Genomic DNA, 68785 nt, shown 5'->3' with positions numbered 1-68785 from the left:
TGTACACAAAACAGTAACAAGATATAATACTGGTATTCAACGGAATATAGGACTTTCTTATGTCGCTAAGGTGTGTACACAAAACAGTGACAAGATATGAAACTAGTATTCAACAGAATATAGAACTTTCCTATGTCACTAAGGTGTGTACACAAAACAGTAACAAGATATGAAACTAGTATTCAACAGAATATAGGACTTTTCTATGTCACTAAGGTGTGTACACAAAACAGTAACAAGATATGAGATGTGCTCTAGTACTTTTGCATAGACAATTATAGTAACCAAATACTAAAGTGACTTTGTAATTCTGTGTGGATGCCCTATACATATAGTTAAATATAATGAACGCTCAACAGAATGAGGTACACAAATCATTTCTATATAACATGGTAAATCATTCTTGATGATGATTTAATGGAATGTATAGATCAGTGTTAATTTGGTTGGCATAGAAACCTAAAACATAATAGAAATATGTTATTTTATCATGAACTATTCTTATTGTAACAAGATCTTAAAAAATCAGTGTTACTTTTTTTTAAAGAATAGTAACATTTTTTATATAAAAAACAATGTACCATTAAAGCAAGGTATGAAAACTGTTACTTTGGTAAAGACATCAGTAACATGATATGGAAAATCATTGATACATTTTCATACAAATAAAATCAGTAACATGTTTTGTTTTGGCAAAGACAATAGTTACAGGATAGGAATAATTTGGTTTAATCAATAGTAACATTCTATGATAAATCTTACTTATGTAAACATGGAATACAATAGCATACCTGGTCATATTTTAAGATATCAGATGGGTAATGTAACACAAACTAAAGATACATGATATGGAAACTTAAGGTTACTTTGTTCATAGACAATAGTAACATGGTATGGGAAATCAGTGTTACCTTTACAGAGACAATAGTAACATGATATAAAAAATCAGTGTTACTTTGACAGACACAATAGTAACATGTTATTAAAAATCAGTATCACTGTGACAGAGACAATAGTAACATGATATGGAAAATCTGTGTTACCTTGACAGAGACAATAGTAACATGATATGGGAAATCTGTGTTACTATATCCTTCCACTTAAAGTAATACTACAGTGGGATATGGGATATGCAATGGAAAGTAAAATCTGATACCACCTAAATTGTAAAGCTATGAAATATGTAACACCTTCATGTTGTTCTGGAATGAAATTTGAAATAAAGCAAATTACTAGAACAAAAAAATCAAAAAATAATTTAAACACTTGTTCAGGCATTAGGAATGTATACATTTGGAATGCTTATTTAAAACACATCCGAGAAAAATCCCGGTTAACATATCTTCCTAAGTTATGTATGTTTACCAATGAACAAAAACATTATATACTGGTATAGACATCATCTGCTGAAGGCCCAAAATATCACAAAAAAGATTATAATTTATAATAGCTTTAAAAAAGTACAAGATATCATTACAAATAAGTATATTACCTTTTTTCTTTGTGAGATGCCAATATGAACGCTTTCATTTTTTGTTCTAGTCTGTGTAATTATTTTATTCTTGTCATAAACTCTCCTGACAACATGTTCTTATCATTCCATGTCCATAGCAACAAGGTTAATTATCATTACAGAGGACCTAAATCAGGCCAGACACCCCCACAGGCCCTGAAAAAGACCTTTACAGGTCCAGAAGAGGACCCCAACAGGCCCTGAAAAGACCTTTACAGGTCCAGAAGACGACCCCCACAGGCCCTAAAAAGGACCTTTACAGGTCCAGAAGAGGACCCCCACAGGCCCTGAAAAGGACCTTTATAAGTCCAGAAGAGGTCCCCCACAGGCCCTGAAAAGGACCTTTACAGGTCCAGAAGAGGACCCCCACAGGCCCTGAAAAGAACCCTCAAAGATCCTGGAAAGGATCCAACAATCGTGGATTGCAATTATCTTTTTGGCAGCATACAATAACAACAGAGAATCTAGTAAAACATTAAAACATAGTGTCAAAAAATATTTTGGTATTAGAAACCTTTGGAATGACTTCATGACCTTCCATCATAGACACCTAGTAATACTGCTTCCTCCTCTTGCTACCAGGGGCTTCTGAAAACAGAAAGTACGAACCATGATCAAAATAATCTACCGTGAAAAGTGAAAGTTGATTAACAGCTATTTAAATTTTCATTTACAATACCAGAGGGCAAAAGCGTTTATAACTTTAGGAAGGATACTTTATAGCCATATTGTCAACTTGTTCTCATTAGAATGATATTGCATCTCCTCGATCTGCCTCTCATTGTACAGCAGGACATCCTTCTTTTATTTTCTATATATGTCCTTTTCCCAAGAACACCTGATCAATGAATTATTAAAAAAGACAAACTCTTCATAAGCAGTAAGGTTTTAAATACATAGCTTAGTCTACACACTGCAAAAACAATCTTACAAAATCTGTAGAGGACTTCCTCTAAAATGTTGTGTTAGTTATAATGCCAGAAGGCTTTACATAGGTTAGGGACCATATTCTTCAATAAGAAATATTTCTGTAAACATTAAGATAAGTGCAGTTATAATTAGATAAGATCTAATGTGAGTGCAGAACAACATATAACTATATGTGCATGGCTAACCTTCCATACAGACATGTCAGCATCAATAGCAAAGCATCTCCAGATCTACAAATAGGCCATGGGATCAAATACAACATTTCCACATATACACACATATAGACCAGTAAACCAACCATAGCATCTCCAGATATATACATATATAGATCTCAAGATCAAATATAACATCTCTAGATACATATATATAAAGGCTACGAGACCAAATCTCGCATCTCCAGATATATACATATATAGATCACGAGATCAAATATAACATCGCTCAATAATATACACATATGGACAAGGACACTAAATCTAGCATCTCCAGATATATACATACTGTATAAAGGCCATGAGATCAAATACAGCAATTTCAGACATATATACAAGCCTGGAGACCAAATCTAGCATCTCCAGAGCTATAAATATATATAGGTCAGGAGACCAAATCTAGCATCTCCAGAGTGATAAACATATATAGGTCAGGAGACAAAATCTAGCATCTCCAGAGCTATAAACATATATAGGTCAGGAGACCAAATCTAGCATCTCCAGAGCTATAAATATATTGGTCAGGGTCCAAATCTAGCATCTCCAGAACTATAAATATATATAGGTCAGGGTCCAAATCTAGCATCTCCAGAGCTATAAACATATATAGGTCAGGAGACCAAATCTAGCATCTCCAGAGCTATAAACATATATAGGTCAGGAGACCAAATCTAGCATCTCCAGAGCTATAAACATATATAGGTCAGGAGACCAAATCTAGCATCTCCAGATATATACATACTGTATAAAGGCCATGAGATCAAATACAGCAATTTCAGACATATATACCTATACAAGCCTGGAGACCAAATCTAGCATCTCCAGAGCTATAAACATATATAGGTCAGGAGACCAAATCTAGCATCTCCAGAGCTATAAACATATATAGGTCAGGAGACCAAATCTAGCATCTCCAGAGCGATAAACATATATAGGTCAGGAGACCAAATCTAGCATCTCCAGAGCTATAAACATATACAGGTCAGGAGACCAAATCTAGCATCTCCAGAGCTATAAATATATAGGTCAGGGTCCAAATCTAGCATCTCCAGAACTATAAATATATATAGGTCAGGGTCCAAATCTAGCATCTCCAGAGCTATAAACATATATAGGTCAGGAGACCAAATCTAGCATCTCCAGAGCGATAAACATATATAGGTCAGGAGACCAAATCTAGCATCTCCAGAGCTATAAACATATATAGGTCAGGAGACCAAATCTAGCATCTCCAGAACTATAAACATATATAGGTCAGGAGACCAAATCTAGCATCTCCAGATATATACATACTGTATAAAGGCCATGAGATCAAATACAGCAATTTCAGACATATATACCTATACAAGCCTGGAGACCAAATCTAGCATCTCCAGAGCTATAAACATATGTAGGTCAGGAGACCAAATCTAGCATCTCCAGAGCTATAAACATATATAGGTCAGGAGACCAAATCTAGCATCTCCAGAGCGATAAACATATATAGGTCAGGAGACCAAATCTAGCATCTCCAGAGCTATAAACATATATAGGTCAGGAGACCAAATCTAGCATCTCCAGAGCTATAAACATATATAGGTCAGGAGACCAAATCTAGCATCTCCAGATATATACATACTGTATAAAGGCCATGAGATCAAATACAGCAATTTCAGACATATATACCTATACAAGCCTGGAGACCAAATCTAGCATCTCCAGAGCTATAAACATATGTAGGTCAGGAGACCAAATCTAGCATCTCCAGAGCTATAAACATATATAGGTCAGGAGACCAAATCTAGCATCTCCAGAGTGATAAACATATATAGGTCAGGAGACCAAATCTAGCATCTCCAGAGCTATAAACATATATAGGTCAGGAGACCAAATCTAGCATCTCCAGAGCTATAAACATATATAGGTCAGGAGACCAAATCTAGCATCTCCAGAGCTATAAACATATATAGGTCAGGAGACCAAATCTAGCATCTCCAGAGCTATAAATATATATAGGTCAGGGTCCAAATCTAGCATCTCCAGAGCTATAAACATATATAGGTCAGGAGACCAAATCTAGCATCTCCAGAGCGATAAACATATATAGGTCAGGAGACCAAATCTAGCATCTCCAGAGCTATAAACATATATAGGTCATGAGACCAAATCTAGCATCTCCAGAACTATAAATACATAGGTCAGGAGACCAAATCTAGCATCTCAGATATAAACATATATAGGTCAGGAGACCAAATCTAGCATCTCCAGAGCTATAAACATATGTAGGTCAGGGTCCAAATCTAGCATCTCCAGAACTATAAATACATAGGTCAGGAGACCAAATCTAGCATCTCAGATATAAACATATATAGGTCAGGAGACAAAATCTAGCATCTCCAGAGCTATAAATATATAGGTCAGGGTCCAAATCTAGCATCTCCAGAGCGATAAACATATATAGGTCAGGAGACCAAATCTAGCATCTCCAGAGCTATAAACATATATAGGTCATGAGACCAAATCTAGCATCTCCAGAACTATAAATACATAGGTCAGGAGACCAAATCTAGCATCTCAGATATAAACATATATAGGTCAGGAGACCAAATCTAGCATCTCCAGAGCTATAAACATATGTAGGTCAGGAGACCAAATCTAGCATCTCCAGAGCTATAAACATATATAGGTCAGGAGACCAAATCTAGCATCTCCAGAGCTATAAATATATATAGGTCAGGGTCCAAATCTAGCATCTCAGATATAAACATATATAGTCCAAATCTAGCATCTCCAGAACTATAAATACATAGGTCAGGAGACCAAATCTAGCATCTCAGATATAAACATATATAGGTCAGGAGACCAAATCTAGCATCTCCAGAGCTATAAACATATGTAGGTCAGGAGACCAAATCTAGCATCTCCAGAGCTATAAATATAAAGGTCAGGGTCCAAATCTAGCATCTCAGATATAAACATATATAGGTCAGGAGACAAAATCTAGCATCTCAGATATAAACATATATAGGTCAGGAGACAAAATCTAGCATCTCCAGAGCTATAAACATATATAGGTCATGAGACCAAATCTAGCATCTCCAGAACTATAAATACATAGGTCAGGAGACCAAATCTAGCATCTCAGATATAAACATATATAGGTCAGGAGACCAAATCTAGCATCTCCAGAGCTATAAACATATGTAGGTCAGGAGACCAAATCTAGCATCTCCAGAGCTATAAATATAAAGGTCAGGGTCCAAATCTAGCATCTCAGATATAAACATATATAGGTCAGGAGACCAAATCTAGCATCTCCAGAGCTATAAACATATATAGGTCAGGAGACCAAATCTAGCATCTCCAGAGCTATAAACATATATAGGTCAGGAGACCAAATCTAGCATCTCAGATATAAAAATACATAGGTCAGGGTCCAAATCTAGCATCTCCAGAGCTATAAACATATGTAGGTCAGGAGACCAAATCTAGCATCTCCAGAGCGATAAACATATATAGGTCAGGAGACCAAATCTAGCATCTCCAGAGCGATAAACATATATAGGTCAGGAGACCAAATCTAGCATCTCCAGAGCTATTAACATATATAGGTCAGGAGACCAAATCTAGCATCTCCAGAGCTATAAACATATATAGGTCAGGAGACCAAATCTAGCATCTCCAGAGCTATAAACATATATAGGTCAGGAGACCAAATCTAGCATCTCAGATATAAACATATATAGGTCAGGAGACCAAATCTAGCATCTCCAGGAGACCAAATCTAGCATCTCAGATATAAACATATATAGGTCAGGAGACCAAATCTAGCATCTCCAGAGCTATAAACATATATAGGTCAGGGTCCAAATCTAGCATCTCCAGAACTATAAATATAAAGGTCAGGGTCCAAATCTAGCATCTCAGATATAAACATATGTAGGTCAGGAGACCAAATCTAGCATCTCCAGAGCTATAAACATATATAGGTCAGGAGACAAAATCTAGACATTATCTATTGTTTGTTATATATAAACTTTAGCATTATATACTGGTAAGTATGTAATGACAATAATTCATCAAACATCAAATCTCTCTGCCACTTCTCACATGACAAGAATGTTTTCTTTCAACATATCAATGTTGGACCTGAATCAAATTTGACCTTTGATAACTCTGTAAAGTTTGTACACACATTACTCCTCAATACACTAGGCATACAGATCAAATTTTTATCTTTTAAAAAACTTTATTCCTATAGCCCTTAAAGTAAATCAAGGTCTTTATATGAAATAAATTCTAGCATTTCATCCAAAAAAACCCCAGGAAACTTATTCTTGCTCTATATCTAGTACAATTTTCCTATCTATCTGCAACATCACACAAATACACACAAACCCATAAATATAAAGGAAAAACTTTACGATTTAACAAAACAGTTTTATAAGCAATATTCCTAAATGTGAAATGCAATAGTTAACATTGAATATTGAATCATCTGTCTTCAAATTGGCTGAGATTTTGAACTAATGAGGACTTCCATTTGGCTGCCATGATTAAGGTACCCTAATGTTCAAAAAGTGCAAATAACAACAGTTGTCAGACCGATCCTTAATATCATGTTTGCCATCCCCAAACATCTATAGCATCTCTACTTCTGCATAGCATTAACTTCATAGGGACATTGATTGTCCATAGAGGAATGTTATGCCATTCCTCAGTAAGTGTGTTAGCACATTGGCAGAGGTTGTTTCAGATGTTTGCTGGATCCTGAACTCTTCTGTCTAATTCATCCCACAAGTGTTGGATTGGGGACAAATCAGGGCTATACAGAGGCCAATCAATAAGGGCAATATTCTGGGTTGGGGGAAAGTCCCTACAAACTCTTTCAATATTTGGCCTCGCATTATCATGCTGAAATGTCAAATGGTGCCTTATAATGAAAGGCACAACATGAGGCATCAGGATCCTATCTCAATAGCCTAGAGCCTTAAATTCCTGTTAAAGATCTCTATAGGTGTCTTTAAAAAAAATGAAAAATTCCTCCAAAAACCATAATCAAACCATTCCCAAATCTGTTGTGCTCTAAATTACATGTGTCTGCAAGACCCACTCCTCAACACCGGTACAAATGTTAACTGACATCGAAAAAACGTGGATCAGGAAGAGCCGTAAACAATAGCATACGATGTGCTCAGCAATGAGGTGTCAGTTGTAAACCAACATACTGGCCATTCTTTGGCCATTATATGCCTCTTACAGTCTATTCCTCTCAGTTTTTGGGTGGATTCGATAGTTTCTGTTACCAATGCTATTTTGTCCCATCTGTCATCAACTCTTCCCATAGCTAACCGACTTATGGTGGATTTGTGTACTCTGAGATGAGCAGCGACATGCTGTTAAGTGCTATCTCCCAACAGCATTGTGAAAGCCCATCCTGTTGGGATAGCTGTGGCATATTTGTCAATGTATTTGCAATTAGGCATCTTAATGATAGTCAGAAATCAACACAAGTTTGAGTGAAGGAGAAGGCATACATTTGTACAGTCATTGGTAATTTAGGTGCAACAGATCTGGATAAGTTTTTTGGCCATGGATGGCAGAATTTTAACATTTATAAAGTGCCCTACTATTCCTCTTACTTTTAATGTGGCTTTTTATATTCCATACAAAGTATTCTAATATTAGAAAATTTGCATTTCTTTATCCTTTCAGTGTATATAAAAGGTATTTATATACATGTAAAAATATCACAACAGAGATACATTAACAATGATTTAATGAACAACAAATTTCAGACTTCTAGCATCATGACTAGCACTAGCTACATGTACCTGAATATTGGAATATTGATGTTCTAGCTTTATATTATTATATTTTTATAGTTATTTGTAAATTTTAAAAATTTGATATCACACAACATAAATTACAGTAGATATAAGACAATATCCCAGAAAAAATATTATTTAACATATTGAAAGAACAACGAATTATATAATAATACTGTAAGTCATTTTCATTGTGTTTTATCTATATTTACCTGTTACATTTTAACACATGATGATAATCTGTTTCAGAATTTTAAGATTCCATACAAAATTTCTGACTGATATGCATTGCATACATTTCTCAAATTCAGATCCAAATATTCTGCTCTGGATAACATGCATAGAAAATGACTTGCAGTCAATTCCAGCTAATAATTGGTTACAACACACTATGGAACCTCAGTCTTCTCCCATATCTCATTCTTTTTATTTTCTTTAGGCATTTGTCGGGAACTTGAAATCGTTAAAATCCAGATCTTTTCCATCCGATGCCTGATAGACATTACTTTTTTGATTTTCCATCCATTTCTAGAATTATTTGTTTGATCAGAATCCATCATGGAAGAAGACATGGGTACCACAAGTATGACCAGCACCATGTTAGCAATCTACTTACTGTGTGGCATTAGTAATACTTTTGCTGCTGTGGCAACACTGGATAGCCACCATGCATAGGATGTTGTGGGTATTTGCCACTTTCGTGGTATGAGGGGGGGCGATCGGAACCATTATAGTCATAACCACCCTCACCATAACGTAAGTAAGGATCCTGGTGCTGCCCATTGTCGTAGGCTGCGTTTGGCACGCCCCTGCTTCTCCCACCTTTTTGATAACCTGCCTCCATGCTGACAAGACAAACGAACAAGTGAAGGATTGATACCCACTACTCAACAATCTGTGTTTATATATAATTTCCCAGACATGCTGAACTGTAATTTCCATTACTTTGAGAAACATTGACACATTACAGCGATCATTAAACAGAACAAAATACAGTTTGTCAGGAAGTCCGTCAAAGTATTTATCCTCTTCATATCATCATTTCATAAATGTCTTATCTTTTGGAAATAGATTTATAATTTCTAGTAAAGATCATGCGACATTACTTTCTTAAATGATTGCAAACAAGTGATGGATTAAAGACTGCCTTAAAATTATATCGATCTACAAGACATTAATCACAGTACATGTTAGAGTGTTATATTAAGAAACCATGTTTCACTTGATTGATAAGTCACAGAATGGTAGAAAAATATCAATTTAAACACACTTTGGATGAAAGTTTATGAACCAATTCTTGACATTACTTTAAATCTATAAATAAACATGCATGTTGTTGTTTTGGTGACATCATTATCATTTTCTTTACGTGAGTACACTCCACACTGGTCATTTGTCTGATGAAGATGACCATGTAGTCATTGAAACATCACACTCCAATGTTCTACTTGTGTTCTAAGGACTTTTATTCTACAGTATTATTACTAATTTCTTGATATGGAATACTACATGATTAACCAGACACTGTCTTTAAGTTTATTAACAACATTTTAATAATTAGAAGTATTATTCATAAAAAAAAAAAAAGATCTCCCAAGTGACAAACTCTACTAGTCCAACAGACCCTATTGACTTTGTTGGATAAGCAGCACACCAGTGTTCCCCTTGGTTACATAAACAGCATTTTACTCAAGATTGAAAAAAATCTGTACTTAACTTTGCAAAGCTGAACTTTACACTTAGCACTGAACTTAGCAACTCATAGATGAACTTGGAACTAGCCTAACCTTAAGATAGAAAGTTGTAGCTGTGCTTAGCAGCTAAGAGCTGTGCATAAAAAATACAAAGCTGACTTAAACTTTGAAAATTCATAGATGAACTAAACAAGTCGCTAATGAATTAAGTAACTAGAAATTATTGCTGCTAAAATCCCCACAATCATGTAGCTGATGAACTCAGCAACTATTTAGCTAGCTACGCATAGTTCTAATTGATTGCTTAATTTAGCATTCTAAAGTAGCGATTTTAAAGTACAAAATGTAACTATGAAATATGATAGCGATTTTAAAGTACAAAATGTAACTATGAAATATGATAGCGATTTTAAAGTACAAAATGTAACTATGAAATATACGATTACTGGATGCTTGAGCTTTAATGCATAATAAATACAGAATACATGTTGAGTTTAAAAGTCAAGCTAAACACAATAACACAAAAAATTACTTTATTTAAGTCTAATACCTCAATAAACAAATGGCAAACATACTTATAATAAGAGGTAATGCAGAATTACAAATTAATGTAAGTAGTTTGTGAGATATTTTAGTAAGGCTTAACTGTTTATAAATGCTAGCAGTGCAGTAAAGCTGTATACACACCTGGTCAATGGCACGTTGTCTTGGTGACTGTAGGCATTGTAACCAGTCTGACCTTGGTACATCTCCATGTCACTGAAAAATCATCAAAGATTAATATTCATATCTATTTGGTGGAGAAAATCTTCCCACTTCTGTAAATTACATGTCAGGTGATGAGGTAGAGCTAACATTAGAATTGCTAACTAACATCTGGTAGCCATAAAACGTCAATCAAAGAAAAAAAACCAACAAATGAGATGAGACAGCAATTTAGTGTAGAAATAATCTTCTGCTGTCTTTTATTAGGCCTCTAACCTTAGAAATATAACGAAGACTAACATATAGGAGTTCAAAATTTCCTTAAATTTGAATACATTTCTACTGCTATGGTCTGTGGTAACTTCTATCATACCTAATTTCTTTGGTCCAATGATGCTCTATACCAATTACCCTTGACTGATTCCATATTTCTATTTCAGAATGATGACACACACTTTACATGTTTAATCTCATATCGACAGAAATTGTTTCTAACAAATTAGGAAATATTTCTCTCATGCGTCTGAGGATTCTAAAAATCATATTCTATAGTTTACAGAGTGTATCCAGACCTTAGAACTAAATCAAATATTGAGTCATCAGTGAGAATGTCCTGACCTCAGACCTTAACTTAATACTGAATTTTTTCGCAAATATTACTGGGAATGTCGAGACCTCAGACCTTCACTGAATACTGAATTATTTTTTACAACAAACCTAGTCAGAGGTAAGACAGCTAACACAGGGCAAGACTTCCACTGAAAGCATTACAACTGCTGGTAATGCAGACATGAAGGATAAAGACTTACGGACTGTCCAGCTGCTGAGTTTGCCTGGCCTTTTTCCTACTCATATCCAACAACTTATCATAGGGTTCCTCCCGTTGGTAGAGACTGGCCAGACACAGTGCAAAAACCATACAGAAGATGAATGCTGATAGACCCCAGCCCAGACCAAACCAGAAACCATTCTGTAACAAAAAAAAATTATATTAGTATAGCACAAACTCAAGTCAAAATCAGATGTCCCAATAACTGTTTTCAAGAACCCCCCCCCCCCTCACCACTTCCTCCATTTTTTTTCTTTCGTTTTTTTTGGGTCTTTTATTTTTGGAAAATTCCCATATCCAGACATTTGATATTACCAATACCGGTAACTAAAGCAGTTGTCTGTCTTCCTTCTTTATAATGATCAGACAATGAAATCCAAACAGAGTTACTCCCCTTCTCAGTTCTTCTGCCATTCAAAATATCTAATGTCTGGTGTAAGATCCAAAGCAAACTTGGGCTATTTATATGGTAACCACACATAAAATCTGTCCCCCTATATTTCTTAACTCTCTTTTCTGTATTATATATAACCCTAAATTAGAGAGCAAACTATTATGGACTTACAAATGGGTCGAGAGTGATGAGACAGAAGGCATCTGAAGCCGTTTGAGTGGCAGCATAAAGTGGCTGGCACTTTCCAATGTTGTTCTTTATCTGTAGAAAAATAAAATAATTACACTACATCTCATTTCATCATAATTCCAAAACATTTATGAAGCTTTATGCAAATAAGAAACAAAAAATGATTTCTATAGAGATTATTGATGTGTTAAAATAAACAAGTGTTTACTTTGTGATTATCTTATTCTTACTTGCCTTGTTTGTTATTTTATCTCACTTTAACTATATTCTGTCTATCTCACTCTGTCTTTACTGTGTCTTTCTCACTCTGTCTTTACTGTCTATCTCACTCTGACTTTACTTTGCCTTTCTCACTCTTTACTCAGTCCATCTCTCTGTCTATCTCACTCTGTCTTTACTCAGTCTATCTCTCTGTCTATCTCACTCTGTCTTTACTCAGTCTATCTCTCTGTCTATCTCACTCTGTCTTTACTCAGTCTATCTCTCTGTCTATCTCACTCTGTCTTTACTCAGTCTATCTCTCTGTCTATCTCACTCTGTCTTTACTCTGTCTATTTCATCCCATGTTTACCTGATTCTTTACTCCATCTATCTCAAGCTGAACATATGATGATATATTTCTGGTCACCTGCTGTAATGTCTGAAAGTCAATAAATTATTTTTATAACCATATTAGAAACATTACTGAATTCAGCATCAAATGAATTGAAACACGGGGCCATTACAACAATAAAATTTGTCAAACGGAAAGTATTTGGTGTATGTCTGTCACACAGCATGTTGTATCTATTAAGACTCATTTTTGTAATTTTTTTTTTATTAAAATGCATGAAGATAAAGTTAATGTTCATTTGATTCCAGGAATTTTTGTTCAGAAAATATAGACATCATTTGATCAATATGAAAATTATACAAGAGATCCCAAAGGGATCTTGGCGCCCACCATATGAGGATCTGTTTTCAGTTCTTGAAGATTTGTTTATTTTTTTTTGTTTGTTACAGGTGTTGTAAATGTTCATGAACTGGTCTTCATTGAGTGTACTCAATGATGGCACATGATATTTTTATTAAGCACCTATTAGCAAATATCATTTGAAAAAGATCCCAAAGTATTATTTGATAGCAGTCAGTTACAGGTGGATAATGGACAATATGCTTGTGCTGTATTACTGTCGACATCCAAGATGGCTGCCTGTGGGCCACTTTGATTTCAAATCAGTCCAAAAAAGGTACAATGCACAACTAGGGACCAAGGGAAACCAATATCTATGAAATATCAGAAGGATCCATCCAGTACTTCCTCAGATATAGCAGTAACAAGATATTACTCTCAAAATCCAAGATGGCTGCCTGTCAGCCATCTTGATTTCGGATCAGTCCAAAAAGGTATAATGCACAACTTGGAACCAAAGGGAACCTGCATATGAAATTTGAGACAGATCCATCCAGTACTTTCCAAGAAATAGCAGTAACTTTTACATTCAAAATCCAAGATGGCCACCTGTCGGCCATCTTGAATTCGAATCAGTTCAAAAAAGGTACAATGCACAACTAGGGACCAAGGGGAACCTGCATATGAAATTTGAGAAAGATCCATCCAGTACTTTTCCAGAAATAGCAATAACAAACTTTTAATTCCAAAATCCAAGATGACCACCTGTCGGCCTTCTTGAATGCGAATCAGTTCAAAAAAGGTACAATGCACAACTAGGGACCAAGGGGAACCTGCATATGAAACTTGAGAAAGATCCATCCAGTACTTTTCCAGAAATAGCGGTAACAAGAATTGTTTACGGACGGACGGACAGAAGGACGACGGACCACGGACAGCAGGGCGATTTAACTGTAGTCCTGAGTACTGACTGTGTCTGTGTATGAGGAATTTTCATTCTGAGACTAAAGGGAAGTATTTACCTGTGTCTGTATGAGGACTAGGACTAAAGGGAACTATTTACCTGTGTCTGTATGAGGAATAGGACTAAAGGGAAGTATTTACCTGTGTCTGTATGAGGAATGAGACTAAAGGGAAGTATTTACCTGTGTCTGTATGAGGAATAGGACTAAAGGGAAGTATTTACCTGTGTCTGTATGAGGAATAGGACTAAAGGGAAGTATTTACCTGTGTCTGTATGAGGACTAGGACTAAAGGGAAGTATTTACCTGTGTCTGTATGAGGACTAGGACTAAAGGGAAGTATTTACCTGTGTCTGTATGAGGAATAGGACTAAAGGGAAGTATTTACCTGTGTCTGTATGAGGAATAGGACTAAAGGGAAGTATTTACCTGTGTCTGTATGAGGAAAGGGAAGTATTTACCTGTGTCTGTATGAGGAATAGGACTAAAGGGAAGTATTTACCTGTGTCTGTATGAGGAATAGGACTAAAGGGAAGTATTTACCTGTGTCTGTATGAGGAATAGGACTAAAGGGAAGTATTTACCTGTGTCTGTATGAGGAATGAGACTAAAGGGAAGTATTTACCTGTGTCTGTATGAGGACTAGGACTAAAGGGAAGTATTTACCTGTGTCTGTATGAGGAATAGGACTAAAGGGAAGTATTTACCTGTGTCTGTATGAGGAATAGGACTAAAGGGAAGTATTTACCTGTGTCTGTATGAGGAATAGGACTAAAGGGAAGTATTTACCTGTGTCTGTATGAGGAATAGGACTAAAGGGAAGTATTTACCTGTGTCTGTATGAGGAATAGGACTAAAGGGAAGTATTTACCTGTGTCTGTATGAGGAATAGGACTAAAGGGAAGTATTTACCTGTGTCTGTATGAGGACTAGGACTAAAGGGAAGTATTTACCTGTGTCTGTATGAGGAATAGGACTAAAGGGAAGTATTTACCTGTGTCTGTATGAGGACTAGGACTAAAGGGAAGTATTTACCTGTGTCTGTATGAGGAATGATGTGTCTGTAGGACTAAAGGGAAGTATTTACCTGTGTCTGTATGAGGAATAGGACTAAAGGGAAGTATTTACCTGTGTCTGTATGAGGAATAGGACTAAAGGGAAGTATTTACCTGTGTCTGTATGAGGAATGAGACTAAAGGGAAGTATTTACCTGTGTCTGTATGAGGAATAGGACTAAAGGGAAGTATTTACCTGTGTCTGTATGAGGACTAGGACTAAAGGGAAGTATTTACCTGTGTCTGTATGAGGAATAGGACTAAAGGGAAGTATTTACCTGTGTCTGTATGAGGAATAGGACTAGGACTAAAGGGAAGTATATACCTGTGTCTGTATGAGGAATAGGACTAAAGGGAAGTATTTACCTGTGTCTGTATGAGGAATAGGACTAAAGGGAAGTATTTACCTGTGTCTGTATGAGGAATGAGACTAAAGGGAAGTATTTACCTGTGTCTGTATGAGGAATGAGACTAAAGGGAAGTATTTACCTGTGTCTGTATGAGGACTAGGACTAAAGGGAAGTATTTACCTGTGTCTGTGTGAGGTCTAGGACTAAAGGGAAGTATTTACCTGTGTCTGTATGAGGAATAGGACTAAAGGGAAGTATTTACCTGTGTCTGTACAATTTTAATCAGAAAAAAAAAATTATGTTTGAAATGTATCCAAAATGCAAATATAACTATTGCACATCTGTCGGATTGTATTTATTGTCACCATGTATGTAACCTTGGTGCCAGATAAATAAACATCCTCACAGACATCATTCTATTTACCTGCTATCATTATTACATTTATATTGACAATAAATACAATCTGACCAATATTCAGACCCCTATGTTAACCAGACAACGATATATACTATCTACACAATACCAGACACAATTTAACAAATAACAAGAAACTACAGGGACAATTAAACAATCTCTGATTTTTTTGGACAATGTGTGAACCTGTCTAACAAATGAAGCATTTCCTCACATAAGCCTGCTCAAAACTTGAGTCTATCCATGAATCAGTTTATCATCTTAACACTTCTGACATATGGTCCTGCCTGACATCTTAACCTCTTTTAACACAGGGTTTTTTTTGTAGTTGTATATCAATAAAAAAAATCATCAAATTGGATATCTTTCATTTTTTGTCCATCAGATGATTTTCGTGAACTGTAGCATACTACATTTGTACTTACAAACTGTTGACTCATATTTGCTATTTCCTCATTTTCTAAGTTCTGTAAGATAACAGACTGGTTCCTTAGGCTTTCTGATGCAGCGGTATTCTGAACATGACAAAAGAAAACTAATGACATATCATTATCATATGACTAAAATCAGCAGAAAAAATCCATTTGGACAGATTTCTAATCTGCAACTATTCTTTCTACTTAAAAAAAAATAAACAAACACTGTCTTGGATGAATATTTTTTCATTAGATTTAGTTTATAAATAAAGAATTCATAAACCTAAGTAAACCTACTATCACTGTTGTAAGCAAATAAAACAAATCACATATATGCTGCTGTTGATATAAATGTTACACCAAATACTGTTATCATCCTTGTACCAGGCTTGTACCAGGCTTATACCAGTAGGTCCAAACCATTACATACTTACAGTTGGATCTGTGGCTGCTGCTGCATGATTAAGATCAGTAATTGCTTCACTAAGAGGTGATGTAAGGATTTGTTTGTCCAGCTGTAATGTAAGGAAATTAGAAACAGAACATAGAATATTGTTATAATGATACAATATAAACATATCTGGTTATGATGACCACAGCACTGTCTGTAAATACATTGTTATAATGGACCTCAGGACAGTCTGTAATTACATTGTTAAAATGGACCCCAGTACTGTCTGTAATTACATCGTTATAACGGACCCCAGTACTCTCTGTAATTACATCGTTATAATGGAGCCCAGTACAATCTGTAATTACATCATTATAATGGACCCCAGTACAGTCTATAATTCATCGTTATAATAGAGCCCAGTACAGTCTGTAATTACAATGTTATAATAGAGCCCAGTACAGTCTGTAATTCATCATTATAATAGACCCCAGTACTGTCTGTAATTACATTGTTATAATGGACAAGCACAGTCTGTAATTGGAATGTTATAATGGACCCCAGTAGAGTCTATAATTACACTGTTATAATGGACCCCAGTACAATCTGTAATTACATCATTATAATGGACCCCAGTACAGTCTGTAATTCATCGTTATAATGGACCCCAGTACTGTCTGTAATTACATTATTATAATGGACCCCAGTGCAGTCTGTAATTACATCTGTAATTACAATGTTATAATAGAGCCCAGTACGGTATGTAATTACACTGTTATAATGGACCCCAGTACTGTCTGTAATTACATCTGTAATTACAATGTTATAATGGACCTCAGTACTGTCTGTAATTACACTGTTATAATGGACCCCAGTAGTCTGTAATTACATTGTTATAATGGACCCCAGTACTGTCTGTAATTACATCTGTAATTACAATGTTATAATGGACCTCAGTACCAGTTATAATAGAGCCCAGTACGGTCTGTAATTACACTGTTATAATGGACCCCAGTACAGTCTGTAATTACATTGTTATAATGGACCCCAGTACAGTCTGTAATTACATCTGTAATTACAATGTTATAATAGAGCCCAATACGGTCTGTAATTACACTGTTATAATGGACCCCAGTAGTCTGTAATTACATTGTTATAATGGACCCCAGTACTGTCTGTAATTACATCTGTAATTACAATGTTATAATAGAGCCCAGTACGGTCTGTAATTACACTGTTATAATGGACCCCAGTACAGTCTGTAATTCATCGTTATAATGGACCCCAGTACAGTCTGTAATTACACTGTTATAATGGACCCCAGTATTGTCTGTAATTACATCTGTAATTACAATGTTATAATAGAGCCCAATACGGTCTGTAATTACACTGTTATAATGGACCCCAGTACAGTCTGTAATTACATTTGTAATTACAATGTTATAATAGAGCCCAGTACGGTCTGTAATTACACTGTTATAATGGACCCCAGTACAGTCTGTAATTACATTGATATAATGGACCCCAGTACAGTCTGCAATACACTGTTATAATGGACCCCAGTACAGTCTGTAATTACAATGTTATAATAGAGCCCGGTACAGTCTGTAATTACATTGTTATAATGGACCCCAGTACAGTCTGTAATTACATTGTTATAATGGACCCCAGTACAGTCTGTAATTACATTGTTATAACGGACCCCAGTACTGTCTGTAATTACAATGTTATAATGGACCTCAGTACTGTCTGTAATTACACTGTTATAAGGGACCCAAGTAGTCTGTAATTACATTGTTATAACGGACCCCAGTACTGTCTGTAATTACATCTGTAATTACAATGTTATAATAGAGCCCAGTACGGTCTGTAATTACACTGTTATAATGGACCCCAGTACAGTCTGTAATTCATCGTTATAATGGACCCCAGTACAGTCTGTAATTACACTGTTATAATGGACCCCAGCACTGTCTGTAATTACAATGTTATAATGGACCCCAGTACAGTCTGTAATTACACTGTTATAATGGACCCCAGTACAGTCTGTAATTACATTGTTATAATGGACCCCAGCACTGTCTGTAATTACAATGTTATAATGGACCTCAGTACTGCCTGTAATTACACTGTTATAATGGACCCCAGTACAGTCTGTAATTACATTGTTATAATGGACCCGAGTACAGTCTGTAATTCATCGTTATAATGGACCCCAGTACAGTCTGTAATTACACTGTTATAATGGACCCCAGTACAGTCTGTAATTACATTGTTATAATGGACACCAGTACTGTCTGTAATTACATCTGTAATTACAATGTTATAATAGAGCCCAGTATGGTCTGTAATTACACTGTTATAATGAACCACTGTGTAGATATGTACTTACATCGTGTGTATTTGCTTTAATGAATAGAGCCAATATATGCATACAGAGCATTGATCTGGGTCACTTTCATAGCTCACCTGAGTTGTGTACTGTGTAAAGTTGATACTAGCCACACCTGAGTTTGAGAATTCGTTAAGTTTATTCTTTAAATCTGTTGGAATTATACTGATGTTACCAATGTTTGGTAGTGTATTTTCCATCACCTTGTCAATCTCTGCAGTAACTTCCTGGAAAACAAACCCAAACAAAATTACAGGATATTCCATTTATTTATTGCATCAAATCCAGGTAATCTCCATCTTAATGTTGAAATAGCCTTTTCTATAAATCTTAAATGAGACTTCAGAGAAGGATATCTGACAAATTGTTGTATACTTACTGTGGTGTTGAGCAGGGCATCCAAATCAAACAGGTGCTTCAGTTTGACAGCTGTGTACAGGGCCTTGTTGTTCTTACAGTCACTGAAATAGCCCATGGAATCAGAGGTAAGAATCATGCTGATTGTAAAGCTAATTATATCTTTTTACAACTGAATACTTAATATAATTGTTTGACTCTTTAACCAAACAATTTACACATGATTTTTTTTAATTACTTTTCCCCAATGATCCCAGTATTAAAAGTCTATAAATAGAAAAACTGTACAGAAAAACTAATGTATCTCTGAGAATTTACATTGTGTTCATCTATTTAACTGGCATAAGATATTTAAATATATATATATATATATATCAATAGTTCACTATACACAGAGAGCCAGTGGAACTAAATACAGAAATTTCAAAATCTCAAAAAAAAACCTTGCATATCATGACATCTTTCTCCAGAATACATTGTAAAGAAATGACAAATACATAGAGATACATTTCACTGAATTCCCTAATGAACAGACACGCCATGTCCTGTTAACTTATTCAAGGACTCCCTAGTTAACTGACACACCATGTCCTGTTAACTTATTCAAGGACTCCCTAGTTAACTGAGACACCATGTCCTGTTAACTTAATCAAGGACTCCCTAGTTAACTGACACACCATGTCCTGTTAACTTATTCAAGGACTCCCTAGTTAACTGACACACCATGTCCTGTTAACTTATTCAAGGACTCCCTAGTTAACTGACACACCATGTCCTGTTAACTTATTCAAGGACTCCCTAGTTAACTGACACACCATGTCCTGTTAACTTATTCAAGGACTCCCTAGTTAACTGAGACACCATGTCCTGTTAACTTATTCAAGGACTCCCTAGTTAACTGACACACCATGTCCTGTTAACTTAATCAAGGACTCCCTAGTTAACTGACACACCATGTCCTGTTAACTTATTCAAGGACTCCCTAGTTAACTGACACACCATGTCCTGTTAACTTATTCAAGGACTCCCTAGTTAACTGACACACCATGTCCTGTTAACTTAATCAAGGACTCCCTAGTTAACTGAGACACACCTGTTAACTTATGTCCTGTTAACTTAACTTAATCAAGGACTCCCTAGTTAACTGACACACCATGTCCTGTTAACTTATTCAAGGACTCCCTAGTTAACTGACACACCATGTCCTGTTAACTTAATCAAGGACTCCCTAGTTAACTAACACACCTTGTCCTATTAACTTACTCAAGGACTCCCTAGTTAACTGACACACCATGTCCTGTTAACTTATTCAAGGACTCCCTAGTTAACTGAGACACCATGTCCTGTTAACTTAATCAAGGACTCCCTAGTTAACTGACACACCATGTCCTGTTAACTTATTCAAGGACTCCCTAGTTAACTGACACACCATGTCCTGTTAACTTATTCAAGGACTCCCTAGTTAACTGACACACCATGTCCTGTTAACTTATTCAAGGACTCCCTAGTTAACTGACACACCATGTCCTGTTATTCAAGGACTCCCTAAACTTGTCCTGTTAACTTATTCAAGGACTCCCTAGTTAACTGAGACACCATGTCCTGTTAACTTATTCAAGGACTCCCTAGTTAACTGACACACCATGTCCTGTTAACTTAATCAAGGACTCCCTAGTTAACTGACACACCATGTCCTGTTAACTTATTCAAGGACTCCCTAGTTAACTGACACACCATGTCCTGTTAACTTAATCAAGGACTCCCTAGTTAACTGACACACCATGTCCTGTTAACTTATTCAAGGACTCCCTAGTTAACTGACACACCATGTCCTGTTAACTTAATCAAGGACTCCCTAGTTAACTAACACACCTTGTCCTATTAACTTACTCAAGGACTCCCTAGTTAACTGACACACCATGTCCTGTTAACTTACTCACGGACTGACACACCTTGTCCTATTAACTTACTCAAGGATTCCTCCCAAGGTGAGATTGGCTGGGGCATTGTTGTCATACAGAAGCTTGCTGATCTGTATATTTAAAACCTCATCCACCACTGGTTCATAAAGCTATGGCATAAGCAAAGGTCATTAGGTCACAGAACTCAAAGTTTAAGAAAATGAAAGTTAAAAATGATTAAATGATATATCAAAGGGTAACACAACAAGTAAGTTTGAAAATGTAAACACCTACACAAAAATTAGGTAACGAAAGTGAACACCAATGTCAAGGTCATGTAATGATATAAAACAGATACTTAACATGCAATAATGGTCATGAGGTTACAGGTAAGCCATGTAAAGATAATTTGTAGTCATAGTACTGGCATTCAATAGGTAAGGGGAGGTAACAACAGTAAAATTATTCATATTTAAAACATATCAAAATCAAAATCCGACTAAAAATGAAAACATCTTTAAAAAGTGCAAACATGAATTCTCATTTCCATTATCTTTTTTTTTTATTTGTATAAGCAGTGTAATAATGTCTTTATGTTTCAACCATGCTGTACATGTATCTATGGTACAATATCACGATGGTAACTCTTAGTAGAATTAGACAAAAATCACCTGATTACATGCCTTAATCCACGAGGTAGAAATTATACTATATCATATATTAATAAATCCAAGTCTGGTTAAACGACCCCTATATCTTTTACAGTTTTAGTATTCCAGCATATGCTACATCACTGTCATGTGACAAGACAAATAGATCTTTACTTTGAAGATTGCCTGTTAGGTCTTTAGTCTTACAGCAGAGTTAATACCGTATTCTGATATTTTCCATGCCTTAATGATTTGCAACACCTAGAAATACATTACCTGGACATTTTCCACACCCTTGTTGAGTTCACGACACATGATACCATAAATACCTCCTCCCACCAGAAACATTATCAGTACGACCAACATAAGGATGGAGGCAAACAGGAATGACCACACCACACCACTGAAATATGTTATTGAAAAGTAAAATCACTTTGTATATAAACCGGCTACTGCTAGCTAAGATGTAATATTTGTTCCTGAAAATTAAACAGGAACCCCATATGGCATGTATCATTCACCTGAAGCCCAGAAATGTTATTATACATGCCTACAGGTTAGGTATTTCAAAAATATTAAAACTCCACCCAGAAATTAAGTCCAGAAGGGTGGGGCTACACCCAAGGGCCAGTCCTTACATTGTAAAGGTGTTAATGTCATGGTGCTTAGCATTGCCATATATGGCATAGGGGTGGGGATCTCAACTGTTTCAAAGATATTACCATGAAACTGATTCCATAGGAATGGGGCCAGACCTCAGGGCCAATTCTTACATCATGATTGTGTTTATCAATTGATGTCCAGCAATGCTATTCATGGTTATGGGATGGGGATCTAAACTGTTTTCAAACACATTATCCCTACTGAGCCCCTTCCCTGCTGCCCTATGGAGCTGAGATTCACTATTGATAAAAAATTGTTACTCCTTCACCAAAACATGATTCACACCAACTTTGGATAAAATTCAATCATTCCCACAGGAAGAGTAAGATTTTAAAGAATTTGCTCTATTTCCCCTATTGGACCCTGCCCCTCCTGTCACTTCCATCCACCCCAGGGGATGAGACCCAATTGTTATACAAAATTGATTCCTATTCCCCCTATTGGGCCCTACCCCATCTGGCCCAGCCAGCTGAGATCAACATCTTATACAAACATGATTTCCCTTCACCCAAAGATGATTTCATTCAATTTGGGCAGAATACAACCATTCCTAAAGGAGGAGTAGGATTTTAAAAGACTTGCCAAACAATGAATCCGCTCTAAACCAGATATTCATCCCACTGAATCTCTTTTGACATTTGGACTTATTTTGTAATGCAGCTATCAAATATGCTTATTTACTATATAACAGAAACCATTCAAAGATGTTCAAAACCTAAGTACTGTACAGCTGGTAATTTTCACATGTCAAAATCTTTATGATTTTCTTCTAAAAACATTACTGAATAATATTTCAATGAATTAAAATTTGGCAATTTGAACGTCAAAGGACATCTAATACATTCATGTTTCATTATTTCACAGATCAAATTTTCAGGATCATATCAATGGAATGCAAAAAAGTAAAAATTTCATCTCCATAAAAATAATTGGCTATTTTAAGAACTTAATGAAAACGAAATTACTGTATATTGAATAAGATTAAATCAAATTAGAACAAAACATGCCACTCCAACTAGGTTACTGATACCTGTAACCATTGGTAGTTGTCTGTGATGAAGGTGACTGTATAGTCACCAACACATCACATTAAAATTTTCTACTGGCAGTGTTATAATAACTTCTATTCACATTACCAACCTAAAGAAAATATTTCAAAATACCTGTAAATATTGTTCCTCTATCATTCTGTTATACAAGTATCTATAAAAGTCCCTCCACCATCATCTGTCTATCTATCATACAAGCTTGTCAACTCTTACCTCCACTATCACCTACCCTCTGTCTATCTATCATACAAGCTTGTCACTGTTACCTCCACTATCACCTACCCTCTGTCTATCTATCATACAAGCTTGTCACTATCATACCTCACTCTTACCTCCACTATCACCTACCCTCTGTCTATCTATCATACAAGCTTATCACTGTTACCTCCACTATCACCTACCCTCTGTCTATCTATCATACAAGCTTGTCACTGTTACCTCCCCCATCACCTACCCTCTGTCTATCTATCATACAAGCTTGTCACTGTTACCTCCACTATCACCTACCCTCTGTCTATCTATCATACAAGCTTGTAACTCTTACCTCCACTATCACCTACCCTCTGTCTATCTACTATCACCTACCCTCTGTCTATCTATCATACAAGCTTGTCACTGTTACCTCCACTATCACCTACCCTCTGTCTATCTATCATACAAGCTTGTCACTCTTACCTCCACTATTACCTACCCTCTGTCTATCTATCATACAAGCTTGTCACTGTTACCTCCACTATCACCTACCCTCTGTCTATCTATCATACAAGCTTGTCACTCTTACCTCCACTATCACCTACCCTCTGTCTATCTATCATACAAGCTTGTCACTCTTACCTCCACTATCATCTGTCTATCTATCATACAAGCTTGTCACTGTTACCTCCACTATCACCTACCCTCTGTCTATCTATCATACAAGCTTGTCACTTGTATGTTAACCACCACCTACCCACTGTAGTATCTACTACACATGTATTCTTCTATTACTTGTGCCTTCCATTCCCTTCCACCTATCAACACACACCATTGATGGAAGACATTACGTACCATACAAGGAGATTACTGCCTGCTCCTTTGTTACAGCACTGAGCTCCAACACCTGGCCGATCCCCAAACGTACCAAACATTATACCAATGTAGTAGAACATGACTGCCAAGATCACCACACAGGGAATGGCTATACCACCATACCACCTGTCAATAATTAAGTCAGAGAACAGGTAGAGATATTGAAGTATCAGGTATGTACATACAAAATCAAGTAGTCTAGAGAATCAAAAAAGCAGATTGTGTCTGCCTATAACAGAGAACCAGGGAGATAACTATGATATAGATTTCTTTGAGAAAAGAGGACAAATGGCGAAAAAACATCAGTACAACTGTCATTACAGGAGTATATTTATACAAGATTGAATAAGTCTTCAATGGTGTACTTAAAAGTTTCATTACTCACAAGTAATCACCATATTCCTTCAGGTAGGTGTCGAGGTCTTGTAACTGTGGATCTACATTTTGGCTTATGGAATCCACCTACAATCAAAATGATAACACATCACCACCAAATATTATCATCATTTAATGCAACACTAGTATTGATCGAAGGAAAAAAACTACCACAACACAGAATGCTTGGTTAATGGGTGGTCAGGTGGTGCAGTGGTAAGGCATTGGTCTTTCACTGAGGTGTCCTGGGTTTGATTCCCAAAACGGACATGAAAAGGTATGAGGTCACCTGCCTGACCACTTTTCCCTGGGTACTCCAGATTCCTCCCACGGTAAGGCCCCTCTATCTGGGTCAACAACAGTATTATGGATTGTGCTTTTCTTCCAACAAACTCTTGTCTCATTTTATCTCCTTAGATTTAACCAGGAATGCAGTTTCGATTCATAATAGAGTCCTTTCAAACTTATCATGCCTATTTGTGATCTCATGCACTACAATCTTATTGTTCTTTGAATTCCACTTGTATCAGCATTTTTCTTTAAAATATAACAGTACAATACATATGAGAAAGACTATACAGTGTTCCTTAGCATATAACTGTACAATGTAATTCAGGAAATGCCCATATAATGTTAATTGTGTAATATAATACAGGTAATGACAATACAGTTTTACTGAGTGTATTACTGTACAATATAATACAGGTAATTACAATACAGTATTACTGAGTGTATTAATGTACAATATAATACAGGTAATTACAATATAGTATTACTGAGTATATTAATGTACAATATAATACAGGTAATGACAATACAGTATTACTGAGTGTATTAATGTACAATATAATACAGGTAATGACAATATAGTATTACTGAGTGTATTACTGTACAATATAATACAGGTAATTACAATACAGTATTACTGAGTGCATTACTGTACAATATAATACAGATAATTACAATATAGTATTACTGAGTGTATTAATGTACAATATAATACAGGTAATGACAATACAGTATTACTGAGTGTATTAATGTACAATATAATACAGGAAATGACAATACAATGTTACTGAGTGTACTACTGTACAATATAATACAGGTAATGACAATATAGTATTACTGAGTGTATTAATGTACAATATAATACAGGAAATGACAATACAATGTTACTGAGTGCATTACTGTACAATATAATACAGGTAATTACAATACAGTATTACTGAGTGTATTACTGTACAATAAAATACACGTAATTACAATATAGTATTACAGAGTGTATTACTGTACAATATAATACAGGTAATGACAATATAGTATTACTGAGTGTATTAATGTACAATATAATACAGGTAATGACAATATAGTATTACTGAGTGTATTAATGTACAATATAATACAGGTAATGACAATATAGTATTACTGAGTGTATTACTGTACAATATAATACAGGTAATGACAATATAGTATTACTGAGTGTATTAATGTACAATATAATACAGGTAATGACAATATAGTATTACTGAGTGTATTAATGTACAATATAATACAGGTAATTACAATACAGTATTACTGAGTGTATTACTGTACAATATAATACAGGTAATGACAATACAATATAATACAGGTAATGACAATATAGTATTACTCAGTGTATTACTGTACAATATAATACAGGTAATTACAATACAATGTTATTGAGTGTATAACTGTACAATTTAATTCATTGTTGCATTACACATGCCTGACTTATTCCTCAAATTATTTAGAAATGGTTAGTGGATGGCATAATGCATGGGTTGGTGGTATTGACAGGTTTCACATTGTAGGGAAAAACATTTTGAGAAAAATCCTGGCAATACGTGGGGTTGGTGATAAAATGGGAGGCATTATAAGTGTTATTGAGCATATAGCTGCACGATATTATCGAGAAAATGACCAAAGAGTGCAACTGAGTCTATGACCATACAGCGCTGCAGCAAATTACCGGTACCATTCAATTCAGTACAAATAAATATTTTACTATCTTAACTGTCTATAAAAGTCAATAAAGTTAAACAAATTGTCACCTTAGTTGAGGTAGTTAAACTTCTAGTGTGAATGCTAGAATTTTAATGAAATTTGAACTTAATTTTTAACTTACAAAGGGCTGTACTGTTTGATTAACTGTATTCAGCTGACCAGAAACCTGCTCTGTTATTGCTTTAGAGCGATTAACAGCATCTGAAAATTTGGACAGTAAAACATTAATAATGGTAATAAAAAAATCACACTAGCTCACAAACTGCTGTAGAATTCCTAAACATGCAGGACTAGCACATACAAGCATTAAGAATGAATTATGAACCTTCCTAATAACAAAAGATCTTTATTTTTTACATTCATTTTTATTATCTTGTGTGTTTTGATGGATACAAATTTTCTGAAAATATACAACCAGCTTTCTGAAAAACATAAACTGCCCTGATCACTTGAATCATCGAACCACGCACCCTGAGGCTGTGAAGCATGGTTGTCTACCAAACAAGCTATCTCTAGTTCCAGAAAAGTGAGAACTAAGTACTTTGAAAGTGATCAGTCTTATTGAAATATTTTCTGAAAATACTATCTTACCATCTATTTCCTTGTTTATATCAGTATATATATCTTCCTGAAGTTGATTAAATTGTGCTCTAGCCTGAAACACAAAAACAAACTTCAACATTTTCAAAAATTAGATGGCATGTAAATTAAATCATCTATGTTCTGTGTCGGTACAACTATCAATAACCATTTCCCCTCTGTTAAAAATCTGTTCATCCCAAAACTCTACTGAGTTCTTTGCTTGAAATTAAAGGGAAGGAAATCGGTGAACAAATAATTCCTATATTATAAATGTACCAACCTTTAGAGTCCTGATGCACTACAATATTAGCGAACACATTTACATAGTAATCAAACAAGTGAGAATTCAGTGATGAAAATATACAAATGTTATGAAATATAATCTGCCTAGAAGTTCATGAAACAAATCTATCTTACTTAGGTCATAAAAATTAGTGAAAAGACTTGGAAACAATAGGCCTGTGCCTGTTAGTCATAAAAGTGTTACCGTCTGAGTTTCATTGACGATTCCCTGGGCTCCTTTCATGTTACTGATTTCGTCGCTTAAACTAGTTATCTGTAAAAAGAAGCCAACAATTATAGAAAATATTTGTAAAACAAGCATGTCTCGGCTCAAAAGTTCATGTTACTAAATAAGGAAAACCAAAACTTTGAAGATATATCTGCTGAAGCTCTGTTTGTTTTCTTTCCTGCTGACTGTGAAAGCATCTAATCAAAACATTTTGTATAAATACATACTACAGACTATGGCGGGTTTTTATTCTCTTTATTATGTATTTACATATTAAGGCTTCACCGCCATCAAATAAATAGCCTGATAAATAGGCAATCTTACAAGACTTTTCTTGGCACATAAATATTATGAAATATATCATACTTATTTATTTCATGTTTGAATTAAAAGGATATTCTTTGACCAGTTTCATCTACCTGCCAAACTGATTTTTTTTATATCAAATGATGAAGAATATTTTTTACAATCACTAAAACACACACACATTTCCTGGTCATTCTTTTCTATAGAACTGTCTCCATTATGACCCTAATAGTTATTTTACATCTTCTCCTTCCAGTGAGTACACGCCATCATCTAGTGTATAAACCTACATAATCACTGAAGCCTTAATACAAAATATCTTAGTGATCCTATGATGAAATTTGCTTTACTAATAACTAAACCTGTAATGATATCATGAGTGTTCTATACTTACACCTGCAAAGTTTGTCCCAGCATCCAGAGAAGGAACAGGACATGAAACAGGGAGGTTTTCACTAATACAGGTATCATTGACTGCATTTTTGACACTTCTTAGTGTATCCGTTATCTTAGTATTGAGTTCATTTATAATAACTAGTGTGGTAGAAATGCTCTGTAAATCTGTCAAAACAGCTGAGGCATCTGGAAAGCAATTTATCAGTATTAGGTCCCAGCATTGATAAACACAAATGTATTATCATAAGAAAGGATATATCATTGGGTATTAACTTAAAATGTAACTACAGAAAAACTCAGGTCTTGTAATAGGTTGATCAGGACATCATGCTGGGCCAGTTTAAATGTTTCAGAGTTTTACTTACTGCATGCAATTCAAAGTCCTAGGTACTGAACCCAAACATACAAATCATGTCTCAAAGCTTACATACAAAACATCTCATAGCACACACACAAAATATGTCTTCAAGCTTTCATCAAAACATGTCTTCAAGCCTTCATCAAACCATGTCTCAAAGCTTACACACAAAACATGTCTTCAAGCCTTCATCAAACCATGTTTCAAAGCTTACACACAAAACATGTCTTCAAGCCTTCATCAAACCATGTTTCAAAGCTTACACACAAAACATGTCTTCAAGCCTTCATCAAACCATGTTTCAAAGCTCACATACAAAACATGTCTCAAAGCTTACACACAAAACATGTCTCAAAGCTTACATACAAAACATATCTCAAACCTTACATACAAAACATATCTCAAAGCTTACATACAAAACATATCTCAAAGCTTACACACAAAACATATCTCAAAGCTTACATACAAAACATATCTCAAAGCTTACATACAAAACATATCTCAAAGCTTACATACAAAACATATCTCAAAGCTTACACACAAAACATATCTCAAAGCTTACATACAAAACATATCTCAAAGCTTACATACAAAACATATCTCAAAGCTTACACACAAAACATGTCTTCAAGCCTTCATCAAAAAAATGTTTAACAAGCTTACATTCAAGAAATCTCTTCAAGCCTTCCCAAAACATATTTCAAAACTTGTCTCCAAGCCTTCACCAGAGACATGTCTGTAAGCTTTCACCAAAGGCAATTTTCAAAGCTGGAGAGTTTTTTTTTTTCTAGCTTTGATATCTTATATAATACATGAAATGACACAAGTTAATGGTAGTGGACAATGACTCTACTACAATGTAAAACATTGTAACAATACAAAAATAAATACAGTGTTACCTCCTCCCAAGTTCTCAGCATCTGTCAGTAACTTGTCTGCATTAATTGTCTTCTTTACTTCATCAACTGTTGATTTAGTAGCATCTGTAGGTAAGAACAATTAATTAATCCAACCCAATCAATATATACTTCACTCCATAAAAAGTGTGTCTTCCTCTTCCTTGTACGGTCCAAGGAGATCACTATAGACATATCTCAATTACAGGGAGCCTATTCTTAGGTATCTTGAATGCACTAGATATGTATACAAATACTACCTACTCTAGAAAACTTGTGTACTTTAATTATTCTTTGTAAATATGAATAATGCATTATAATTAATTCTTAAGACCATTTTTTGAGAGGGATAGGATGTCTCACAGAATTCCGACGTATTATCAACTAACTAAAATACAAATGGGTCATCTTAAATTGATCAATTTCTTTGCCACAGTTAGTTAGCCAATGTTTTAGAATTTCCTTTCGAGATGATAACATCCTTTTCAGCCTTTAAACCTCAGTAAAGTCCAGTTTCATCAGAGATCCTTTGAAAAAATCAATCTCCTTGAACAACCGATCTTATTCATGCTTTGCTTTCATGTCACCCAATTTTTTACATCTATAAATAATGAATAAGTAACTGTATAAAATCAGCACACGTAGAACTTCCATATGTAAATAGTATGAATGACTATTTGAAAATTACTCATGAAAATAATTGAAATTTTGTACCTCGTATCCGGCTTACAACCCCATCGACTGTCCTATCCAAAGTATTACTGCCTGCCTGTTCTATCTCCTGGTGAAAACAATGAAGGTGTCAGAGATTAACAAGATGACAACAATGTCACAACACATATCACATATTATGAATGTATTAAGACTGTAGTAAGTTGAGGTATACCTTGACTGTTTCAGCTGCAAATTGCTCCAATTTATCAAAGCTTCCTTGTAGCATTCCGACGGGTCCTTTATTGTCTTCATTTCGCAACTTTTCATGGAGGATTTCATTGGATATGATTGATACGACACTGCCTGACCTGATAGAAACAAAATAATGTACAAATGTATTTATTTTGTCTGTGAAGACAGTTTCCTATTTATTTGTATATTTAGAACAGAATATTTTCAAATGTTCAACAAACTGATAGTGTTAATATAGATATCTTCTGTCTGTATGGTCACCACAGAGAAGAATCAGTTTATATAGAGAATTATCTGTCTGTATGGTCACCACAGAGAAGAATCAGTTTATATAGAGAATTATCTGTCTGTATGGTCACCACAGAGAAGAATCAGTTTATATAGAGAATTATCTGTCTGTATGGTCACCACAGAGAAGAATCAGTTTATATAGTCACCACAGTCACCACAGAGAAGAATCAGTTTATATAGAGAATTATCTGTCTGTATGGTCACCACAGAGAAGAATCAGTTTATATAGAGAATTATCTGTCTGTATGGTCATCACAGAGAAGAATCAGTTTATATAGAGAATTATCTGTCTGTATAGTCACCACAGAGAAGAATCAGTTTATATAGAGAATTATCTGTCTGTATGGTCATCACAGAGAAGAATCAGTTTATATAGAGAATTATCTGTCTGTATAGTCACCACAGAGAAGAATCAGTTTATATAGAGAATTATCTGTCTGTATGGTCATCACAGAGAAGAATCAGTTTATATAGAGAATTATCTGTCTGTATGGTCACCACAGAGAAGAATCAGTTTATATAGAGAATTATCTGTCTGTATGGTCATCACAGAGAAGAATCAGTTTATATAGAGAATTATCTGTCTGTATAGTCATCACAGAGAAGAATCAGTTTATATAGAGAATTATCTGTCTGTATGGTCATCACAGAGAAGAATCAGTTTATATAGGGAATTATCTGTCTGTATGGTCACCACAGAGAAGAATCAGTTTATATAGAGAATTATCTGTCTGTATGGTCATCACAGAGAAGAATCAGTTTATATAGAGAATTATCTGTCTGTATGGTCATCACAGAGAAGAATCAGTTTATATAGAGAATTATCTGTCTGTATGGTCATCACAGAGAAGAATCAGTTTATATAGAGAATTATCTGTCTGTATGGTCATCACAGAGAAGAATCAGTTTATATAGAGAATTGTCTGTCTGTATAGTCACCACAGAGAAGAATCAGTTTACTCCTAACATAACAATCAGTTTGTATATGACACCTACACATTTCAGTTTGTGTAGCCCTCTGCATCAACCATGTTAATTTTAACTACTTACAACATAAATGTGGTGAACACAAAAAGCAAGGTGGCGAAGACAACTCGTTGGCACTTGGCTCTGTTGGGGTCCATTTTTGACTTGGATTTTCCACATGTTTTACAACAGCAATAGGCACAGCACCAAACACATCCAAATATGGGCATAAATACAATGAACATTAGACCTATGATGATACAGGCTGCCAAACCACCAAAAACCTTTGCCAACTGTAAAAAGACAAAACATTGTCATAACTGTATAACATAATGATCATAGATTGAATGAAATACAACTACCAATAATGTACCATAATTCTTACAGTGAATGTAAAATACATGTTTTATAGGTTTCCTGATATCTATATATATCTAAATTTCAGTTCATCAATCTGAAAAAAGGATTATCTTCTTTCTGTGATGATACTAAAATTGAGAAAAATGTTGTGTTAATGATTAGTAATTTATACAATCTGTTATATTCTTGTGAAGGTACTCTTAACAACAAGACTGTACATTATTTTTAAAGACTATGCAATTTTACAGTTTCATGGTTTGATCTGGTTAGTAAGTCTTGCTAACAAGAGGCCCAATGTGCCTACATCGCTTACGTAGTTGGTTGATTGACATTTAGTTGTGCAATATTAAAAGGTGACTGAACAAGTTTCAATAACCTGTTAAGAATTTAAAACAATCTTCCTTGTGAAAGTTTAACAAGGTTGTGCATTTGAACAAACTTGGTAGCACTTCATCCTAGCATGCCACAGGTCCAATATCAGTACCCTGGGCCTTTCAGTTAATGGGAAGAAGTGGTAAGAAGATTTCATATTTGACCCCTGTGACTTTGAAATTGCTCAAGGTCATTCATTTGAACAACATGGTAGCCCTTTATCCTAGCATGCCACAGGCCAAATATCAATACCCTCAGTCTTTCAATTACCAAGAAGAAGTTGTTAAAATATTTTTATATATTTGACCACCGAGACCTTGAAAGTGGGTCAAGGTCATTTATTTGAACAATCTTGGGAGTCCATTTTAACAGTATTCTTAAGGCTCAATACCAGTACCTTGGGCCTGTATGTTATTGAGAAAAAGTTGTTTGAAGTGAAAAGTTGATGGACGATGAATGAATGACGGCCTTCCAACAATGGCATAAGTTCAATGGGCCCTCCGGTGAGCTGATAAAACTATTATTGTGTGTGTATCAAGTATAAAACACTAGTGTATTTAGAAAACGTACCAACATCTATTTATTCTCAGAATCACTTCAATCTGATCAAGATAAGTCCTCAGATTTTAATGCAGAGACACAACAAGTACTATTCTGATTAACATTAGAAGCAGTGAATGAAAGATAGTTATTTTTATGCCTTTATTGACTAGATATACCCACATATAGTAGTTTTTATCAATGGCAGCTGATAATTTCATTCCTCAAATATATATAAGGTCTTTCACAAGTTTTAATTTTTCATATGAGATTTTATGCAACAAGTCTTGGAAAGGAACAAGTCAAACTTTAAACATAATTTCAGAAATTCTCATATGAATAAGAATATATAAACTAGTGACATATGTAAAAATATTACATGGGTGAATTCACTGGATAACAGGCAGATTATGTGATATATACCATTATATCACACATGGTACAATTTCAACTGTAGCCACTGTACTAGAGTGTGCATGTAATAAAGGGCAAAGGTCAAAGAAAGACCTCAACAATACTTTCAGAAATATCTGTTGATCTTCATTTATTTTATATACAGGTTCTATGACAATAAAGTGATCAACTTTATGATAAAGTTGTCAATTCAACTGCTCTTTATACATCATATTGTTAACAGAATACATAATTACAACTGATAATAAACTTGGTTGGTGAGAACCAGTCATTCTTAACAAATAAACAGAACTTTTCAAAATACGCTTCAAGACCCTGTATGTAGACATGGAAAATTGAACATGCCTCTATCAGATTACAGGTGTTCAAACATCAGATAATCTAACACTGATAATTATTTTTAAAGATACTGCTTTACCAGGTATACCTAGTTGTAAGCACTTGAGGCGACAAGGTAAGCCAGTTTTTTAAGGTATTTTAAAGTTCTATACATCAACTTCTTAAGGTAGAGAGTCCCATAATTTTTCTACCGCATAAAGGCATTCCATGGTTAACTTCCTGTTCAATCTACAGAATGCATTAATACAAGCCCAGTGACTGATTGCAGTTTAAAAACATAGGGTTACCCTGCAAAAAGTTATAATGTAGAAAATATCATCAGTTGTGCAGAGAAGATGAAAAATTCCAGTATTCCTGCATTATATGACAATGCTGGTGTCTCTGTTTGTTTTTTTCTTTCTTTCTTTCTTCATCTTCTTTTTTCTCTTTAACAGTTTGTGGATTATGATGAATAAGCCAGGAATTAACAGTTCCATAAAAATTTGGAAATCTTTATTGAAGATTTAACATTAAACGGAATAGGACACCTTAATCAGAGAAAATACAGTAATAACCACTGTGACACTTACGTCCTGCCATCGGTCCTGTAGTTCACTATATGTCCCATTCTTTATGATTCTGTTTAAGTCTTTGTAGGCTGTAAAGATATAAAGGCATGTTGTGATAGGACAAAGTAAGCACCAAGTCTAAAATATTAATGTTTAACACATTATTAACCAGAATCATAACATAAAACACGTAACAGCTTACTTACAAAGCATTTTAAACAATGCTGAGGTACATATTTGTCCTAATATGCCATTTTACACAACTTAGTCTTAAAGGCCATAGTATGTTGTATTTCATGCCATTGGTTGAAGTACACAGTTTCTCGGTGTGGCCATGGGTGCTATTTTTGTTCATTAGATTACCCCATTATTAAGGCTTTAACCAAAATTAAAAAAAAGAAATCCTTGCTAAAATTGGTCTTGTCATGTTGTAGTGAACCATGCGGGACTTCATATATTTCAGAATAATATTTTGCATTGTGTTGGAGATAACCATTTGGGAAGTCCCAAATCTGCATTGACACACAAAAAGCTAACTTTACAGAAAGTAAAATTTCCTTAGTGTCCATATATGTTCATGTTGTGAAGACGTTTCTAATTGGAATTTGCTGAAACATGAGTAATTTGTTACTGTGACAGTGTGGTTCAGTTTTAGAAAGATGTTCAGAAATACATTCCTCCTATGAAAGTATACTTTTTAATTGAAATTAGTGATATTTTAGCATTCTTAGCATTTTTTTAGTTGGTAACCAGGGTTATCACAAGTCAGAAATCAAGACATTTTATTTTCTTGTTTACAACCATTTTTATTTCTCTACTGCAACTGCAATTGTTATGTAGTTATAAAGATAGATATATATGTGAAATGTGTATTTTTCATAAACAATCTGCTATACCTTTATACCTGCATCTCCAACATGTCCTATCATTTCAGGAAAAAATTCAAATTCAGTGTCCTTCGACCATATCTCAAAAAAGCTTGCATGACATATTATCACAATGGCAATGTACCAGTGATTGAAATAAAAAACCATTAACACTTCTGTAATATGTTACACTGGATGGCATAGGCACACAGAGAAATCAACTATCTAACAATTTTAGCAGTGATAGCTAGAGCACCCTTCATACTTTAGGACTAAGTCTGATCATATAAGTTGTCAACTTTTCATGTGATTTTAGAACTGAGTCATCAATTAGAAGATCAATAGAAGCCATAACTACACCTCTATGTAACATAGTGTATAGTAAACATGCTATGTTGAGATAAGCTAGATTACCCCCTATACATTTCTCATCTGTGACAGCACACTTTTGTATCACACAAGCCTGTGACTGATCTTGTAGGATGAGAAGTATGACACTCCTGTATGAAGGGCCAGTGACAACCTGTATGAAGGGCCAGTGACAACCTGTATGAAGGGCCAGTGACAACCTGTGGGAAGGGGCAGTGACAGATTCTGTAAGAAGGAAAGAAGTATGACTCCCCTGTATGAAAGAGCAGTGACAGATCCTGAATGAGGGGCAGTATGACACTCCTATATGAAGGGCCAGTGACAACCTGTGAGAAGGGGTAGTGACAGATCCTGAATGAGGGGCAGTATGACACTCCTATATGAAGGGCCAGTGACAGATCCTACAGGAAAGGAAGTATGACTTCCTTGTATGAAGGTGTGCCATGTGAGATTCTTGTAAGACAGGAAGCGTAACTATGTCTCAAAGTATGAGATGGTAATGAACTTTGGGCAGTTAACTCTGAAGTTTGTTTTTCAAAAATATATACTGTATTTATTTTTATATATCAACATAATTATACAAGTACTCATAATGGAAAATAAAGGTAGAAGACAGAAGTCTACCTGTGTAAATGCCAGTAATCAGAGCTACATCTGTGTGGGAGATGCTTCCCACACCTGTTGTCATGGTAGCAACATCAATAAAGATTCAATAAGGATACTGTGCCTTAGTGACAGATGCTTCAGCACATAAGCTGTTTATAACAATTATCATCGACTGATTTATCATGTACAACACACATCTAATATATGCTTGTATACAGGGGTCACAGTTGCTTTGTTTGTAGAGTATTGGCCTACACAACCTCAGTAAAGATCTGCGGTGTGTGGTTTAACGCCCCTTCCCCATTGTGGTCTGTGTTTCTCAGGGAGCTGAGATGCAGACCAGTTTGCGTTGTCAAAGTTGTGTCCTTCAACAAGATACTTTATCATATTACTCTGAATAGCATGAGGTGAACCTCCCATATCTTGATCAGTGAGATAACCACTAGCTACTACCAGAGACTTTGTCTCAAAATGACCTTGGACATTCATGGGTGATAAATCTATCACAAAAATGTGTGTGTATATATAACATAATTTAGAGGTCTACAGATACTGTGGTGATATACAGTTATCTATAGGTATTGTGTATGTAATGGTTAATGATAATATAAAACTGAGTTTAAAATAGCTATAAATATAACATTGTAAAATTATATTTAGTATTCTGATGACATAAAGATGTCATGTGCACTTACTGCATAAAGTATCATTGTGTTCACAGTATTAACCCCTGTATATTATTGTTGTACACAATTGAAAAATATCATCCTTGTTATTGTTTTCAAAACAAAAACAAGTGAATTGATGAAATAACTAAATAACAAAATGCCTAACTCCATTCCAACTGATTTTTAATCAGTCATCAAGGTTTCATTCTGTGCCACTTTGACCTTTTGTAAGAGGTTAAACTGTACACCTACATCTACTCTAAGCAGTAACTGTTTATAATTGGCCTTTGTTTACAGCTGATGTATGACAGAATATTTGTGTAATATCACACACAGCTGTGGAGCTAAACACTAACACAAAAATAAACAGGATACCACATGGTTGGTTTAAAGTAGCATCTGCATACCCTTAAGTAAAATTGTCACTGATAAGAATGATTAAAATTCCAAGCTTAAAACTGAAAAAATATGGAATAACATCAGCACTGACAGACATGACTCAAAACTGGAAAAATTCATATCACAGAAAGTAAAACTGTTATCATCCGGATCTTAGATGGGTTAAACCTAGCTAGTTTAGTAAAACTGTTATCATCCGGATCTTAGATGGGTTAAACCTAGCTAGTTTAGTAAAACTGTTATCATCCGGATCTTAGATGGGTTAAACCTAGCTAGTTTAGTAAAACTGTTATCATCCGGATCTTAGATGGGTTAAACCTAGCTAGTTTAGTAAAACTGTTATCATTTAGATCTAAGATGAGTAAAACATCACACAAAACTTCTGCCAAACCTAAATTTGATTAAAATTATCACCTCTTATCCTATCTAGGAAACTGTTACCAAGTCACCAACCTAAGTATCTTCTTATATGTACAATAGGTAAAATTGTCACTTTTAACGTAGTCTAAATACAATTTCATAAAAACAGTACAGAAATAATCAGATCTTTTGGGGTATTCTTACTTATCCTGGAATGTAACCGTAAGGAGTGAGCACAATATGACACTTACGGTTACATTTATCTAGTGAGGACTCTGTATATCTCAGGTATCCACTGCAGATCTAGGAAAAATTTACCACATTTAATCGATTTCGGGATGTTGTGCCTCCATTCCCACCCACTACCCTACCAGTGTTATCCTGGAATGATTCATAAAAGCATAGCTTAGAATATCAGAAAAAACTTGAGAATGAATATAAAGTTTACCTGGTATGTTGTTTAGGCATGTTCTGTTTAATAACAATAATCTTATGAATAAAAAATATCATACCCTTTGGGAGACTAGATGTATAACACTGTATAGTAAACAGAGGAACACAATTCACTAGCACCTCCATGTGTATCACAAAATCTTGTATCTGTTCTGTATGTCAATTATATCTTGCATCACTTTTGTGTAAAATACCATATCATGTGTCAGTTTTCTGAGCATGATACAACATCTTATTTAACAACATCATGTATCAGTTCTATGTGTCATACAACGTCATGTATCATTTTTATGTGTCATACAACATCATGTATCATTTCTAGGTGTCATACAATATCATGTATAAGTTCGGTGTGTCATACATTAACATGTATCAGTTCCATGTGTATACATTAATCATGTATCTGTTCTGTGTGTCAATTATATCTATCACTTTGTGTGTAAAATACATATCATGTGTCAGTTTTCTGAGTGTGTACAACATTATGTATCAGTTCTGTGTGTCATACATTAACATGTATCATTTTTATGTGTCATACAACATCATGTATCATTTCTAGGTGTCATACAAAATTATGTATCAGTTTTGTGTGTCATACAACACCATGTATAATTTCTAGGTGTCATACAATATCGTGTATAAGTTCGGTGTGTCATACATTAACATGTATCAGTTCGGTGTGTCATACATTAACATGTATCAGTTCTGTGTGTCATACATTAACATGTATCACTTCTGTGTGTCATACATTAACATGTATCAGTTCTGTGACTTACAACATCTTGTATTACAATGTCTTGTATCAGTTTTGTGTATGATATGACATCAAGTATCACTTCTGTGTGTCACACATCATATATCAGTTCTGTGTGTCATACATTAACATGTATCAGTTCTGTGTGTCATACATTAACATGTATCAGTTCTGTGTCATACAACATCTTGTATTACAATGCCTTTTATGAGTTCTCTGTGTATCGTTGTGACTTGTGGGTGTGTCAAACAATATCTAATTCAGTTGAGATACATATTGAACAAAAACACTTTACTTATGGTCATTCTGAATCAGATTTTCACACATTCTTACCAAAATTGTTTTATTATTCATCGACAATGAGAACATTGTTTACTGTACTATCAACAACCTACCAAATAGTGAGTTGTATGTGGTATCAAGTACATGATTTGTATATGGGTAAAGAATTTAAATGAGACCCACAGGAAAGTCATGAATAACTGAAACCCAAAAATCACTGCAAAACATTCATGTGAGTGAGTGACAAAATATAGAGATGGTGTTGGATCCACAGCAGTTACCTGGTAATGTGTTCTTAAATGAGTGCACATACAAACAATGGCCATCAGAGAGACAGGTTATTCTCCCTGATTGGGACAAAATTTAAGTATGAAAAAAAATCAAAGAGATATAAGAGAGTTATGATTTTTGTACACTGCCCTCCTACTCATTGAGATCTATCTATCTAGGAAGTCTCATGATAATACCTCTTATAGTTTTAGTGTAATGCTATGGACACAATTGAAGTATGAAAAATAACAAAGGGCAACAACTCCTAAATTATATAAAATAGAGTGATGGTTCTGGTGCACTGTGATTCTCCTTGTTGTGATCTATTTACCTACAAAATTTTATGTTGATACCTCTGATAGTTTTTTGTTAAGCTTCAGACACAATTATTATAGACGGAGGGACAAAGCAATAACTAACTATGTGCTCTATCTTCTGGGAGCATGAAAACTTCCTGGTTTAAAGGTAACTTTACAGTAACAGAATCAGGTTATCTAGACCTGTATACCACTCCTTAACACTTGCTTTTGTTACTATAGCAGCTGTATATCACACAAACACAATACATCTTATTGTCAGACAACGTTTAGGGAGGGATTTTCATAAAGTGGACACTTAAACATGATCTCCTCACTGAAGATTTACCATCCAGCTCAGAAGTAGTAGTATCAAGCCTCACTAATTGTGAGTGTGTTTGTGTGTGTGTGCTTGACACGGTGTACAGAATAATACACCTGTTCAAGTTTATAATGATGAAGCATGAGTTTCCATTTTAAATGCAGTTTATAAAGTGATGCGTCTTAAAAATATTTCATTTAGTGCTCAAATGAAAAATTTTGAAGATTTCCATCAATTATATTTGAAACAGAAACAAATTTAGTATCGTTTTCATCCTATGAACCATTTATTTTTCAACTGAACTATCACAGATAATATGGTTTCCCATGTCAGACTGGAGACATTCTTCATTTTAATTATCATCTATTGATGTTACAATATGCTATACAACACTAGTGTTGAGTTTACACAACAAGTGATTGTACCACAACATAGTATTTCTTTCGCTTGAGTTATAGTTATTTTTTAAAAGTAACAAAAAATCCAGAGCTTTAGCAAGCATTTTAGTAACATTTAAAAAATAACAAACAAGGGTGAATGAAATATCATATAAACCAACAAGTTTGTGTGACCTGTTTTATCACAATAAAAAAACTTTTCCATTAAATAACTTTTTCATGTTCATGCATGTTTTGTTTACAATACCTTGGTTTTCATATCAGTGTAATGATATGGCCTTTAGTAAAATACTGTTACTTAATATACAAAATTAACAATCTCAGAAAAATGTGGAAATATTATAATCTACTAGAAACCATAACATGTAATTAACGGCTTTTTTATAGATCTATATCAGAATTAAATTATTACAAAACAAAGCAAATTACGTTTTGCCGTTAAATTTTCCCACCAAATTGTCCATTCATTTCCTATGTAGGTAAACTGTTTGACATATTTTGGATATGGAATGTTAATTTAAATGTTCAAACATAAATCAGGCCACCAATCAGAAATAGAAATGAATTCAGGCAAGTGTCAGTCTTCTCTGTCTTTGTGAGCATTCACAATGCTGACATAAAAATGTAGTTTTAAAAGTTAATCCTCGGCAAAAGGCACTTCAGTCAGCCAATCAAAATGTGTTTATGGAATTTAATTCACATGTGTATGTGTGGTTTTTAATTTATTTTTTTGTTTTTGTTTTAACAACAACTGTTATTCCTTGGTATTTGAATAAAGCCCGCCTATTGTGGTAGAAATACAATTAATAAACATCTTCATTTTTCTTAGGTTGCTCATACCAAAGCTAAAATGTCATATTACTGACATTGTATTCGAAATCTGGCAAAAACTACCTACAACTACTCAAACAATTTTAAAACATGTAAATTCTTTTATACTACCTACAGCATGATAGTTTGATTGCTGAAAAAAATGACCTCTCACTTATTGACCTAACCTATCATTGTGGCCTATCCTTTTTGACTACACCTTGTACTAACTCACAATAAAATGAATCACTACTTCTAATACACTCAGAACACGATCCTGCTTGGTCACACATACCGAGAGACATGCATCACTAATTTTAAATGATTTTTCAATGCTTCCTTTTATCTATTCTTTATCTTTCCTATTTCTCTATCTTTCCACACCGTCAATTCTCCCTCTGGTCTATCCCTTCCTCAATCTTTCTACAATGTTCCTCTGTCCTATTCATCAATCTTTCTTCACCCTCCCTTCTCTCTCTATCCTAACCCTCAATCTTTCTTCACCCTCCCTTCTCTCTCTATCCTAACCCTCAATCTTTCTTCACCCTCCCTTCTCTCTCTCTATCCTTACCCTCAATCTTTCTTCACCCTCCCTTCTCTCTCCATCTTTACCCTCAATCTTCCTCACCCTCCCTTCTCTCTCTATCCTAACCCTAATTCTTCCTCACCCTCCCTTCTCTCTCTATCCTAACCCTAATTCTTCCTCACCCTCCCTTCTCTCTCTCTATCCTAACCCTCAATCTTCCTCACCCTCCTTTCTCTCTCTATCCTAACATTCAATCTTCCTCACCCTCCCTCTCTCTCTATCCTAACCCCCTTCTCTCTCTAATCTTCCTCACTCTCTCTATCCCTTCTCTCTCTCTCTCTATCCTAACCCTCAATCTTACTCACCCTCCCTTCTCTCTCTATCCTAACCCTCAATCTTCCTCACCCTCCCTTCTCTCTCTATCCTAACCCTCAATCTTCCTCACCCTCCCTTCTCTCTCTATCCTAACCCTCAACTTTCTCACCCTCCCTTCTCTCTCTATCCTAACCTCCCCTCCCTTCTCTCTCTATCCTAACCCTCAATCTTCCTCACCCTCCTTTCTCTCTCTATCCTAACATTCAATCTTCCTCACCCTCCCTTCTCTCTCTATCCTAACCCTCAATCTTCCTCACCCTCCCTTCTCTCTCTATCCTAACCCTCAATCTTACTCACCCTCCCTTCTCTCTCTATCCTAACCCTCAATCTTCCTCACCCTCCCTTCTCTCTCTATCCTAACCCTCAATCTTCCTCACCCTCCCTTCTCTCTCTATCCTAACCCTCAATCTTTCCTCACCCTCCCTTCTCTCTCTATCCTAACCCTCAATCTTCCTCACCCTCCCTTCTCTTTCTATCCTAACCCTCAATCTTTCTTCACCCTTCCTTCTCTCTCTATCCTAACCCTCAATCTTCCTCACTCTCTCTTTTCCCTCTCCTACTCCTGCATCTTTCTTCACCCTCCCTTCTCACTTTGTCCTATCCCTCAATCTTTCTTCACTCTTAGTTCCTCCCTCAATCCTGTTCCTTAAATTTTCTTCACCTTCCCTCCTCATCTGTCCTATTCCTCTATCTTTCTTCACCCTCCTTCCTCCCTCTGTTCCAATCCTAAATCTTTCATTACCCTCCCTATTCCCCATCTGTTCTATTCACTCCTTTGTCCTCATTCTTTTCTCTGAATTATTCATCAAACTACACCTTCCCCTGTCCTTACCCCACCCTCTGTCCTATTCCTCAATCTTTTCTGTCTCTTGCTACATCATTGTGACCTATCCTCTTTCCTACATCCTCCTTCTGTCCTTCTTCTACATTTAGCTGACATCCTTCCAGTCTCATTCCTCCCTCTGTCCTACCCCTCCCTCATTATGATGAACCTTTCCTCTTTTGTTACCTGTACACTGTCGTCTAATTTACCTATCAATCAAAAACAACGTACCCCTCTCTTTCTGACCTACAATATTGCCCCTTCTACCCTATACCCTCTTCCATTTCTAGCATTTATCCTACCTTGCTGTTATCCCAATCAGTTGTATTACACCTGCACTCTATTCTTTCCTGTCTCTTAAGCCTTTAACATCTTGTCTTTCACCTTTAGCATGACCTGGGGTTTTATTCCTTAATTAGACATGGTGAGGTCACTTGTCCATTAACAGGAACTGTAGTTCATTTCACCATTATGGTGAAATGAACACCTCCCTCCACCTTTGGTAAAGTTAAGCCGCTTTATAATTTGTTTTCAACTGATGTTTTGATCAGTTAACTTAATTATGTTCCTCAATACATAATAAGACAAAAAAATAACAACAAGGGTGGGGAAATATAGGATGGGGCAGGGGTTTTATGTTACTATTTTCTTACTAAATAATTTTTTCTTAACTTTTTTTTCTTAATCACCCTGATTCATTCATATAAACACAAAAATAACAAAAAGTAAAAAAAAAAACTATTTAGCAAGAAAATAGTGAAATGCTTCTCTTTACCACAGCCATGGTGAAGGGATAAAAACTTAAGTGATTGATTGAAGACAAAATATAAAGTGGCTTCACTTTACCATGGGGAGGGGAGAGGGGGGTTCATTTCACCATTAATGGTATTTTAACCCCGGTTCATTTCTTCATGCTCCACAATGACATGTGACACTGTTATTTCCTTCCATAGTAAGAGCCCCCTGTCCTTCCTGAACTGGCACACAAGAGAATATAAATAAGGTGACATAATTTGTTTTACCCTTGTTGAATAAATAAAGCTTCATAGTTTCAGAAAGAATTGCTATGAAAGTAAACATCACGAAGTTAAACTTAAGTGTGACTGTGATGTCAAACCCATTTTAATAAATTAAAGGTGCACTGTATGATATTTAAAACCACTGTGAGTTGCCTGATTTAGAATTACCAGACATGCTTAAATATTGACTTACAAGGATCAAATATATCATTTGTGGTGATGTGGGTAATTATTATGCATCATTGAGCATGTTAGAATTTCAAAATTTTACTTAATAGTCTGCTTTTCACTTATAACAGATGTCTGATAATAGGTAGCAGTATATATCTATTTTATTAAGTTATAGTTTAACTGCTGATGTCTATGTTAAGTATATCATGCCTGAGATACTAGGATATAGGATTTGGCTTCCTACTAGAACAAAGACCAACACAGACATGAATACCTATAGCCAGTATACAATCACAGCTGTTACTGTTGCTATAGATTCTGTACAATTTACTTCCTTCATCAATCTAGTGTATCACAAGTTTTATCACAATACAATTGCAATACATGTAAAAGTATGTCAATCCTGTATTATAATGTACGTGTGCATGTTGGTATATACGGATGCATGTGAAGATCAGTACGTATACAAGTGTACATATGACAAGATTGAATAAATACAATATTTCCTGTAAACTTGATAATGATTAAAATGTGAATGGAAAATTAGGAGAGTATAAATAAAAGATGATAAAAGTTAAGAGTTGTTAAAAGGGATGGAATTTTGAATAAAATTTTATTTGTGAGAAAAAAAATTAATAAAACTCTCAGTATTGCTTACAAACACTTTAAATGTAAAGGTATTGACTTTACATCATTTTACCATTATTACTGGTAGTAAAGATTTTATTTCTAAGAAGGTTGTGGTGACAAGTGTCTCATATTATTAATGTAAACATGAATCCTGAATGAATTTATTGAGTAATCTAGTTTCTTGTGAATGTCTGTAAAAGATATTTTGTAGATCAGGTGATAACCAATGACTTGTTCGGAAGTTCAAAGTCTGTAATTCAGTAACCATGCTGTTTCAAGGACTACCAGGGATACAAGTTGTTAGTTTTGTAGATTTTTTTTTTTCCCCAACACCTTGAATTTCAACACGACATCATAAAACATTCATTTCAGTAAGTCTTAAATCAAGAGGAAACTTAAGTATTAAAAAAAAATAAAAAAGAATAAAACAAAACAATATTGTCAGACATATAGAATTTTTGTCTGATCGGGGTATTGGGCACTGATAGGCTTAAGAAACAAATGATTTAAATTGGAAGACTGAAAAATCAAAGGTGCTTTGTTTCTATACAGAAGACAGTGACCCTAATTTAGCTGTATCATCGTATCAGTGATCCTAATTTAGCTGTATCATCCTATCAGTGATCCTAATTTAGCTGTATCATCCTATCAGTGATCCTAATTTAGCTGTATCATCCTATCAGTGATCCTAATTTAGCTGTATCATCCTATCAGTGATCCTAATTTAGCTGTATCATCCTATCAGTGATCCTAATTTAGCTGTATCATCCTATCAGTGATCCTAATTTAGCTGTATCATCCTATCAGTGATCCTAATTTAGCTGTATCCTATCAGTTTAATTTAGCTGTATCATCCTATCAGTGATCCTAATTTAGCTGTATCATCCTATCAGTGATCCTAATTTAGCTGTATCATCCTATCAGTGATCCTAATTTAGCTGTATCATCCTATCAGTGATCCTAATTTAGCTGTATCATCCTATCAGTGATCCTAATTTAGCTGTATCATCCTATCAGTGATCCTAATTTAGCTGTATCATCCTATCAGTGATCCTAATTTAGCTGTATCATATCCCTAATCCTGAGTTTGCTGCATCCTGGTATTGATGTTAAATATCTTCGTGCTACATGTAACAATATTATGCAAAACATCAATGATTTGGGTGAAGCATCAATCCCAATGTTTCTTAGTTCAATATGATGCAGCATAAATCAATGTAGACATTCAAGTTAACTCTCAAAACTACCAGATAATAGTGTTCAAAACAGCCCCTGGCTTTACGGTATTGATTTGTATCATACTTGCATTTTCTTATCACAATGTCTGGCCAACTTGCCATATGTTATAACCCTGGGGAACTCTGGCATAGCTTGAGCTGAACTCTCATATAGGTAAACATTCTCTCTTTGTCTATCAATTATGACCACTTAATGATAATAACCTCGCCTTTTTGAGGATTCTAATAATCCATTATAAAAAATATATATATATCGACATAAAACACATACATAATGAACTACTTAGTGACTGTAAACCTACTCTATCACCATACAACTCCCAGATATATACAAAAATTTATCTTACATTACATCTTGTACTGTGTAGGTACATTATGTACACATACAGTTTAACAGGCATACATTAATTCTATCAACATATTTTACCAACACTGAGTACATGAATTATGTTGACAGCGATGACATTTATGACAATCTATGAAATGTTCAACTCAACATATTATATCTCTGATTATTTGCTGCAACAATTACAAGAATTTATTGTATAAGCCTGTTTTTAACACTTTTACATTTTAAATAAAACCTAGTGGCAATTTTTTTAACCTATGGCACTCTAGTCTGACCTTGTTACACTTTGAAACTGCATCTTTCTCTTCACCCTTCACTTTATTTCTAGCAGTGTTACTTAGTGTAGTACTTAAAATTAAGATTAACATAGCAATTGATGGGGTCGTGTTACCATGATTTGGACAATTCACAGTAATGACACTATGAAGACACCACTGATGTTGTGAAGGTTAAATAAAATTCTTTGTAAAACTTAACAACTTTTTTTAAAAGATCAGTGTCTCTGTGATTAATTAATATAAACGTTGATGAAGATTCATAATGAGAGGCAAGTGGGGCTGTACCGTGTGATTCGGCATATTAATTTTATTAAGTTATTTATTTATTTTTGAGATTCTCCATTTTACTACATAAAGGTTCAATGATAATAACAAATAAAAGGAAACTTTATGTTGTAGTTCATAGAAACAGTGAATATTACATGCACAAGGAAACATAATTACGCATTAAATAAAGGTAAAATACTGATACATAGGTAAAGGTGTGGTCACCAGAAACTGGTAACCTGGTCAACTTAATTACATCCTGTACAGAGTACTTTGTCCCACCTTTTATGGAGAAAATTGCTTACATTGATATACGCTAATTTGATTTCTACTACACAGAGAGTCAATATACTTATCTCAGTCCAGGTATGTCTAGACCGATCTACTTCCTATATAACTTATGTATATGGTATTCTAGTTTGTACATGGATCGCATTATCTACCTGTTGATAAAGACCATTTCCTATTTCTAATTGAGGTGTTTAAGTCTGTTTGGACACACCAGACAATGACAATTAATAAGTCAATTAGTCGTAAATGTACAACTAGTGTATACAAACTGACTAGCCCTGGGGGTCAGAAGTTCAACTGTTCAGGTAAAATACTCACTAATCGGTCCCGGGTCAGCATCAGAGAAGAACTGACCAGGCATTGTTGCGTCAATAAATCCATGCATTATATCATCGTACAATGTTGATACGCCTTTTTCTAAAGATGATTTTTCATCAGCCCCTGAATCTGAAACTGTATTGTCCTGTTGAGCCGAGCTCGACGTATCATTAGACTCAGCCATTGTCATTGTGAGTAAAATGGAAACACATGTGATCACAATCATAAACGTTCTCCTAGCCATCTTGTTTTTTGATCACTTTAACAACGTAACTCGAAAACTATGTTTGTCCTTTCTGATCGACAGTACGTGTGTATTTAAATCACAACTTCAGCGATCGTCGTTATCGTCACTCTTCGCGGTGTTACAAATCCTACGTATTAACCTTTGACCTCTAGCATTTTTCTTCCGGAATATGTATAAAAGGATGACGTCACACGGAACCGCCCTGATATACCTGTGAAATTTTCACCTGATACAGGTAGACAATACAAGCGACAGGATAATGTCACGATCTGAAATGGTAGTGTGATTCGTTGATCACGAAAACAAACGCCGATAAGTGAATGATAATAAAATCCAACGGATGAAAGGATGAACTTAACTATGAACTAAGCACACAAACCTGAAGCCCGCTAATAATAAACTATGAGTGGATATTTGGATATTTAAATGTGACATGTATGTATGTATATGTATGTATGTATACATATTTATGTGTGTGTATGCCTATGATGTGTGATAATAGCTTTGAATGGTTACATACCGCGGGTTCAGTTGCAAATGAAAAATATGAGTACACCTGAAATTGTACAAACAAAATAAAAATCGATTAATTAACCTATGTAACTTCTGACTATATCTAGCTGTAGTCTTGGTAAGTTGGACGATATCCCATGTGCTACCTACTTACCAGTGGTTGTTTGAAGTGATTTTTTTTTCGTATTATTGATTTTTTACAAGTACCTGCTACAGATGATGGTTACAGTATTTGGCATGCATCGTGCGTAATTTGGTTTGCACATAGAGAGATGGCGGCGAATTTCCATTACGGAGACAAGCGGAATGGATGAAACATCCCCAATTTCTTCATGATTGGGTCATGACAGTATTCCGTTTCGGATTTAGAATGCAGTCATACCAGTCATATTTTCAATTTTTCAATGAACACCAAATCTTCTTTGTGTGACATATTTTGGAAGTTATACATACAGTGAATTACACACAAATAAAGTCCTTTATATAAGATCGAATTATCTTTCAAGTCATATCCATGAAACCAGATACACTAGGACCCCTTATGAGGAGCAAAAACACCATCTGAAGCTGTTGTATTAAAGATTGTGATCATCAAATAGAAGATTTAAACTACCGTCCTCTATAGTCTATAACTTTGTCTTTGTTTCATGATCTATGTATATGAAGTATCTTGTGTGATATATTTTTTTCTTAATAATAGGGCAGATTGCCTCCAAATTTGACTATTTACTCGTCCGTACTGTCGTTATTACTTCAATGATAATATCAATTCTAGTTATGCGCATCCAACGAACATTTGCTTGTTAGGATTCAGTACCAAAACTGTACCATACCGTCGATATTGCATACCTGTAAGTACATTTGTATATCTATTGCGACACATTATGAGGACGCAAAAACTACTAATATCGAACAGTACACACACATTTTTAATAAGAAGAACAGTTTCCAACGTAGTTGTAGAGGAGTTATCTCCCTTAAGGCAGCATCTGCATCGACAGTCACTCGCTAACAATGGATTGGTTTTCGGTTGTTATTTGTTTGTACATTTCAATCCAATACAATCGAACTTGTGTCAAGATTTTGTTAATACATAATTAAGATATATATGAGTAACTAATGCAGAGAATACATTTATCAAAAAAGTCCAAAACTTTAAACCGAATAATGGCGGTATTGTCCGCAATAGTTGCGACTACAATGTTTCCTCTCACAGACCCCTTCAACGCTTGCTTATCATCTATATATAGTTTTATTGTGTTCGCGCGTGCCCGGTTTTATCATTTGCGTGTATACAGGTGAGCGGTAAAGTTCAATGTAATAAAAGAAATTGAATTTGAAGAACTTGATATCAAATTCATTTCCATTATAAACAAGGAGATATGTATTTTCCGGGCTATATTTCATTGAATTTCTAAAAAAAACCATTTGATTGGGTTGTAATCATTGAGAGTTTTATAATTTTATCTGACTTGTAACACTTCCGCATACACCATAACATTCTCCTGTGTTTCTTGTGGTTTTTTTTCTGTCGTTGTTCCTGACATTTCATCTGACTAGTTATTGGTTAACCTTCATTTTACCGATTCATATTAAGATATCCGAAAAACAATACTTCGTAAGAGTAGACATGTACAATGATTAACATTTATATACCTATATCAATATTTCCAATATTATCCCTAATAAGATTGTAATACGCTTAAAATGCATTAATACCACGAGAGTTGAATGATATTTTGCCTTGAATCCTTCAAAAGACAAAAAACATTATTTGATGAAATATATTCCTCTGTCGTATTTCCCACTTTTATGTTATTATAGTACAATAATGGCTAAAAAGAAGGGAGACGTTGTGAAGGCATGGGAAGGGTTAGGATAGGGGTGGGGATAATTTGATATTTTCCTTGTTCAAACTGATGTCCTTGTCAACAACAAAAAACTGAAAATCATGTAAAGCCCAAGTTACCCCATTGTGAGAAAGAACTGGAATAAGTCTCACATAAAAAGGGGGCAAAATCACTATTTAAATTTTTTCGTAATAAGACTAAAGATTTTTACTAAACAAATGCAAGACTTTAAATAAGATAGCGTTTATTAGGTCATTACTATTGCGGAGAAATAGGAATGAACTATTTTTGTTTCAATATCTTTTCGCTTTGAAAAAAGGCCCTCGGGGATTGAATAATCTGTATAACGATGAGATGCGCTGAAAACAACAGAACTTTCTGGAGGCTATCGAGTATCCGGTGTGATGGCCAGCAATGCAGCTGCGCTATCTGTATCTGTATCTAAATGTCCAACTCTATTTTTAATTTTGTACTTGTGTGTTTGTTTATCATTCGTATTTGTTACTTTTTCTTTTTATCTTCGTAAGAGTAGACATATACAATGATTAACATTAATATACCTATATCAATATTTCCAACATTATCCCTTCCCGACAAATGTTGGAGACATCGGGACGTTGCCCGAACATACGTTGTAACATAACACTTATCCATGTAAGTATACTCACGCATCATCATTCCTCGACTTTTTTTTTAAATATTAAATTTCATACATTTATGATTTACAATGATATATCATTTGAGTTCTTCTGGGTAATTGTGGTCAAGGGTTATTATACCTGTATTTCGATTTTCAGGGTTCTAGGTTGAAGGCCAAGGTCATCGTTACTCTGTTTAGAAGCGGCTCCGTTCTTGGAAGGATTTTGATCAAATTCACACACTTATAAAGGACAATTTCGAACAAGTTCGAGTTTTAAAATTGTAGGGTCAATTAAGTTCAAGACTGTCTTCAGAAAATCAGCCTTGATTTTTCCCCAACCACAACAAGTGTTGTAAGATATAAAATGTGCGACACTCGACTGTCTTCATCGTAATCAATGTACATTATATTATATTTAGTATAAACAGTATTTTATTTCAAAATATTTTTACACTAATTGTTAAACAATTTGTATTGGGAATTAAAACAAGGTGAAAGCTTCAATAATGATATGTCAACTTTCTGTAAAACAAATTATCAAAAACCGTATTGTTGTATCTGCGTAATAATCAGCGTGTGTCTCTGATATATGATGTTTGTGAATCTGTGTATAAATGCATGACTTAAACCAGGGACGTATTATACGTCCCTGCTTAAACCATTATTGAATTTCATTTGTTTTGAAAAGCATGAACTGGACTACCCGTACTCGTGTGAAAAAAATGAAGGCATGAACATATGGATGTTTTACCAACAATATCTGCCCTTTTGTTATTCTGTTACATTACACATTACTTAGTTGGCAAAAAAATAACACACTTAAATTACTTTGTATAGCTGTGGTGGTGGGCGTTCGACGGAATCAACCGAATGAACACGTAACTTGAACGAAGCACGCATCTGTGGTTAAGTAATGACAACGTTGATTGCGTTAGGGTAAAACAGGTTAAAAATACAAGCAGGTGCGTGGCATTCGGCTGTTTCCGGAAATCACGTCGATGAACTCGTCCAAAAATAATGACGTCACAGGGATTTTCCGAGTAGGTTTCTCATATAGATGAGTCATCCAGAAGCAATGAACATCAGTACCGAATACGATTTCCTATAAGCCCGCGTTGATTGCTGTTCAGTGGACTCAATCTGAGGGATCTGATACTAGAAGGACCACCCGTAAACAACCGTGAGAGAGGAGAGGGAAGGGCCAAACGATTTCGGCCACTTTTCAAGATGGCGGCTCCTGAAAAGCCAAGTGGTAATCAAGGTACATAGAAAAACAACTGGGAATCCGTTGAATTGGGATCGCTATTTTAAGATCTGTGACTCATTGAGATGTATGACTTCACAGCAATGTTACTCAACTAATGTTACTACTTTATACACACACATTTTATGAATGAAGTCGGTGACAAATCGTAATTAGGCTTGTACTGGTCTTGATATTCTACAAGGAAGTTCGAATAATAAAAAGTAGGAATACGAAACATCTCTGTAAACATTCAGAAGTAAAGAACACGATGCAATATTCTTTTTATAGAAATGTCACAGTCGTTATCAGTTTCAGTAAAGTGGATATTATATGTTGGTTCTAGAACTGAGTTCAAGTTACTTTGAATTTAATAGTAAAATATTTTATTTGTACCCAGTCACTCTATAGGCGGAGTGTCACATCTATAAAACCATGTTGGACACGATGTCACATAGTCATACACAATACTGATAAATAACATAGTTTTATGTCTTTCACTGCAGACTTAATATCCAATACTAATGCACAGATATGAGATCACAAATAAAAGCTTTAGTAAGTAACAGAGATAATAGAAGCAAGGTATAAGGTATCAGTGCAATGATAGTAGAGGTCACTTATAAGAATCTTTTTCTTCATTAAAAAGAACAAATAAACATACATGTTTTAAACATATTAGTGCTTACATGAACCCTGATTGACTATACCAACATACAAAAATCATCACCTTGTCACAGAATAGAAGCTTGTAAACTGATCAAAATACACAGAATTTATTCTTATTGTCTTATCAAATTTTCAATTTCAGTGTTGTTCATGTAACATATGCAGATGTTTATAACTTGTCTGTGATTGTAAATAAATCTCTGTCTTAATCAATGGATCATAATTTTTTTAAAAAGTTACATATGTGTAGTACTATGTTTGACTCCGCTAATCATTTTAAAGAATCTTCCCAGAGTTTGTAGAGATCTAAAGGAGCAGGTTTTTACAAATAAGTGATAATTGTGTACTTGCATTTGATTGTTATACATGAATATTTATATATTTTGAATCATTTTTACCAAAATTAAAAAAGATATTGCTATAGGGCTAAGTTAGATCTAGGGCTTGGATATACTGTTGACTTAGTACATATCATCATGTACTTAAAATCAAAAAGATATTGTCATTGGGCTAGGCCAAATCTAGGACCTGAATATATCATTGACTGGTACATATCATCATGTACTTAAAATTGAAAAGATATTGTCATTGGGCTAGGCCAGATCTAGGACCTGAATATATCATTGACCTGGTATATATCATCATGTACTTAGTCAGAGCATTTATTCTGTCTTAATCTAGTCTGGTTCAATCCTGTTTCCCAGTGATGTTTTAACCAACATTAAGTACAGAATATCAATCAATCTTGGCAGCAGACATACAACATTTTTTGGGGGAGCAAAGACTTGGATGAGAAAAAGAGGGAGGTAACAGAAGAGAAACATATAACTGGACATGAGTAGATGATTCCAGTTACCAAGTAGCTCATTGTTTTTACGATTATCTGAATTTGGTATAAGATCATGAATCCTCATCTGTTGCATTTTCTCTCCCATGTATGTAACATGTCAGGTTTAAGTTTCAGTGATATGATCAGTTTCTTTGTGAAAGTGTTTTGCAGCAGAGCCAATAAAAACTGCTATGGGATTTCCTCTATGTATTTCGGACTATCCTTGTGTGACTATGTTCATACCTAATATTATAATTATGTCACGACTAAGATGTGATTTTAATCTTAGCTATGTAAATATTAATACCATTGCTTTGATGATGACAAGTCGAGCTAGCCGAAACATGTAAACTAATAATCAAACCATGGAATCCAGATGTTGATGCTCCATTTTCTATTTCTTTTAATTTGTCTTTACCTTCCTTGATGGAGTTCTAGTGTATAATGTTAGGTATTATGACTATGACTGAATCCATTAGGAATTTGTTATTTATTAAAGATTGTGAAGTTTTCTATACAGGTCATTACATTTAGAAGGCCATGTTAGATATACTGTTGTAGTAACAGCTACGTTAATCTTAAGTCTTATTAGAATCTGAAATTCCAATACAAGGAATTAATATGATGATATGGAAAATGTTCGCACAGGGTTTTGATAATGGTATAACACACATTGCATATGTACTATTGTAAAATGCATAGTTAAAACTTACCGAAGTGCTATAAATAGCTTTGTCAGCCCCCATCAGCTGAATGAAAAGAAATAACTCTGGGAGATCTGAATGTAAAGCTTTACAACTATACTCGACACACCTTGCTTTTTCATTCAATCTACATCTGTAAATTTATCTGTGTTGATGAGCAATTATTACACACTTCAAATTTATAACCATCAATAGTAAAACTGTGCTGTTTTAACTGTTTTATAAGTGATGAATTCAAAATACTTGTTGTTATTTCAGAGCTACGAAAAAAGCTGCTGATCAGTTTTACACCAGAAAACAACAGACCACAACAGCCACAGGTACAGAATCCAATATCCCAGTTGGATCTGTTAGGTTACCAAACACAGAGGTATGTAAACACGGAGAGGAAGCAACTCTCTACTACCTATTAGGGTACCAGACATAGATATATATTTATCCTGCAACTGGCACTGCCATTTTCTGAATACACCTGCCACATATATTTTTGTTGTATTAGGCACTTGCCCAGCTACTAAACGTTGGGGATAAGGTACATGGCATAAACATTATATACATTTGTAAATCCAGTGAAAAAATGTTTTTCATCTCTTAAGGGTTTTTTCGCTAGTCTATACATTGTATATGATAATATAGATGCTTTTACTTAAAACGGAATAGAGTTCTGATTTATTTGGTTCAATTTAAAAAAGAACCTAGGTATCAAAGTTAGGTACACATACAACACTATATATAATTAACATTTACTTACCTGACAAATATTATGCAAAACTACTTTATTTATCCTTTACTAAGGGGGTAGGTCTATTGCTGGGCAATGAAATGGAATATTTACCGAACAGTAAAAGCTGTTGAATGGGTATATTACCAGGCATGGCATTGTTACTTGATAAATATGATGATTATTTTTTCATGTAAAATTACATTTGTAACTTAGCAGAACTGTACAGAAAAGTATTGTCTTTATTTCAGGGAAAGGATGAATGTAAGATCACACATGCTACAGACAACAGGAAAATTACAAATAGGAGATAAGGTCAGTAGGAACTTCCAACATATTGGTCAATGTGATTTTTTATTTAGGTCACCTGATCTGTCGTCATGTGCTGTCCTCTTTCTGCTGCCTTTCATGCATAAACTTTTTCCATTTTCAACTTTTTAAGTTCCACCTGTGGGATTGAGTTGAAAATTGCCGGAACTGATTCTGAGAGAGTCCTGAAAAAGTGTTATTCTTTTTCAGTCAGTGCTTGGTATTATATGGCTGCCATTTTGAAAAACACATTTGAAACTTCTCAAGATTTCCTGGTGCCATTGAAATAAAAATTGGGGTACTGAAAAATCCTGCAAATTTTACTTTAATGTTTACATAAGATGGTACAAGTAATTGTAAGATTTTCATCAAGTATAACAAGATGGAGTTTTTACTCATTACAATGGTTGTAGTAAATGCCAAGAAAGTTGTCACATTTGTTTGAATTTCAGCGTGAATTGTTCATAAGGAGTATCAAACTATATTTTTGTGAGGGAATTTTATAATATGTTTGAAAAAGTGTATTGTGTACATTGGGACAGAAAAAAATAACTCTTTTTATGTTGAGTGTAGCTTTTCTCATTTTATTTTTTTTTCTGGCAAAAGTTTGTATATTTTATTTTGGTGGCATGTCAGGTTTTCCAATAATGATGTCCTTTTTCGCAGACATATGATTTTACCGCCGATGATTTAAAAGAATTAGTTGAAATAGGAAGAGGAAATTATGGTTACGTCACAAAAATGGTCCACGAAGTTAGCAGTACTGTGATGGCTGTCAAGGTGAGTATCAGTGTGTGTGTGGAAGTGTGATTGTTCAGCCATTTTTAAAATGTGTTTACAGCTTTTAAAATTTCATATATGTTTATTGGTAGAATAATACTGATTCTTTTTCGTATGAGATATCATGTACCATGTGACATAAAGGATATTATAATTAAGGACAAGAATACAGTCAAACTTTGATGTTTCACAGTTCAAAGGACAGGCAAAAAACCCATACTTTGAATCATAAGTTATATTTAAGTTCATTACTATTACATATTTTTACCTCAATAAACACAGCAAGTACTAAAAAGTGCGAAGAAAAATTTCTGTTAATAAATACAAAATGTTCTCATTCATGAAAGAAAAAATGATTCTTAAACAGAAATTAACCAGAAATAGAGCATGCATACTTGTACATGTACTTCCATGTAAAAATTTTTTGACAAATCAGTTTTAAATGAAACACAGCACAGCAGTGAAGTGGTCGTCACATGTTATAGTCATTGTAAAAAGAGTGATAAGAGTAATATTACAAGTGTTTTAGAAGAATAAAAATTTCATGAATTATACCATTCACTATATACTGTTACTGCAAAGGCGATAATGAACATAAGTTAACATTTTATTATTGCTGTTGATTAAATATCATGGCTTGTAAGTACACAATTGAACTTAAATCTGTGTCCAGTCATTAATTAATCTTGTAATATGGAGTAAACAACAGCACACTATTGTTATCAATTTGTGGGGTAGCGCCTTGGGGAAAATGAGTGAAATTCTGCCGTGGTGCCAAAATACCTGTACCAGTATAGGTAAACATATTTGTTGGAATCATGAGGTAACAATGACAGTGTTACCATAGCATGTTCCAAACCTGCTGGCACTGTATACAGCTGATGTTTGGTAGAATATATGCTTCTATGATTTATCAAATATTTGAAAAAGATTTACATTGAACTGATGAATGTGTTTTTTTTTGCTAGCGGATACGCTCCACTGTAGATGAACGGGAACAGAAACAACTGCTGATGGATCTGGAGGTTGTTATGCGGAGTAACGACTGTCCCTTTATTGTACAGTTTTATGGAGCCCTGTTTAAAGAGGTTTGTTATACATTAATGTACAGTGGAACCCACTTAATGTCACATTTGTTAATGTCACTTTCCTGTTAATATCACATTTTCATGAAAAAAATTTTTTTTCCTATATATTCTGTGTAACCTAACATCTGATAATATCACTTATTTTCATTTTGTCACTTGTCACAGTATAACAATAAATGTTGTAGTGGGCACCATGCTACTAAGTTATCCGACATGTCTGACATGCTGTAGAAACTTCTTTAAAATGAACAAACCAGGCTCAATTTCCAAACAAAAAAAGGTCTTTTTACTGAAGACATTTCAGAAAATAATCAACCATGAAGAGTAATTCATGATAACTTTTGTTTGTTTTGTTTCTTTGTACAATGACCCATGGGACACCAAATCATGGCATGTCAATGTTGTTATTAGGAATGTCGCCATCTTTGAATTTATGAGAAAAACACATTTCTGATACAAAGTTTGAGATGCTTAGTTAATTGATTTGAACTTGAAGTTTCACAAAATACGGTCTAGATTAGGCCTAATCACTGACACCGGTAAAGTGACTGTAAAATGTTCTGAAATTGGGTTTTCCCTATGCCATGTTTCATGACATCTGATTGGCAGTTTAAAATAACCACTAATGTAACAATGAAAACATAGCATTTCAAATGTAAACAGTTTGGCTATATTTGTCGGCAATGCTCAAGTAGCGATCCTCAGAACTCCACAGTTTATCAAAGTCGCAGAGATGCACGCTGTATATATATCAACTTTGCAAGGATGGTCTTTTATAAAGTCTATACAATAATGGATGAACAAAACATGAGCTGATGACACTGTAGTGTCACAAATTTGACCACGGGTAAATTGTGCCATATGATGGGTCACAATAATTTATGATAGGAGATTAGATGTTTCGAAGAATAAACAAGGAAAGGTCAAGAACAATCACTGTTTTTATGGGAAAAACAAAATCAAATTACAAGTAAAGTGTCTGCAAACATATAATAAAACTAATTTTCAGATTTAGAAGAAAACATATCAGTAGTTAATGTCATGTTCTGCTTAATATCACATTCCCCCTGACAAATGGAACATGATATTAATCAGGGTCCCCTGTATTTGCAAGTACAAAATTTAGTTTATGATATGGTCATAATTTCTTAATTCTAGCTAAAGATGTAAGGACAGTTAGATTAGTCTGCTTGTCTTTATAATATTGTATTTAATTGATGAAAGCACACACACAACATATGCAGCATTACCAATGCACCTGATATCATGGGCCAACCTGTTATTTACACTAGCCAGGTTAACCAACTCATTTATCCTGGTCAGGTTTTATAGTAACCTATGTTTTTCTTTAAAGAGAACTTGCTTTTGAACACTTAAAGATTTACACTTAAAAACATTACAGAAAGACACTTGGACATCAACTAAACTCTTGTTGTCTGTGCATGTAAAAAGGTAGTGATCAGTTGTGTGATTGAGCAAGACAAGTATATTATTGTTACAAAGGAAAGTACATAGAGCAAGTCTATATACCATGCTGTGAACAGTATGTCTAGTGTATGATCAGGCTACATACAACAGCATAAACTGAGTTAAAAGATATTTATATTTGGTGAGTTAATTGTTAGTTTGATGCATATTGTAGATGTCGACATTTCCAGTTGTGAATGATCACATTGTGAGCCTTCTGAAGTTAGCAATTTGAAGAAATAAGATAGTTCAAGTTCATGTAAAGATATTTTGGAGTAGCTAAAATGAAGTGACTTATGTAGTGTATGGAAATCTTCATTACAGACTAAGATTTATCAAAATATGTAGTTTATAAGATTATGGCAACACATGTTGATAGTTTGTCTTGTGAGATAATGCCATGTAAGTAACAGATCATTGCTGAATTGGGAAAATATGTACAAAATGTTTTGAACGTTTCCCACAAGAAATATCCAGTATTTTTTATCTTCAGTTTCAGAGCATTTTTATTGAAAAAATATTTGAGAATGAGATTAGAACCAGGTGTGGCAGAACAAAGTGCTTCTTTTTTTATTTTTTTTATGATGATTCTTTCATATAATAAACTGTCTCATATGTTTATTTCTCTAGACATGGTATATTCAAGATGTAATAAATGAAGTACTGTAAATTATATTATTATAAAAAGTGGTTCTATTATTTGTGTACAGCTTTATATCTTCATGTTTGAGTGAAAAAATGTCTGGAAAATAATGTGAAAAAAGGATGTTTTGACCCTTCACCCTTGTTGTAGAAGGTCATGACCAGATATTTTGCTATGAGAGGTTGGCAACAATTGATGTGCATAAAGTGTGATGATATAGACATCAAATTGTGCTCTACTTTTGTATCATGACCCAATGTAGTATTCCATCTACTTGTTGGTTTTACTTAATCATTCCAGAGGCGTAATTGTATTGTGATATTAACAGATTGATATAAATTGTTTTATTTTGGTATTTTACAGGATAATATAAATTATATTATTTTGAGGTTTTAGAAGATAATATAAATTGTATTATTTTGAGGTTTTAGAAGATAATATAAATTGTATTATTTTGGTGTTTTAGAAGATAATATAAATTGTATTATTTTGGTGTTTTAGAAGATAATATAAATTGTATTATTTTGAGGTTTTAGAAGATAATATAAATTATATTATTTTGAGGTTTTAGAAGATAATATAAATTATATTATTTTGATGTTTTACAGGATAATATAAATTGTATTATTTTGGTATTTTACAGGATAATATAAATTATATTATTTTGAGGTTTTAGAAGATAATATAAATTGTATTATTTTGGTGTTTTAGAAGATAACATAAATTGTATTATTTTGGTGTTTTAGAAGATAATATAAATTGTATTATTTTGTATTATTTTGAGGTTTTAGAAGATAATATAAATTATATTATTTTGAGGTTTTAGAAGATAATATAAATTATATTATTTTGAGGTTTTAGAAGATAATATAAATTATATTATTTTGATGTTTTACAGGATAATATAAATTGTATTATTTTGGTATTTTACAGGATAATTTAAATTATATTGTTTTGAGGTTTTACAGGATAATATAAATTGTTTTATTTTGTTGTTTTTGCAGGGTGATTGTTGGATATGTATGGAAGTGATGGATATTTCCTTAGACAAATTTTATAAATACATTTACTGTGTCGTATTCAGTTCAATACCAGAGGACATCTTAGGAAAAATTACAGTAGCAGTAAGTATATGTGCTGAAATTCATTGATCAGAATAGCTGTATCTTCAATGTTGTATAAATATGTATGCTGACATAAACATGAAATAGTAACAAGTTGTTTCCTGTCTTTTCATTATGGTTTTAGATGAGTTTAGGGTAGAATTATCTAATAATGTATCAATTTCATGCAATCATGCAGCATCTTTTGCCCATTGTTCAGTTAACATAATGCTACTAGTCCGGAAAAACTCTATGGTTTTGACTACAGATTAATTATCCAATATTCCTCACTAAATGTGAATAACTGGTTATAAGTGTAAAGTATTTAAGATCTATTACAAAGTAAATTCATTAGAAACTTTCATTACTGTGATTACAACAGTTCATAATAATTCTTATTCATCTTTTCTTACTTCTGTGCCTTTGTGACAACAGTATACCTAATAGTAGAACAGTGTACTCTCTAGGCCTCACAGCATCTTCTTTATACTTTACAATTGTGTTTTATTTTCAGACTGTGAAAGCATTGAATTATTTAAAAGAAAATTTGAAGATTATACATAGAGGTAAGTTTGCATATTTAATGTGTGATATATCCGACATTGCATTTCAAACATTTTTTGCAGAAGAAATTGAAAACCTATTTGTCTTTCCTTTTCTAAACCTTTATAAAATAATACAAAAACATTTTGAAATGAGTTGACAATAAACTTTGTGTAAAATATCGTGATGAAACAGTGTCTTTTTATAATTATGAACTTGTCTGGTAATTACCACAGCTTGTATTTTAGTGCTTTGTCAACCGTCTGCCTATATCACCAGTAAATTGCTTGCTTGGGAGATTTTGCGGGAATCAATTTTTAGGAATACTCTGTGATGATAAAAAAATAAGTATTTATTTGGCTTGTCCTTGAGGAACTGTATGATACCTCCAAAAGTATTTAATTGTCTATAATAGTTCTTGAAATTACAGGGCTAACTTTCATAAGGTTCTGGATTTCCCAAGCAATTGGAACTGTTTTCATAGCCAAATATACAGTTAGTAATGTGATACCTATTGGCCATTTGTTTAAAATCAATCAACATGTGTATAGTTTTATGACTATCATTAGATAGCTGATATGTATTGAATATCACGTGTATCTGTAGTTTATTCAAGCACAGAGATTTCATCATTTTAGAAACTATGCTGATGTTGTTATCTAACCTGATTTTACAGATGTAAAACCTTCTAACATAATGTTAGATCGTAAAGGCAACATCAAACTCTGTGATTTTGGTATCAGTGGACAGCTGGTGGACTCTATAGCCAAGAGTCGAGACGCTGGCTGTCGGCCATACATGGCAGTGAGTAGAGATTGTGTTTCCATGTTCACTGGACACTCTTTCTAAAAATTTTCTAAAATCCAAACAACTGCTACTGAGCAGAACTTTTTATTATGAAGTGTTAAATTACTCATATACCCATACCTATTTCTACAAAGGTTGACATTAATACTTAATTTTACAATTTTGTGAAGAAAAAAAAAGAAGATCAATGATTTGAAACAGATCTCACCCATGAAAATTTGTTAATATCATTCTCATTTATGAACTTATTAAAAAAAATCAATATTTGTGTATTTTGAAAGAATAAAGCTAATTATGTAATTTTCATATCACAGCCAGAGAGAATAGATCCACGTGCCTCCAGTAAAGGTTACGACATTCGCTCAGATGTTTGGAGTCTAGGAATCACACTGGTAAGTTGACTGCTTACATATACAGAAAGATAGTAGTTTGTCCTTGGTTATTATAATCTTCATGGTCAAACATTAATGTTCTTCATTGCAGCTGATGTTTTTTGTTATTTTTTGGTTGAATTAATTTGATCATAAATGATATGTCTTGAATCTAATTAAGCATGTAGTCACTTCTTATTGTAAGTGTCTTGCAAAGTTTAAAAAAGCTGAACACTGCCAGCTGTCTAAATCATCCCACGAAACTGAGTAAGTGCTGAAATATTGTTTTTCTATTTATATAATTACTGTATTATTAGATGGAGCTGGCTACTGGGAAGTTTCCGTACCCAAAGTGGAACAGTGTATTTGACCAGTTAACACAGGTGGTGCAAGGTCCTCCTCCCCAACTCAAAGGCACAGAGGGCAGGTTCTCAGAGGATTTTGTAAACTTCCTCAACACATGGTAATTATGGTTTTCTTCTATTTCACAAGGAAATATATCTCCTGATAGATATTTTATCCTTTTCCTAATGTACGGAATGACTTCCATTTCAGTTCCATACAAAATCAACATAAAAGACAGATATTTATAAAAAAAATCATATTTTATTATGTTCGCTGAAGGGAGAGCTTATAGTCGCTGCTTAGTCAGTCTGTCCTTGCATCTTTCTGTTTTTCCGTCTGTCCATCATAATTTTGTCAGGAGCATAACACAATCAGTATAAGAGGTATTAACATGAAACTTCATAGGTAGATAAATCTCAACAAGGAGAGGTACAGTGCACAAGAACCATCACTCTCTTTTGCTTAATTTAGGAATTACGGCCCTTTGGTATTTTTCATATTTAAATTTTGTCCAGAGCTTTGCGCAAAAGCGTATAGTGGATATTACTACATTTACAGTATTGATACATCTATTTTTCTTTATCAGACCCCCTGACATAGGGTTGGAGCCCAATCAGGAAATATACTGTATTTTGTGCACTTAGAAATTTAGAATTTATTTTCATTTAGTTGTGATGAAGTAATTTCAGCCAAGTAAAGACAGGTAAGCAATACAGGCCCTATAGACCACTTGTTGTCTAATATTCCGGCAGACCAAAATTTTTCATTCCATTCTCTTCATGCCTGTCTCTTACCCAAACAGAATGGTCACAAAAGTCTGAATAATTTCATTTCTGTTTAAAAAACATGACTGACTACAGCCAGTGTTGTGGAATATTGCCTTTTCATAGTAAATAAGATATTGTATACCTTATGCTAATAGTATTGTCTTATTTTTTGTAGTTTAACCAAGGATGAAAAGGAGCGACCAAAATACAACAAATTAATTGTGAGTATTTAGATTGTTTATTTGAAAATATTGATGTCCTTCACCAGTATTCTCATATTCTACATTCTCATTCTATTAAACTGGACAAACAGGTGTTCTCTCTGGTGGAATTTTTATAATTTTATATTAAGAGACTTGATAATGTAAATAAGCTTTGCTGTATTTCTCCTATAAGTATGAATCATGTTTACTTCTATACTTAAAATAAAAGCTTTATTGTTATAAAGATAATTTCTGATATTTTTATTCATTTGCAGGAGCACCCGTTTATAAAACGTTACGAGGAGTTAGAAGTTGATGTAGCAAGTTATGTTTGTAGTATACAAGACCAAATGAACGATAGCGCTCATGAAACAGAACAACAGTATGCATTGTCTTCCTCGTGATACTGGGCCTAGCCCTGGGACACACAGACTCTTGGACTTGCAGGGTGTGCACAGTTCTGATGTACACCCTACATATACACACAGTCAACCAGTCATCTGTGTCTGCCTAACCGTGATGACTCCCAGTAGACATGTATGTTTTTCTAGCTGTGGCTGTTTGGGTGGACAGACAGACTGGAAGTTGGTGTGATGATAAACTTGTGACATCAGTCAGTGAGAGAGTGAATACATGATCACCTATGCAGATTTTTTTACAACAAATTGCAGAATTAGGCGATTCTTTTCCTCCACACACCATGCATTGCTCTTAATTATAAATTTCGTATGATAGGAGACACTGTTGATTTACAGACTTTGAACTCTCTTACCATTGTCAGGACAGACTGTTCTTTCACATTACTTGTTTATCCTATCTGATAGTTCTCTGCACAAGGTCCACCGTTCATACACATATCTCTTTAAAATCTTCATGGTGTTCTTTTAGTTACCTGTATACCTCTCAAGATGAGTTTAAGTGTGACTGCTACTGTAGGATATCACCCGGAATCACATTGTTCTGGTATACAGCCTTATATCAAATGTAGTTTTAACATCTTTAAGATGAAGGATTTTTGTGTAAGCAGTCACACAGTTTTTACAGAATTGTAGATCTGTAGAAAATTTCCATCAATACAATTTACTGTATGTCAAAGCAAGTATGAGAATTGGAGATGGCTTCCAATATATGCTGATTGTTGAGCTAAAAAATGCAATTGTTGTATTGTTAGTTAAGCGAGACAGAAAAATACAATTAGCTTTCATGTAATTGAGAGCAACAGAATCATCTTGTTTATTTGCAGAGTTGATATGAGTGAGATAATACAACTGAGGAGTCCTAGAAAATGTCATTATGTGTGCATGAACTGTAATTGCAGTATTTTCGATCTTTTCGTCATTATGCCATTGTTGGCTCCATGTTTCACAGAAGCCTAAATCCATTGGACATGTGGTGATAGGGTTATTGTGTTGTGTTGCTATGAATATGTGTATCGGTGTGCGTGTGAGCATCAGCGTGTACTTGTGTTTGGGTTTTGCACTAGCATTGTGGAGGATAGTGGGTAAGCTCCACTTTTTGAAGTACTGCGTGATATTCTTTACTATTGATAGACAGCAATATATGGAAGATTGATGCCATAGGAGTAATTGTGTGAAACTGTTACAAAATACCTATGTTGTACATTCATATAATTTATTGTAGAATTTCATAGGGGAAACTAAAGGGAAGGTTTGTATGACAATACACATTTATCTAGTTTAGGGTTACATTACATGGAGGGCAGCATGTTATTGTACGAAGCTGACATAGTTTAAGGTTACGTTACACCTGTTCACACCTGATCTGGTTAAGGTGACACAACAAGGACAGCTGAACAGTACACAGCTGACCAAATTTAGGTTGTATCACAGGGAGGGCATTATATAACAGTACACAACAGACCTAGTTAGAGGTTATACTACAGGGAGGGCATTATATAACAGTACACAACAGACCTAGTTAGAGGTTATACTACAGGGAGGGCATTATATAACAGTACACAACAGACCTAGTTAGAGGTTATACTACAGGGAGGGCATTATATAACAGTACACAACAGACCTAGTTAGAGGTTATACTACAGGGAGGGCATTATATAACAGTACACAGCTGACCTAGTTAGAGGTTATACTACAGGGAGGGCATTATATAACAGTACACAGCTGACCTAGTTAGAGGTTATACCACAGGGAGATATAACAGTACACAACAGACCTAGTTAGAGGTTATACTACAGGGAGGGCATTATATAACAGTACACAACAGACCTAGTTAGAGGTTATACTACAGGGAGGGCATTATATAACAGTACACAACAGACCTAGTTAGAGGTTATACTACAGGGAGGGCATTATATAACAGTACACAACAGACCTAGTTAGAGGTTATACTACAGGGAGGGCATTATATAACAGTACAAAACAGACCTAGTTAGAGGTTATACTACAGGGAGGGCATTTATAACAGTACACAACAGTTACCTAGTTAGAGGTTATACTACAGGGAGGGCATTATATAACAGTACACAGCTGACCTAGTTAGAGGTTATACCACAGGGAGATATAACAGTACACAACAGACCTAGTTAGAGGTTATACTACAGGGAGGGCATTATATAACAGTACAAAACAGACCTAGTTAGAGGTTATACTACAGGGAGGGCATTATATAACAGTACACAGCTGACCTAGTTAGAGGTTATACCACAGGGAGATATAACAGTACACAACAGACCTAGTTAGAGGTTATACTACAGGGAGGGCATTATATAACAGTACACAGCTGACCTAGTTAGAGGTTATACTACAGGGAGGGCATTATATAACAGTACACAGCTGACCTAGTTAGAGGTTATACTACAGGGAGGGCATTATATAACAGTACACAGCTGACCTAGTTAGAGGTTATACTACAGGGAGGGCATTATATAACAGTACACAGCTGACCTGGTTAGAGGTTATACTTCAGGGAATGCATTATATAACAGTACACAACAGACCTAGTTAGAGGGTATACTATAGAAAGGTCAGTATACAACAGGACACAGCTGACCTAGTTTGAGGTTATACTACAGAGAGGTCAGTATATAACAGTACACAGCTTGCCTAGTTAGAGATTATACTACAGAGAGGCCAGTATACAACAGGACACAGCTGACCTAGTTAGAGATTATACTACAGAGAGGTCAGTATACAACAGGACACAGCTGACCTAGTTAGAGGTTATACTACAGAGAAGTCAGTATATAACAGTACACAGCTTGCCTAGTTAGAGGTTATACTACAGAGAGGTCAGTATACAACAGTACACAGCTGACCTAGTTAGAGATTATACTACAGAGAGGCCAGTATACAACAGGACACAGCTGACCTAGTTAGAGATTATACTACAGAGAGGTCAGTATACAACAGGACACAGCTGACCTAGTTAGAGGTTATACTACAGAGAAGTCAGTATATAACAGTACACAGCTTGCCTAGTTAGAGGTTATACTACAGAGAGGTCAGTATACAACAGTACACAGCTGACCTAGTTAGAGGTTATACTACAGAGAGGTCAGTATATAACAGTACACAGCTTGCCTAGTTAGAGGTTATACCACAGGGAGGTCAGTATACAACAGTACACAGCTGACCTAGTTAGAGGTTATACTACAGAGAGGTCAGTGTATAACAGTACACAGCTGACCTAGTTAGAGGTTATACTACAGAAAGGTCAGTGTATAACAGTACACAGCTGACCTAGTTAGAGGTTATACTACAGAGAGGTCAGTGTATAACAGTACACAGCTGACCTAGTTAGAGGTTATACTACAGAAAGGTCAGTATACAACTGATCTAGCATCACAGAGAAAGCAGTATGTTATGTTACACAGCTGACACAGTTTTAGTTAGTACACAGCTCTAGTTTAAGGTTACACCACAGGGATGGCAGTATATACTAGTACACAGATAACCTATTTATTTTGGAGACATTCAAAGTATTGATGGATAAATCTACAATAAATGAGACATGTATGTTTTTCCTTTAGTCGGAAGTTGTATTGTGTTATTCACACAATTTTAGATCTGAATTGGATCAACATTTACTTTGATATTCTTGTGGTAATTAACATTTTCAATGTTGCATGATAAATATCCATTTTTAAGGTTTTTACTTCAGAATTTCAATAGATTTCATACTTTGTAAACTAGGTATTTATGTGCAATAGAAGACCAGAGAAATTTCCCAGCTGTAACAGTATATATAGACTACTGTCTTTTTGTACAGAAGGCAACAAAAACATAATAATGTTTATTATAAGCACAATGATTTAATTGATTATATTGCTATAAAGAAATGTTAAATTGATGTTAGATGGAATACATTATCATTCAAATAATACTTAGGATACCTGTTAGCACCAGATTTATCAATAAAACCTGTTACTAAGTGATGCACATATTGTCACGGGAAATTCACGTTTCAACATAGAAGCATATTACAAGAATTTGCTATGCAACTTGCAGTTCAAAACAAGGAATTTTTTTAATCACAGTCATTGTGATACTACTTGTCTACTGACTTGATATAAAAAAATTGCATGCAGATTAATTTCTTTCTCCTAGAGAGAAAGATGAAGTTTTATCAAATTACATGTAGTAGTGTAATGTAATGGACACATTTTATGTCAGAATTTGGTATGTAATATTTTGAACAGTTTCACTATATGTGCATAGATTTCAAAACATTTTCCATTTAATCATTCCTTCTCAAAATGACATCTTGTTACAATGGAATCTGTCATTTGAGAAGTAGTTGTATTCTA

General features: G+C 34.5%; 3 protein-coding genes across 3 annotated transcripts; 1 reads left to right on the top strand and 2 right to left on the bottom strand.

The window, feature by feature from the left end:
- Positions 1 to 9087: 9087 nt before the first annotated feature.
- Positions 9088 to 31223, bottom strand: LOC132545967 (prominin-1-A-like). Its single transcript, XM_060209649.1, has 20 exons — positions 31170 to 31223; positions 30998 to 31064; positions 30287 to 30370; positions 29028 to 29215; positions 28304 to 28372; positions 27826 to 27889; positions 27356 to 27435; positions 25220 to 25296; positions 24814 to 24960; positions 22331 to 22457; positions 21474 to 21574; positions 19526 to 19607; positions 19224 to 19373; positions 16798 to 16878; positions 16373 to 16462; positions 12845 to 12913; positions 12256 to 12345; positions 11671 to 11831; positions 10844 to 10915; positions 9088 to 9307 (listed from the first exon to the last, which is right to left on the bottom strand). Exons 1-20 carry the CDS (start codon positions 31221 to 31223, stop codon positions 9088 to 9090), a joined length of 2073 nt encoding a protein of 690 aa, XP_060065632.1.
- A 1303-nt stretch (positions 31224 to 32526) lies between these two features.
- Positions 32527 to 48401, bottom strand: LOC132545990 (prominin-1-A-like). The gene is made up of 3 exons (XM_060209678.1): positions 48158 to 48401; positions 35041 to 35108; positions 32527 to 32739 (listed from the first exon to the last, which is right to left on the bottom strand). The coding sequence occupies exons 1-3, from the start codon at positions 48399 to 48401 to the stop codon at positions 32527 to 32529; spliced, it is 525 nt and encodes a 174-aa protein (XP_060065661.1).
- Positions 48402 to 52483: 4082 nt separating this feature from the next.
- LOC132545978 (dual specificity mitogen-activated protein kinase kinase 4-like) lies at positions 52484 to 65003 on the top strand. Its single transcript, XM_060209661.1, has 12 exons — positions 52484 to 52668; positions 55111 to 55222; positions 55825 to 55888; positions 56549 to 56662; positions 57631 to 57750; positions 60865 to 60984; positions 61478 to 61529; positions 62183 to 62310; positions 62628 to 62705; positions 63002 to 63147; positions 63972 to 64017; positions 64275 to 65003. Exons 1-12 carry the CDS (start codon positions 52635 to 52637, stop codon positions 64401 to 64403), a joined length of 1143 nt encoding a protein of 380 aa, XP_060065644.1. The 5' UTR covers positions 52484 to 52634; the 3' UTR covers positions 64404 to 65003.
- The last annotated feature ends 3782 nt before the right edge of the window (positions 65004 to 68785 follow it).

The sequence above is a fragment of the Ylistrum balloti genome, unplaced genomic scaffold (genome assembly GCF_031769215.1).
Source record: "Ylistrum balloti isolate Yb309-2 unplaced genomic scaffold, AGI_CSIRO_Ybal_v1 Utg369870, whole genome shotgun sequence".
Taxonomy (NCBI): domain Eukaryota; kingdom Metazoa; phylum Mollusca; class Bivalvia; order Pectinida; family Pectinidae; genus Ylistrum; species Ylistrum balloti.
This window is presented reverse-complemented; position numbering and strand designations above follow the sequence as displayed.

Excerpts from the sequence above, each read along its gene's own strand:
- LOC132545978 (XM_060209661.1), top strand. The coding sequence starts at position 52,635 with ATGGCGGCTCCTGAAAAGCCAAGTGGTAATCAAG. Across the intron at positions 62,706-63,001 it reads GGAGTCTAGGAATCACACTG|ATGGAGCTGGCTACTGGGAA; the intron begins GTAAGTTGACTG and ends CTGTATTATTAG. Across the intron at positions 64,018-64,274 it reads CAAAATACAACAAATTAATT|GAGCACCCGTTTATAAAACG; the intron begins GTGAGTATTTAG and ends ATTCATTTGCAG.
- LOC132545990 (XM_060209678.1), bottom strand. The coding sequence starts at position 48,401 with ATGGCTAGGAGAACGTTTATGATTGTGATCACATGTGTTTCCATTTTA. Across the intron at positions 35,109-48,157 it reads TGCTGACCCGGGACCGATTA|CCTACAAAGACTTAAACAGA; the intron begins GTGAGTATTTTA and ends ATATCTTTACAG. Across the intron at positions 32,740-35,040 it reads TACAGGACCGATGGCAGGAC|TTGGCAAAGGTTTTTGGTGG; the intron begins GTAAGTGTCACA and ends GTCTTTTTACAG.
- LOC132545967 (XM_060209649.1), bottom strand. The coding sequence starts at position 31,223 with ATGCTACAAGGAAGCTTTGATAAATTGGAGCAATTTGCAGCTGAAACA. Across the intron at positions 25,297-27,355 it reads ATCAAACAGTACAGCCCTTT|GTGGATTCCATAAGCCAAAA; the intron begins GTAAGTTAAAAA and ends TTTTGATTGTAG. Across the intron at positions 22,458-24,813 it reads GGCAGTAATCTCCTTGTATG|TGGTGTGGTGTGGTCATTCC; the intron begins GTACGTAATGTC and ends AACATATTTCAG.